The sequence below is a fragment of the Rhinoderma darwinii genome, chromosome 3, assembly GCF_050947455.1.
Source record: "Rhinoderma darwinii isolate aRhiDar2 chromosome 3, aRhiDar2.hap1, whole genome shotgun sequence".
Taxonomy (NCBI): Eukaryota; Metazoa; Chordata; class Amphibia; order Anura; family Rhinodermatidae; genus Rhinoderma; species Rhinoderma darwinii.
This window is the reverse complement of record NC_134689.1, coordinates 372,218,368-372,290,456: the sequence shown is the minus strand read 5'-3', so window position 1 is coordinate 372,290,456 and position 72,089 is coordinate 372,218,368. Positions and strand designations below refer to the sequence as shown.

The 72,089-nt window shown below is 43.5% G+C and overlaps 1 long non-coding RNA gene across 1 annotated transcript; it reads right to left on the bottom strand.

Annotated features, from left to right (window-relative positions):
- Positions 1–32,521: 32,521 nt before the first annotated feature.
- On the bottom strand, positions 32,522–41,092 carry LOC142748281 (uncharacterized). The gene is made up of 3 exons (XR_012882215.1): positions 41,018–41,092; positions 36,796–36,869; positions 32,522–32,591 (listed from the first exon to the last, which is right to left on the bottom strand). It is a non-coding gene; the product is annotated as an uncharacterized LOC142748281 (long non-coding RNA).
- Positions 41,093–72,089: the final 30,997 nt, after the last annotated feature.

Below are 72,089 nucleotides of genomic sequence, written 5' to 3'. Positions count from 1 at the left end.
TGTACTTTATCCATGCAACAATGCTGTCAATGCCCCTTATGCCAGTCTGAAGGCCAAAATGGAAATCACCAAATGTCAATGCTTTTTTGCAAGCCACTATGCCTTTATTAAAGCCACAATGAACTCACTTTCCCCTTTGCTAACCAAGACATGACAGACACAAGTCCCCGTGCCAGCCATAATGACACCTGCAAGCCACAATATCCTCATGACACTCGCTATGTCCCATATACCAGTCATAATATCCTCAATGTTAGCCACAACTTCCTCCCTGCCAGCCAACCACAAAGCCCCCATTACAGCCAATACCACGTGACAGCCATAATGCTTCTAAACCAATATCCCATATGGCAGCTAAAATGTCCCCATGACAGATACAAAGTCCAGTGTCCCTTATTCCTTTCACAATGCCGCTTATCCAAACCACATTGCTCTCAATGCCGCCTAAGTTAACTGCAATACAACCATGACAGCCACAATGGCTTCAATAGCCCTATGACAACTACAATGCCCCATGACAGTCATTATGCCAGGAGCCACAATGCCACTATGCGAGCCACAATGTACTTTAGAGCAGACACAGTGCTGCCAATGCCTCTTATGCCAGCCCCAATGCCCCCATGATCGTAAATTGTCCTCCATGCCAGCCACTGTGCTCTAAATGCCAGCTAAATTGCCCCCATGAAATCAACAATGTCCCATTTCCCAGTCAAAATGCAGCCATGACATCTGCAAGGTCCACAATGTCCCTTATCCCAGCCACTATGCTCCTTGATAATCTAATGCTCTCAATGCCAGCCATATTGTCCTCAATGCTCCCTAAGCCAACATCAATAGAACCAGGACAACTAAAATGCCCCATGACAACCACTATGTCCTCATTGTCCACTTTACCAGACACAATGCTTACCTAAAATCCACAATGCCCCCCATGACACCCACTATCCCCAAATTACTCATATGCGAGCCACAATGCCCTAAGTGCCAATTACAAATTTATCGAACAACCAGAAAGCTCTCAATTCTATCTATGCCAGCATCAATGCCACCACAAACGCCACATTGCACTCCATATCAGCCACAATGGCCTGAATGCCTTTTTTGCATACCTCAATGCTCCCATGACAACTACAAAGTCCCTATGTCAACCACAATTCCTCCTATGGCAGCAATGCCCACGTGCCAGCCACAGTGTTCCTCTGGAGCCATTATGCCCACATGTCTGCCACACTGTCCCTGAGCCCAGCCACAATATCTCCATTACAGCCACAATGTTCTCAATTCCCCTTTTGCCAACGAAAATGAAGAAATGGCACAATGCCCTCCATGCCTTTCACAATGCCATTAATTAGCCCTATTCCAACTAGATTGCCCCCATTCTACGCACAATGCCCCTAATGCAAGAAGCAATGCCCACAGAACACCCACTATATATCTTATCCAAATAGCCAAATACCAGCCACAATGGCTCCCATTCAAGCAACAATGCACTCATAAGAGCCACTATGCCCCCATGACATCCACAATGTCCCTTATCCCAGCTACAATAGCTCTATTACAGCCACAAGTCCCACAATGCCAGCCACATTATCCTTAATGTCCCCTTAGCCGTCCCACAATGCCAGCCACATTATCCTTAATGCCCCCTTAGCCATTCGGAATACAACCATGACAACCACAATTCACTTATTGCCTCTTAAGAGAACCATAATGCCCCAAGACAAAGAAAATGATTTCATGACAACTACCACTTTCCCAAACATAATGCCCATTTTAATACCACATCTCCAACTAAGTCACAATGCCATCTAATGACAGCAACAATGCCTTCAATACTAATTACAATTCCGCGAGGAGAGTTACAATGTCCACATGACACCGGCTATATGTCTTTTCCAAATAGCCAAATACCAGCCACAATGGCTCCCATTCATGCAACAATGCACTCATGAGAGCCACTATGCCACATGACATCCACAATGTCCCTTATCCCAGCCACAATATCTCTATTACAGCTACAAGTCCTCAATGACAGCCACATTACTCTCCATGCCCTCTTAGCCATTCGGAATACAACCATGGCAACCACAATTCACTTATTGCCTCTTCATAATGCCCCAAGACAAACAAAATGCTCTCATGACAACTACCACATTCCCAAACACAATGCCCATTTTAATACCACATCTCCAACTAAGTCACAATGCCCTCATTGTTCACTTTACCAGTCACAATCCCAACACAAATATCACAATGCCTCCAAAAAAGTCACAATGTCCTCATGACAGCCACACTATCCCTAATTCCCAGTCACGATGTTACCATAAAAGCCACAATGTCCTCTGACAACAACAATCACGGAATGCATCGTATTACAGCAACAATGTCTTCAATGCTTATTACAATTCCGCGAGGACAGACCCTATGCCCTCAATTCTCCCTATGCCAGCCACAATACCCTCCATACCAGCCAAAAATTTCCCATTGGGGAAGTGGAGATGGTGATGAATGTGTATGTTGGAATGTAAATGCAGTGCACCCATGTGTAGAACACAAAGGCATTTACAATGCCCTTAAATATCTATAGCCAATATATGCACTACTAGACATATATCCTTATATACCGGGAAGGTATTACCACACCTCTGAAAGTCCAGAGCTAGAAACTAGCCTGATAATTATCAGTAATTAATAATAATATTAATTACCAGTCATCTGATTCCTCTTTTGCCGTTGTCTGGAGGATTCCATATCTTGCTTCTCTTCACTTTCAAATAGACACCTAGAAAAAAAAATCAAGAAAGAGGTGTGATAATACATTCCAGGTATATGCTATAGATGTATTGGAAACAGTAAAGAGATTTTAGTGTGCCTAGTTTCTAATGAAACCCCCAAATATTTTAAGGGCCAATTAAACCCTTTCTGTGATACATTCTGAGGAGCCAAATTAGAGATCCAACCTCAAGTCTTCCTATCCAAGAGTATGCACAAACCACCCCATCTTGACTAGAAGCTATAAGTAGGATATAATCAACTCTGATCACAACCCCAAAATTAGTCACCAATCACATCAAAGATCAGATGTCTAGAAGAAATAGCACTCTCCTCCACATCTGTATAAAACAGAAAACCATTCTACAATCTATTCAGTGGACCATTTACAACTCATATATGACATGGGCCTAAATGTGACCTAGAGAGGACACAATATAGCTATTATCAGTCATCATGAAGAATATCACACATTCAACAAAGACCTCACATGCGCCAGGTTAAGACACAAAGTGATATCACTTGTAGCGAAAATAGCTAGATGCTGACTTGCAACTTGTGGCCAAATCACTAGAGAGGCAAAGAAAATTAGACACATCAACTATACTGTGCCACTCATAGTAAAAAAAGAAACATCGTCCACGCAAACCCTAAATCAAAAAGCCACGACAGTCACAATTTTCCAATGACAGACAAAATGCACCTATGACAGCTACATTGTCCCACCACATCTAAATGGCTCCAATGACAGCCACAAAGTCCTCAGTGCCAGCCACATTTCCCGCACATGACAACCACAAAGTCATCAATGCCCCCTATGCAAATCACCATGCCTTCAATACCTGCTAAGCCAACCAAAATTCCCACATGACAACCGTAGTGCCTGCCGTGCCAGCTACAAGACCTTAAAAAAAGCCACAATGCTTTTCAGGTTAGCCACAATGCACTCACAACACCCACAATGTACCTTATTCCAGCTACAATGCGCCATGCCAGCCACAAGGTTCTTATAATAGCCACATTATGCCCCATGTCATTTACATGGTCTCCTAAGTCACTAAAACCCCATGACACCCCCATTGATCCCATGACACACGCAATCTACGTTATCTCCACAAATATGCCTTAATGGCAGAAACCACGCTGGCAGTGGCCACTATGCCAGCCACAAAGTCCCCATGCCAGCTACAGTGTACTTTATCCCAGCAGCAATGCCGGTGATACCCCTTATCCAAGCTACAATGACCACCCAAATGTCCTTTATTCAACACACTGGCCTCAGTATCTATATGCAAACTACAATTAACCACATGACAGCCACAAAGCTCCCATGTAAGGCACAATGCGCCAATGACAATGACATTGCGCTCAATGACACCAAGGCATTTACAATGCCCAATGCTGGCAATAATGCTCCTATAAGAGTTACTATGCCCTCATGAAACCCACAATGTCATTTATAAGAGACACAATGCCACTATGACAGTCAAATGCCCTCCATGACAGCCACAAAGCCACCAGAAAATCAACAATCATGCGACCACAATGTACTTTATCCATGCAACAATGCTGTCAATGCCCCTTATGCCAGTCTGAAGGCCAAAATGGAAATCACCAAATGTCAATGCTTTTTTGCAAGCCACTATGCCTTTATTAAAGCCACAATGAACTCACTTTCCCCTTTGCTAACCAAGACATGACAGACACAAGTCCCCGTGCCAGCCATAATGACACCTGCAAGCCACAATATCCTCATGACACTCGCTATGTCCCATATCCCAGTCATAATATCCTCAATGTTAGCCACAACTTCCTCCCTGCCAGCCACAATGCCAACCAACCACAAAGCCCCTATTACATCCAATACCACGTGACAGCCATAATGCTTCTAACCAATATCCCATATGGCAGCTAAAATGTCCCCATGACAGATACAAAGTCCAGTGTCCCTTATTCCTTTCACAATGCCCCTTATCTAAACCACATTGCTCTCAATGCCGCCTAAGTTAACTGCAATACAACCATGACAGCCACAATGGCTTCAATAGCCCTATGACAACTACAATGCCCCATGACAGTCATTATGCCAGGAGCCACAATGCCACTATGCGAGCCACAATGTACTTTAGTGCACACAGTGCTGCCAATGCCTCTTATGCCAGCCCCAATGCCCCCATGATCGTAAATTGTCCTCCATGCCAGCCACAGTGCTCTAAATGCCAGCTAAATTGCCCCCATGAAATCAACAATGTCCCATTTCCCAGTCAAAATGCAGCCATGACATCTGCAAGATCCACAATGTCCCTTATCCCAGCCACTATGCTCCTTGATAATCTAATGCTCTCAATGCCAGCCATATTGTCCTCAATGCTCCCTAAGCCAACATCAATAGAACCAGGACAACTAAAATGCCCCATGACAACCACTATGTCCTCATTGTCCACTTTACCAGACACAATGCTTACCTAAAATCCACAATGCCCCCCATGACACCCACTATCCCCAAATTACTCATATGCGAGCCACAATGCCCTAAGTGCCAATTACAAATTTATCGAACAACCAGAAAGCTCTCAATTCTATCTATGCCAGCATCAATGCCACCACAAACGCCACATTGCACTCCATATCAGCCACAATGGCCTGCATGCCTTTTTTGCATACCTCAATGTTCCTATGACAACTACAAAGTCCCTATGTCAACCACAGTTCCTCCTATGGCAGCAATGCCCACGTGCCAGCCACAGTGTTCCTCTGGAGCCATTATGCCCACATGTTTGCCACACTGTCCCTGAGCCCAGCCACAATATCTCCATTACAGCCACAATGTTGTCAATTCCCCTTTTGCCAACGAAAATGAAGAAATGGCACAATGCCCTCCATGCCTTTCACAATGCCATTAATAGCCCTATTCCAACTAGATTGCCCCCATTCTACGCACAATGCCCCTAATGCAAGAAGCAATGCCCACAGAACACCCACTATATATCTTATCCAAATAGCCAAATACCAGTCACAATGGCTCCCATTCAAGCAACAATGCACTCATAAGAGCCACTATGCCCCCATGACATCCACAATGTCCCTTATCCCAGCTACAATAGCTCTATTACAGCCACAAGTCCCACAATGCCAGCCACATTATCCTTAATGTCCCCTTAGCCGTCCCACAATGCCAGCCACATTATCCTTAATGCCCCCTTAGCCATTCGGAATACAACCATGACAACCACAATTCACTTATTGCCTCTTAAGAGAACCATAATGCCCCAAGACAAAGAAAATGATTTCATGACAACTACCACTTTCCCAAACATAATGCCCATTTTAATACCACATCTCCAACTAAGTCACAATGCCATCTAATGACAGCAACAATGCCTTCAATGCTAATTACAATTCCGCGAGAACAGTTACAATGTCCACATGACACCGGCTATATGTCTTTTCCAAATAGCCAAATACCAGCCACAATGACTCCCATTCATGCAACAATGCACTAATGAGAGCCACTATGCCACATGACATCCACAATGTCCCTTATCCCAGCCACAATATCTCTATTACAGCTACAAGTCCCTCAATGACAGCCACATTACTCTCCATGCCCTCTTAGCCATTCGGAATACAACCATGGCAACCACAATTCACTTATTGCCTCTTAATAATGCCCCAAGACAAACAAAATGCTCTCATGACAACTACCACATTCCCAAACACAATGCCCATTTTAATACCACATCTCCAACTAAGTCACAATGCCCTCATTGTTCACTTTACCAGTCACAATCCCAACACAAATATCACAATGCCTCCAAAAAAGTCACAATGTCCTCATGACAGCCACACTATCCCTAATTCCCAGTCACGATGTTACCATAAAAGCCACAATGTCCTCTGACAACAACAATCACGGAATGCATCGTATTACAGCAACAATGTCTTCAATGTTAATTACAATTCCGCGAGGACAGACCCTATGCCCTCAATTCTCCCTATGCCAGCCACAATACCCTCCATACCAGCCAAAAATGTCCCATTGGGGAAGTGGAGATGGTGATGAATGTGTATGTTGGAATGTAAATGCAGTGCACCCATGTGTAGAACACAAAGGCATTTACAATGCCCTTAAATATCTATAGCCAATATATGTACTACTAGACATATATCCTTATATACCGGGAAGGTATTACCACACCTCTGAAAGTCCAGAGCTAGAAACTAGCCTGATAATTATCAGTAATTAATAATAATATTAATTACCAGTCATCTGATTCCTCTATTGCCGTTGTCTGGAGGATTCCATATCTTGCTTCTCTTCACTTTCAAATAGACACCTAGAAAAAAAAATCAAGAAAGAGGTGTGATAATACATTCCAGGTATATGCTATAGATGTATTGGAAACAGTAAAGAGATTTTAGTGTGCCTAGTTTCTAATGAAACCCCCAAATATTTTAAGGGCCAATTAAACCCTTTCTGTGATACATTCTGAGGAGCCAAATTAGAGATCCAACCTCAAGTCTTCCTATCCAAGAGTATGCACAAACCACCCCATCTTGACTAGAAGCTATAAGTAGGATATAATCAACTCTGATCACAACCCCAAAATTAGTCACCAATCACATCAAAGATCAGATGTCTAGAAGAAATAGCACTCTCCTCCACATCTGTATAAAACAGAAAACCATTCTACAATCTATTCAGTGGACCATTTACAACTCATATATGACATGGGCCTAAATGTGACCTAGAGAGGACACAATATAGCTATTATCAGTCATCATGAAGAATATCACACATTCAACAAAGACCTCACATGCGCCAGGTTAAGACACAAAGTGATATCACTAGTAGCGAAAATAGCTAGATGCTGACTTGCAACTTGTGGCCAAATCACTAGAGAGGCAAAGAAAATTAGACACATCAACTATACTGTGCCACTCATAGTAAAAAAAGAAACATCGTCCACGCAAAGCCTAAATCAAAAAGCCACGAGTGTCACAATTTTCCAATGACAGCCAAAATGCACCTATGACAGCTACATTGTCCCACCACATCTAAATGGCTCCAATGACAGCCACAAAGTCCTCAGTGCCAGCCACATTTCCCCCATATGACAACCACAAAGTCATCAATGCCCCCTATGCAAATCACCATGCCTTCAATACCTGCTAAGCCAACCGAAATTCCCACATGACAACCGTAGTGCCTGCCGTGCCAGCTACAAGACCTTAAAAAAAGCCACAATGCTTTTCAGGTTAGCCACAATGCACTCACAACACCCACAATGTACCTTATTCCAGCTACAATGCGCCATGCCAGCCACAAGGTTCTTATAATAGCCACATTATGCCCCATGTCATTTACATGGTCTCCTAAGTCACTAAAACCCCATGACACCCCCATTGATCCCATGACACACGCAATCTACGTTATCTCCACAAATATGCCTTAATGGCAGAAACCACGCTGGCAGTGGCCACTATGCCAGCCACAAAGTCCCCATGCCAGCTACAGTGTACTTTATCCCAGCAGCAATGCCGGTGATACCCCTTATCCAAGCTACAATGACCACCCAAATGTCCTTTATTCAACACACTGGCCTCAGTATCTATATGCAAACTACAATTAACCACATGACAGCCACAAAGCTCCGGTGTAAGGCACAATGCGCCAATGACAATGACATTGCGCTCAATGACACCAAGGCATTTACAATGCCCAATGCTGGCAATAATGCTCCTATAAGAGTTACTATGCCCTCATGAAACCCACAATGTCATTTATAAGGGACACAATGCCACTATGACAGTCAAATGCCCTCCATGACAGCCACAAAGGCACCAGAAAATCAACAATCATGCGACCACAATGTACTTTATCCATGCAACAATGCTGTCAATGCCCCTTATGCCAGTCTGAAGGCCAAAATGGAAAGCACCAAATGTCAATGCTCCTTTGCAAGCCACTATGCCTTTATTAAAGCCACAATGAACTCACTTTCCCCTTTGCTAACCAAGACATGACAGACACAAGTCCCCGTGCCAGCCATAATGACACCTGCAAGCCACAATATCCTCATGACACTCGCTATGTCCCATATCCCAGTCATAATATCCTCAATGTTAGCCACAACTTCCTCCCTGCCAGCCAACCACAAAGCCCCCATTACAGCCAATACCACGTGACAGCCATAATGCTTCTAACCAATATCCCATATGGCAGCTAAAATGTCCCCATGACAGATACAAAGTCCAGTGTCCCTTATTCCTTTCACAATGCCGCTTATCCAAACCACATTGCTCTCAATGCCGCCTAAGTTAACTGCAATACAACCATGACAGCCACAATGGCTTCAATAGCCCTATGACAACTACAATGCCCCATGACAGTCATTATGCCAGGAGCCACAATGCCACTATGCGAGCCACAATGTACTTTAGTGCAGACACAGTGCTGCCAATGCCTCTTATGCCAGCCCCAATGCCCCCATGATCGTAAATTGTCCTCCATGCCAGCCACAGTGCTCTAAATGCCAGCTAAATTGCCCCCATGAAATCAACAATGTCCCATTTCCCAGTCAAAATGCAGCCATGACATCTGCAAGGTCCACAATGTCCCTTATCCCAGCCACTATGCTCCTTGATAATCTAATGCTCTCAATGCCAGCCATATTGTCCTCAATGCTCCCTAAGCCAACATCAATAGAACCAGGACAACTAAAATGCCCCATGACAACCACTATGTCCTCATTGTCCACTTTACCAGACACAATGCTTACCTAAAATCCACAATGCCCCCCATGACACCCACTATCCCCAAATTACTCATATGCGAGCCACAATGCCCTAAGTGCCAATTACAAATTTATCGAACAACCAGAAAGCTCTCAATTCTATCTATGCCAGCATCAATGCCACCACAAACGCCACATTGCACTCCATATCAGCCACAATGGCCTGAATGCCTTTTTTGCATACCTCAATGCTCCCATGACAACTACAAAGTCCCTATGTCAACCACAATTCCTCCTATGGCAGCAATGCCCACGTGCCAGCCACAGTGTTCCTCTGGAGCCATTATGCCCACATGTCTGCCACACTGTCCCTGAGCCCAGCCACAATATCTCCATTACAGCCACAATGTTCTCAATTCCCCTTTTGCCAACGAAAATGAAGAAATGGCACAATGCCCTCCATGCCTTTCACAATGCCATTAATAGCCCTATTCCAACTAGATTGCCCCCATTCTACGCACAATGCCCCTAATGCAAGAAGCAATGCCCACAGAACACCCACTATATATCTTATCCAAATAGCCAAATACCAGCCACAATGGCTCCCATTCAAGCAACAATGCACTCATAAGAGCCACTATGCCCCCATGACATCCACAATGTCCCTTATCCCAGCTACAATAGCTCTATTACAGCCACAAGTCCCACAATGCCAGCCACATTATCCTTAATGTCCCCTTAGCCGTCCCACAATGCCAGCCACATTATCCTTAATGCCCCCTTAGCCATTCGGAATACAACCATGACAACCACAATTCACTTATTGCCTCTTAAGAGAACCATAATGCCCCAAGACAAAGAAAATGATTTCATGACAACTACCACTTTCCCAAACATAATGCCCATTTTAATACCACATCTCCAACTAAGTCACAATGCCATCTAATGACAGCAACAATGCCTTCAATACTAATTACAATTCCGCGAGGACAGTTACAATGTCCACATGACACCGGCTATATGTCTTTTCCAAATAGCCAAATACCAGCCACAATGGCTCCCATTCATGCAACAATGCACTCATGAGAGCCACTATGCCACATGACATCCACAATGTCCCTTATCCCAGCCACAATATCTCTATTACAGCTACAAGTCCCTCAATGACAGCCACATTACTCTCCATGCCCTCTTAGCCATTCGGAATACAACCATGGCAACCACAATTCACTTATTGCCTCTTAATAATGCCCCAAGACAAACAAAATGCTCTCATGACAACTACCACATTCCCAAACACAATGCCCATTTTAATACCACATCTCCAACTAAGTCACAATGCCCTCATTGTTCACTTTACCAGTCACAATCCCAACACAAATATCACAATGCCTCCAAAAAAGTCACAATGTCCTCATGACAGCCACACTATCCCTAATTCCCAGTCACGATGTTACCATAAAAGCCACAATGTCCTCTGACAACAACAATCACGGAATGCATCGTATTACAGCAACAATGTCTTCAATGCTTATTACAATTCCGCGAGGACAGACCCTATGCCCTCAATTCTCCCTATGCCAGCCACAATACCCTCCATACCAGCCAAAAATGTCCCATTGGGGAAGTGGAGATGGTGATGAATGTGAATGTTGGAATGTAAATGCAGTGCACCCATGTGTAGAACACAAAGGCATTTACAATGCCCTTAAATATCTATAGCCAATATATGCACTACTAGACATATATCCTTATATACCGGGAAGGTATTACCACACCTCTGAAAGTCCAGAGCTAGAAACTAGCCTGATAATTATCAGTAATTAATAATAATATTAATTACCAGTCATCTGATTCCTCTATTGCCGTTGTCTGGAGGATTCCATATCTTGCTTCTCTTCACTTTCAAATAGACACCTAGAAAAAAAAATCAAGAAAGAGGTGTGATAATACATTCCAGGTATATGCTATAGATGTATTGGAAACAGTAAAGAGATTTTAGTGTGCCTAGTTTCTAATGAAACCCCCAAATATTTTAAGGGCCAATTAAACCCTTTCTGTGATACATTCTGAGGAGCCAAATTAGAGATCCAACCTCAAGTCTTCCTATCCAAGAGTATGCACAAACCACCCCATCTTGACTAGAAGCTATAAGTAGGATATAATCAACTCTGATCACAACCCCAAAATTAGTCACCAATCACATCAAAGATCAGATGTCTAGAAGAAATAGCACTCTCCTCCACATCTGTATAAAACAGAAAACCATTCTACAATCTATTCAGTGGACCATTTACAACTCATATATGACATGGGCCTAAATGTGACCTAGAGAGGACACAATATAGCTATTATCAGTCATCATGAAGAATATCACACATTCAACAAAGACCTCACATGCGCCAGGTTAAGACACAAAGTGATATCACTAGTAGCGAAAATAGCTAGATGCTGACTTGCAACTTGTGGCCAAATCACTAGAGAGGCAAAGAAAATTAGACACATCAACTATACTGTGCCACTCATAGTAAAAAAAGAAACATTGTGCACGCAAACCCTAAATCAAAAAGCCACGACAGTCACAATTTTCCAATGACAGCCAAAATGCACCTATGACAGCTACATTGTCCCACCACATCTAAATGGCTCCAATGACAGCCACAAAGTCCTCAGTGCCAGCCACATTTCCCCCACATGACAACCACAAAGTCATCAATGCCCCCTATGCAAATCACCATGCCTTCAATACCTGCTAAGCCAACCAAAATTCCCACATGACAACCGTAGTGCCTGCCGTGCCAGCTACAAGACCATGAAAAAAGCCACAATGCTTTTCAGGTTAGCCACAATGCACTCACAACACCCACAATGTACCTTATTCCAGCTACAATGCGCCATGCCAGCCACAAGGTTCTTATAATAGCCACATTATGCCCCATGTCATTTACATGGTCTCCTAAGTCACTAAAACCCCATGACACCCACATTGATCCCATGACACACGCAATCTACGTTATCTCCACAAAAATGCCTTAATGGCAGCAACCACGCTGTCAGTGGCCACTATGCCAGCCACAAAGTCCCCATGCCAGCTACAGTGTACTTTATCCCAGCAGCAATGCCGGTGATACCCCTTATCCAAGCTACAATGACCACCCAAATGTCCTTTACTCAACACACAATGGCCTCAGTATCTATATGCAAACTACAATTAACCACATGACAGCCACAAAGCTCCCATGTAAGGCACAATGCGCCAATGACAATGACATTGTGCTCAATGACACCAAGGCATTTACAATGCCCAATGCTGGCAATAATGCTCCTATAAGAGTGACTATGCCCTCATGAAACCCACAATGTCATTTATAAGGGACACAATACCACTATGACAGTCAAATGCCCTCCATGACAGCCACAAAGCCACCAGAAAATCAACAATCATGCGACCACAATGTACTTTATCCATGCAACAATGCTGTCAATGCCCCTTATGCCAGCCCGAAGGCCAAAGTGGAAACCACCAAATGTCAATGCTCCTTTGCAAGCCACTATGCCTTTATTAAAGCCACAATGAACTCACTTTCCCCTTTGCTAACCAAGACATGACAGACACAAGTCCCCGTGCCAGCCATAATGACACCTGCAAGCCAAATATCCTCATGACACTCGCTATGTCCCATATCCCAGTCATAATATCCTCAATGTTAGCCACAACTTCCTCCCTGCGAGCCACAATGCCAACCAACCACAAAGCCCCTATTACATCCAATACCACGTGACAGCCATAATGCTTCTAACCAATATCCCATATGGCAGCTAAAATGTCCCCATGACAGATACAAAGTCCAGTGTCCCTTATTCCTTTCACAATGCCCCTTATCTAAACCACATTGCTCTCAATGCCGCCTAAGTTAACTGCAATACAACCATGACAGCCACAATGGCATCAATAGCCCTATGACAACTACAATGCCCCATGACAGTCATTATGCCAGGAGCCACAATGCCACTATGCGAGCCACAATGTACTTTAGTGCAGACACAGTGCTGCCAATGCCTCTTATGCCAGCCCCAATGCCCCCCCATGATCGTAAATTGTCCTCCATGCCAGCCACAGTGCTCTAAATGCCAGCTAAATTGCCCCCATGAAATCAACAATGTCCCATTTCCCAGTCAAAATGCAGCCATGACATCTGCAAGGTCCACAATGTCCCTTATCCCAGCCACTATGCTCCTTGATAATCTAATGATCTCAATGCCAGCCATATTGTCCTCAATGCTCCCTAAGCCAACATCAATAGAACCAGGACAACTAAAATGCCCCATGACAACCACTATGTCCTCATTGTCCACTTTACCAGACACAATGCTTACCTAAAATCCACAATGCCCCCCATGACACCCACTATCCCCAAATTACTCATATGCGAGCCACAACGCCCTAAGTGCCAATTACAAATTTATCGAACAACCAGAAAGCTCTCAATTCTATCTATGCCAGCATTAATGACACCACAAACGCCACATTGCACTCCATATCAGCCTCAATGTCCTGCATGCCTTTTTTGCATACCTCAATGTTCCCATGACAACTACAAAGTCCCTATGTCAACCACAGTTCCTCCTATGGCAGCAATGCCCACGTGCCAGCCACAGTGTTCCTCTGGAGCCATTATGCCCACATGTCTGCCACACTGTCCCTGAGCCCAGCCACAATATCTCCATTACAGCCACAATGTTCTCAATTCCCCTTTTGCCAACGAAAATGAAGAAATGGCACAATGCCCTCCATGCCTTTCACAATGCCATTAATAGCCCTATTCCAACTAGATTGCCCCCATTCTACGCACAATGCCCCTAATGCAAGAAGCAATGCCCACAGAACACCCACTATATATCTTATCCAAATAGCCAAATACCAGCCACAATGGCTCCCATTCAAGCAACAATGCACTCATAAGAGCCACTATGCCCCCATGACATCCACAATGTCCCTTATCCCAGCTACAATAGCTCTATTACAGCCACAAGTCCCACAATGCCAGCCACATTATCCTTAATGTCCCCTTAGCCGTCCCACAATGCCAGCCACATTATCCTTAATGCCCCCTTAGCCATTCGGAATACAACCATGACAACCACAATTCACTTATTGCCTCTTAAGAGAACCATAATGCCCCAAGACAAACAAAATGCTCTCATGACAACTACCACATTCCCAAACACAATGCCCATTTTAATACCACATCTCCAACTAAGTCACAATGCCCTCATTGTTCACTTTACCAGTCACAATCCCAACACAAATATCACAATGCCTCCAAAAAAGTCACAATGTCCTCATGACAGCCACACTATCCCTAATTCCCAGTCACGATGTTACCATAAAAGCCACAATGTCCTCTGACAACAACAATCACGGAATGCATCGTATTACAGCAACAATGTCTTCAATGCTTATTACAATTCCGCGAGGACAGACCCTATGCCCTCAATTCTCCCTATGCCAGCCACAATACCCTCCATACCAGCCAAAAATGTCCCATTGGGGAAGTGGAGATGGTGATGAATGTGAATGTTGGAATGTAAATGCAGTGCACCCATGTGTAGAACACAAAGGCATTTACAATGCCCTTAAATATCTATAGCCAATATATGCACTACTAGACATATATCCTTATATACCGGGAAGGTATTACCACACCTCTGAAAGTCCAGAGCTAGAAACTAGCCTGATAATTATCAGTAATTAATAATAATATTAATTACCAGTCATCTGATTCCTCTATTGCCGTTGTCTGGAGGATTCCATATCTTGCTTCTCTTCACTTTCAAATAGACACCTAGAAAAAAAAATCAAGAAAGAGGTGTGATAATACATTCCAGGTATATGCTATAGATGTATTGGAAACAGTAAAGAGATTTTAGTGTGCCTAGTTTCTAATGAAACCCCCAAATATTTTAAGGGCCAATTAAACCCTTTCTGTGATACATTCTGAGGAGCCAAATTAGAGATCCAACCTCAAGTCTTCCTATCCAAGAGTATGCACAAACCACCCCATCTTGACTAGAAGCTATAAGTAGGATATAATCAACTCTGATCACAACCCCAAAATTAGTCACCAATCACATCAAAGATCAGATGTCTAGAAGAAATAGCACTCTCCTCCACATCTGTATAAAACAGAAAACCATTCTACAATCTATTCAGTGGACCATTTACAACTCATATATGACATGGGCCTAAATGTGACCTAGAGAGGACACAATATAGCTATTATCAGTCATCATGAAGAATATCACACATTCAACAAAGACCTCACATGCGCCAGGTTAAGACACAAAGTGATATCACTAGTAGCGAAAATAGCTAGATGCTGACTTGCAACTTGTGGCCAAATCACTAGAGAGGCAAAGAAAATTAGACACATCAACTATACTGTGCCACTCATAGTAAAAAAAGAAACATTGTGCACGCAAACCCTAAATCAAAAAGCCACGACAGTCACAATTTTCCAATGACAGCCAAAATGCACCTATGACAGCTACATTGTCCCACCACATCTAAATGGCTCCAATGACAGCCACAAAGTCCTCAGTGCCAGCCACATTTCCCCCACATGACAACCACAAAGTCATCAATGCCCCCTATGCAAATCACCATGCCTTCAATACCTGCTAAGCCAACCAAAATTCCCACATGACAACCGTAGTGCCTGCCGTGCCAGCTACAAGACCATGAAAAAAGCCACAATGCTTTTCAGGTTAGCCACAATGCACTCACAACACCCACAATGTACCTTATTCCAGCTACAATGCGCCATGCCAGCCACAAGGTTCTTATAATAGCCACATTATGCCCCATGTCATTTACATGGTCTCCTAAGTCACTAAAACCCCATGACACCCACATTGATCCCATGACACACGCAATCTACGTTATCTCCACAAAAATGCCTTAATGGCAGCAACCACGCTGTCAGTGGCCACTATGCCAGCCACAAAGTCCCCATGCCAGCTACAGTGTACTTTATCCCAGCAGCAATGCCGGTGATACCCCTTATCCAAGCTACAATGACCACCCAAATGTCCTTTACTCAACATACAATGGCCTCAGTATCTATATGCAAACTACAATTAACCACATGACAGCCACAAAGCTCCCATGTAAGGCACAATGCGCCAATGACAATGACATTGTGCTCAATGACACCAAGGCATTTACAATGCCCAATGCTGGCAATAATGCTCCTATAAGAGTGACTATGCCCTCATGAAACCCACAATGTCATTTATAAGGGACACAATACCACTATGACAGTCAAATGCCCTCCATGACAGCCACAAAGCCACCAGAAAATCAACAATCATGCGACCACAATGTACTTTATCCATGCAACAATGCTGTCAATGCCCCTTATGCCAGCCCGAAGGCCAAAGTGGAAACCACCAAATGTCAATGCTCCTTTGCAAGCCACTATGCCTTTATTAAAGCCACAATGAACTCACTTTCCCCTTTGCTAACCAAGACATGACAGACACAAGTCCCCGTGCCAGCCATAATGACACCTGCAAGCCAAATATCCTCATGACACTCGCTATGTCCCATATCCCAGTCATAATATCCTCAATGTTAGCCAGAACTTCCTCCCTGCCAGCCACAATGCCAACCAACCACAAAGCCCCTATTACATCCAATACCACGTGACAGCCATAATGCTTCTAACCAATATCCCATATGGCAGCTAAAATGTCCCCATGACAGATACAAAGTCCAGTGTCCCTTATTCCTTTCACAATGCCCCTTATCTAAACCACATTGCTCTCAATGCCGCCTAAGTTAACTGCAATACAACCATGACAGCCACAATGGCTTCAATAGCCCTATGACAACTACAATGCCCCATGACAGTCATTATGCCAGGAGCCACAATGCCACTATGCGAGCCACAATGTACTTTAGTGCAGACACAGTGCTGCCAATGCCTCTTATGCCAGCCCCAATGCCCCCATGATCGTAAATTGTCCTCCATGCCAGCCACAGTGCTCTAAATGCCAGCTAAATTGCCCCCATGAAATCAACAATGTCCCATTTCCCAGTCAAAATGCAGCCATGATATCTGCAAGGTCCACAATGTCCCTTATCCCAGCCACTATGCTCCTTGATAATCTAATGCTCTCAATGCCAGCCATATTGTGCTCAATGCTCCCTAAGCCAACATCAATAGAACCAGGACAACTAAAATGCCCCATGACAACCACTATGTCCTCATTGTCCACTTTACCAGACACAATGCTTACCTAAAATCCACAATGCCCCCCATGACACCCACTATCCCCAAATTACTCATATGCGAGCCACAACGCCCTAAGTGCCAATTACAAATTTATCGAACAACCAGAAAGCTCTCAATTCTATCTATGCCAGCATTAATGACACCACAAACGCCACATTGCACTCCATATCAGCCTCAATGTCCTGCATGCCTTTTTTGCATACCTCAATGTTCCCATGACAACTACAAAGTCCCTATGTCAACCACAGTTCCTCCTATGGCAGCAATGCCCACGTGCCAGCCACAGTGTTCCTCTGGAGCCATTATGCCCACATGTCTGCCACACTGTCCCTGAGCCCAGCCACAATATCTCCATTACAGCCACAATGTTCTCAATTCCCCTTTTGCCAACGAAAATGAAGAAATGGCACAATGCCCTCCATGCCTTTCACAATGCCATTAATAGCCCTATTCCAACTAGATTGCCCCCATTCTACGCACAATGCCCCTAATGCAAGAAGCAATGCCCACAGAACACCCACTATATATCTTATCCAAATAGCCAAATACCAGCCACAATGGCTCCCATTCAAGCAACAATGCACTCATAAGAGCCACTATGCCCCCATGACATCCACAATGTCCCTTATCCCAGCTACAATAGCTCTATTACAGCCACAAGTCCCACAATGCCAGCCACATTATCCTTAATGTCCCCTTAGCCGTCCCACAATGCCAGCCACATTATCCTTAATGCCCCCTTAGCCATTCGGAATACAACCATGACAACCACAATTCACTTATTGCCTCTTAAGAGAACCATAATGCCCCAAGACAAAGAAAATGATTTCATGACAACTACCACTTTCCCAAACATAATGCCCATTTTAATACCACATCTCCAACTAAGTCACAATGCCATCTAATGACAGCAACAATGCCTTCAATACTAATTACAATTCCGCGAGGACAGTTACAATGTCCACATGACACCGGCTATATGTCTTTTCCAAATAGCCAAATACCAGCCACAATGGCTCCCATTCATGCAACAATGCACTCATGAGAGCCACTATGCCACATGACATCCACAATGTCCTTTATCCCAGCCACAATATCTCTATTACAGCCACAAGTCCCTCAATGACAGCCACATTACTCTCCATGCCCTCTTAGCCATTCGGAATACAACCATGGCAACCACAATTCACTTATTGCCTCTTAATAATGCCCCAAGACAAACAAAATGCTCTCATGACAACTACCACATTCCCAAACACAATGCCCATTTTAATACTACATCTCCAACTAAGTCACAATGCCCTCATTGTTCACTTTACCAGTCACAATCCCAACACAAATATCACAATGCCTCCAAAAAAGTCACAATGTCCGCATGACAGCCACACTATCCCTAATTCCCAGTCACGATGTTACCATAAAAGCCACAATGTCCTCTGACAACAACAATCATGGAATGCATCGTATTACAGCAACAATGTCTTCAATGTTAATTACAATTCCGCGAGGACAGACCCTATGCCCTCAATTCTCCCTATGCCAGCCACAATACCCTCCATACCAGCCAAAAATGTCCCATTGGGGAAGTGGAGATGGTGATGAATGTGAATGTTGGAATGTAAATGCAGTGCACCCATGTGTAGAACACAAAGGCATTTACAATGCCCTTAAATATCTATAGCCAATATATGTACTACTAGACATATATCCTTATATACCGGGAAGGTATTACCACACCTCTGAAAGACCAGAGCTAGAAACTAGCCTGATAATTATCAGTAATTAATAATAATATTAATTACCAGTCATTTGATTCCTCTATTGCCGTTGTCTGGAGGATTCCATATCTTGCTTCTCTTCACTTTCAAATAGACACCTAGAAAAAAAAATCAAGAAAGAGGTGTGATAATACATTCCAGGTATATGCTATAGATGTATTGGAAACAGTAAAGAGATTTTAGTGTGCCTAGTTTCTAATGAAACCCCCAAATATTTTAAGGGCCAATTAAACCCTTTCTGTGATACATTCTGAGGAGCCAAATTAGAGATCCAACCTCAAGTCTTCCTATCCAAGAGTATGCACAAACCACCCCATCTTGACTAGAAGCTATAAGTAGGATATAATCAACTCTGATCACAACCCCAAAATTAGTCACCAATCACATCAAAGATCAGATGTCTAGAAGAAATAGCACTCTCCTCCACATCTGTATAAAACAGAAAACCATTCTACAATCTATTCAGTGGACCATTTACAACTCATATATGATATGGGCCTAAATGTGACCTAGAGAGGACACAATATAGCTATTATCAGTCATCATGAAGAATATCACACATTCAACAAAGACCTCACATGCGCCAGGTTAAGACACAAAGTGATATCACTAGTAGCGAAAATAGCTAGATGCTGACTTGCAACTTGTGGCCAAATCACTAGAGAGGCAAAGAAAATTAGACACATCAACTATACTGTGCCACTCATAGTAAAAAAAGAAACATCGTCCACGCAAACCCTAAATCAAAAAGCCACGAGTGTCACAATTTTCCAATGACAGCCAAAATGCACCTATGACAGCTACATTGTCCCACCACATCTAAATGGCTCCAATGACAGCCACAAAGTCCTCAGTGCCAGCCACATTTCCCCCATATGACAACCACAAAGTCATCAATGCCCCCTATGCAAATCACCATTCCTTCAATACCTGCTAAGCCAACCGAAATTCCCACATGACAACCGTAGTGCCTGCCGTGCCAGCTACAAGACCTTAAAAAAAGCCACAATGCTTTTCAGGTTAGCCACAATGCACTCACAACACCCACAATGTACCTTATTCCAGCTACAATGCGCCATGCCAGCCACAAGGTTCTTATAATAGCCACATTATGCCCCATGTCATTTACATGGTCTTCTAAGTCACTAAAACCCCATGACACCCCCATTGATCCCATGACACACGCAATCTACGTTATCTCCACAAATATGCCTTAATGGCAGAAACCACGCTGGCAGTGGCCACTATGCCAGCCACAAAGTCCCCATGCCAGCTACAGTGTACTTTATCCCAGCAGCAATGCCGGTGATACCCCTTATCCAAGCTACAATGACCACCCAAATGTCCTTTATTCAACACACTGGCCTCAGTATCTATATGCAAACTACAATTAACCACATGACAGCCACAAAGCTCCGGTGTAAGGCACAATGCGCCAATGACAATGACATTGCGCTCAATGACACCAAGGCATTTACAATGCCCAATGCTGGCAATAATGCTCCTATAAGAGTTACTATGCCCTCATGAAACCCACAATGTCATTTATAAGGGACACAATGCCACTATGACAGTCAAATGCCCTCCATGACAGCCACAAAGGCACCAGAAAATCAACAATCATGCGACCACAATGTACTTTATCCATGCAACAATGCTGTCAATGCCCCTTATGCCAGTCTGAAGGCCAAAATGGAAAGCACCAAATGTCAATGCTCCTTTGCAAGCCACTATGCCTTTATTAAAGCCACAATGAACTCACTTTCCCCTTTGCTAACCAAGACATGACAGACACAAGTCCCCGTGCCAGCCATAATGACACCTGCAAGCCACAATATCCTCATGACACTCGCTATGTCCCATATCCCAGTCATAATATCCTCAATGTTAGCCACAACTTCCTCCCTGCCAGCCAACCACAAAGCCCCCATTACAGCCAATACCACGTGACAGCCATAATGCTTCTAACCAATATCCCATATGGCAGCTAAAATGTCCCCATGACAGATACAAAGTCCAGTGTCCCTTATTCCTTTCACAATGCCGCTTATCCAAACCACATTGCTCTCAATGCCGCCTAAGTTAACTGCAATACAACCATGACAGCCACAATGGCTTCAATAGCCCTATGACAACTACAATGCCCCATGACAGTCATTATGCCAGGAGCCACAATGCCACTATGCGAGCCACAATGTACTTTAGTGCAGACACAGTGCTGCCAATGCCTCTTATGCCAGCCCCAATGCCCCCATGATCGTAAATTGTCCTCCATGCCAGCCACAGTGCTCTAAATGCCAGCTAAATTGCCCCCATGAAATCAACAATGTCCCATTTCCCAGTCAAAATGCAGCAATGACATCTGCAAGGTCCACAATGTCCCTTATCCCAGCCACTATGCTCCTTGATAATCTAATGCTCTCAATGCCAGCCATATTGTCCTCAATGCTCCCTAAGCCAACATCAATAGAACCAGGACAACTAAAATGCCCCATGACAACCACTATGTCCTCATTGTCCACTTTACCAGACACAATGCTTACCTAAAATCCACAATGCCCCCCATGACACCCACTATCCCCAAATTACTCATATGCGAGCCACAATGCCCTAAGTGCCAATTACAAATTTATCGAACAACCAGAAAGCTCTCAATTCTATCTATGCCAGCATCAATGCCACCACAAACGCCACATTGCACTCCATATCAGCCACAATGGCCTGAATGCCTTTTTTGCATACCTCAATGCTCCCATGACAACTACAAAGTCCCTATGTCAACCACAATTCCTCCTATGGCAGCAATGCCCACGTGCCAGCCACAGTGTTCCTCTGGAGCCATTATGCCCACATGTCTGCCACACTGTCCCTGAGCCCAGCCACAATATCTCCATTACAGCCACAATGTTCTCAATTCCCCTTTTGCCAACGAAAATGAAGAAATGGCACAATGCCCTCCATGCCTTTCACAATGCCATTAATAGCCCTATTCCAACTAGATTGCCCCCATTCTACGCACAATGCCCCTAATGCAAGAAGCAATGCCCACAGAACACCCACTATATATCTTATCCAAATAGCCAAATACCAGCCACAATGGCTCCCATTCAAGCAACAATGCACTCATAAGAGCCACTATGCCCCCATGACATCCACAATGTCCCTTATCCCAGCTACAATAGCTCTATTACAGCCACAAGTCCCACAATGCCAGCCACATTATCCTTAATGTCCCCTTAGCCGTCCCACAATGCCAGCCACATTATCCTTAATGCCCCCTTAGCCATTCGGAATACAACCATGACAACCACAATTCACTTATTGCCTCTTAAGAGAACCATAATGCCCCAAGACAAAGAAAATGATTTCATGACAACTACCACTTTCCCAAACATAATGCCCATTTTAATACCACATCTCCAACTAAGTCACAATGCCATCTAATGACAGCAACAATGCCTTCAATACTAATTACAATTCCGCGAGGACAGTTACAATGTCCACATGACACCGGCTATATGTCTTTTCCAAATAGCCAAATACCAGCCACAATGGCTCCCATTCATGCAACAATGCACTCATGAGAGCCACTATGCCACATGACATCCACAATGTCCCTTATCCCAGCCACAATATCTCTATTACAGCTACAAGTCCCTCAATGACAGCCACATTACTCTCCATGCCCTCTTAGCCATTCGGAATACAACCATGGCAACCACAATTCACTTATTGCCTCTTAATAATGCCCCAAGACAAACAAAATGCTCTCATGACAACTACCACATTCCCAAACACAATGCCCATTTTAATACCACATCTCCAACTAAGTCACAATGCCCTCATTGTTCACTTTACCAGTCACAATCCCAACACAAATATCACAATGCCTCCAAAAAAGTCACAATGTCCTCATGACAGCCACACTATCCCTAATTCCCAGTCACGATGTTACCATAAAAGCCACAATGTCCTCTGACAACAACAATCACGGAATGCATCGTATTACAGCAACAATGTCTTCAATGCTTATTACAATTCCGCGAGGACAGACCCTATGCCCTCAATTCTCCCTATGCCAGCCACAATACCCTCCATACCAGCCAAAAATGTCCCATTGGGGAAGTGGAGATGGTGATGAATGTGAATGTTGGAATGTAAATGCAGTGCACCCATGTGTAGAACACAAAGGCATTTACAATGCCCTTAAATATCTATAGCCAATATATGCACTACTAGACATATATCCTTATATACCGGGAAGGTATTACCACACCTCTGAAAGTCCAGAGCTAGAAACTAGCCTGATAATTATCAGTAATTAATAATAATATTAATTACCAGTCATCTGATTCCTCTATTGCCGTTGTCTGGAGGATTCCATATCTTGCTTCTCTTCACTTTCAAATAGACACCTAGAAAAAAAAATCAAGAAAGAGGTGTGATAATACATTCCAGGTATATGCTATAGATGTATTGGAAACAGTAAAGAGATTTTAGTGTGCCTAGTTTCTAATGAAACCCCCAAATATTTTAAGGGCCAATTAAACCCTTTCTGTGATACATTCTGAGGAGCCAAATTAGAGATCCAACCTCAAGTCTTCCTATCCAAGAGTATGCACAAACCACCCCATCTTGACTAGAAGCTATAAGTAGGATATAATCAACTCTGATCACAACCCCAAAATTAGTCACCAATCACATCAAAGATCAGATGTCTAGAAGAAATAGCACTCTCCTCCACATCTGTATAAAACAGAAAACCATTCTACAATCTATTCAGTGGACCATTTACAACTCATATATGACATGGGCCTAAATGTGACCTAGAGAGGACACAATATAGCTATTATCAGTCATCATGAAGAATATCACACATTCAATAAAGACCTCACATGCGCCAGGTTAAGACACAAAGTGATATCACTAGTAGCGAAAATAGCTAGATGCTGACTTGCAACTTGTAGCCAAATCACTAGAGAGGCAAAGAAAATTAGACACATCAACTATACTGTGCCACTCATAGTAAAAAAAGAAACATCGTCCACGCAAAGCCTAAATCAAAAAGCCACGAGTGTCACAATTTTCCAATGACAGCCAAAATGCACCTATGACAGCTACATTGTCCCACCACATCTAAATGGCTCCAATGACAGCCACAAAGTCCTCAGTGCCAGCCACATTTCCCCCATATGACAACCACAAAGTCATCAATGCCCCCTATGCAAATCACCATTCCTTCAATACCTGCTAAGCCAACCGAAATTCCCACATGACAACCGTAGTGCCTGCCGTGCCAGCTACAAGACCTTAAAAAAAGCCACAATGCTTTTCAGGTTAGCCACAATGCACTCACAACACCCACAATGTACCTTATTCCAGCTACAATGCGCCATGCCAGCCACAAGGTTCTTATAATAGACACATTATGCCCCATGTCATTTACATGGTCTCCTAAGTCACTAAAACCCCATGACACCCCCATTGATCCCATGACACACGCAATCTACGTTATCTCCACAAATATGCCTTAATGGCAGAAACCACGCTGGCAGTGGCCACTATGCCAGCCACAAAGTCCCCATGCCAGCTACAGTGTACTTTATCCCAGCAGCAATGCCGGTGATACCCCTTATCCAAGCTACAATGACCACCCAAATGTCCTTTATTCAACACACTGGCCTCAGTATCTATATGCAAACTACAATTAACCACATGACAGCCACAAAGCTCCCATGTAAGGCACAATGCGCCAATGACAATGACATTGCGCTCAATGACACCAAGGCATTTACAATGCCCAATGCTGGCAATAATGCTCCTATAAGAGTTACTATGCCCTCATGAAACCCACAATGTCATTTATAAGGGACACAATGCCACTATGACAGTCAAATGCCCTCCATGACAGCCACAAAGCCACCAGAAAATCAACAATCATGCGACCACAATGTACTTTATCCATGCAACAATGCTGTCAATGCCCCTTATGCCAGTCTGAAGGCCAAAATGGAAAGCACCAAATGTCAATGCTCCTTTGAAAGCCACTATGCCTTTATTAAAGCCACAATGAACTCACTTTCCCCTTTGCTAACCAAGACATGACAGACACAAGTCCCCGTGCCAGCCATAATGACACCTGCAAGCCACAATATCCTCATGACACTCGCTATGTCCCATATCCCAGTCATAATATCCTCAATGTTAGCCACAACTTCCTCCCTGCCAGCCAACCACAAAGCCCCGATTACAGCCAATACCACGTGACAGCCATAATGCTTCTAACCAATATCCCATATGGCAGCTAAAATGTCCCCATGACAGATACAAAGTCCAGTGTCCCTTATTCCTTTCACAATGCCGCTTATCCAAACCACATTGCTCTCAATGCCGCCTAAGTTAACTGCAATACAACCATAACAGCCACAATGGCTTCAATAGCCCTATGACAACTACAATGCCCCATGACAGTCATTATGCCAGGAGCCACAATGCCACTATGCGAGCCACAATGTACTTTAGTGCAGACACAGTGCTGCCAATGCCTCTTATGCCAGCCCCAATGCCCCCATGATCGTAAATTGTCCTCCATGCCAGCCACAGTGCTCTAAATGCCAGCTAAATTGCCCCCATGAAATCAACAATGTCCCATTTCCCAGTCAAAATGCAGCCATGACATCTGCAAGGTCCACAATATCCCTTATCCCAGCCACTATGCTCCATGATAATCTAATGCTCTCAATGCCAGCCATATTGTCCTCAATGCTCCCTAAGCCAACATCAATAGAACCAGGACAACTAAAATGCCGCATGACAACCACTATGTCCTCATTGTCTACTTTACCAGACACAATGCTTACCTAAAATCCACAATGCCCCCCCATGACAGCCACTATCTCCAAATTACTCATATGCGAGCCACAATGCCCTAAGTGCCAATTACAAATTTATCGAACAACCAGAAATCCCTCAATTCTATCTATGTCAGCATCAATGCAACCACAAACGCCACATTGCACTCCATATCAGCCACAATGGCCTGAATGCCTTTTTTGCATACCTCAATGCTCCCATGACAACTACAAAGTCCCTATGTCAACCACAATTCCTCCTATGGCAGCAATGCCCACGTGCCAGCCACAGTGTTCCTCTGGAGCCATTATGCCCACATGTCTGCCACACTGTCCCTGAGCCCAGCCACAATATCTCCATTACAGCCACAATGTTCTCAATTCCCCTTTTGCCAACGAAAATGAAGAAATGGCACAATGCCCTCCATGCCTTTCACAATGCCATTAATAGCCCTATTCCAACTAGATTGCCCCCATTCTACGCACAATGCCCCTAATGCAAGAAGCAATGCCCACAGAACACCCACTATATATCTTATCCAAATAGCCAAATACCAGCCACAATGGCTCCCATTCAAGCAACAATGCACTCATAAGAGCCACTATGCCCCCATGACATCCACAATGTCCCTTATCCCAGCTACAATAGCTCTATTACAGCCACAAGTCCCACAATGCCAGCCACATTATCCTTAATGTCCCCTTAGCCGTCCCACAATGCCAGCCACATTATCCTTAATGCCCTTAGCCATTCGGAATACAACCATGACAACCACAATTCACTTATTGCCTCTTAAGAGAACCATAATGCCCCAAGACAAAGAAAATGATTTCATGACAACTACCACTTTCCCAAACATAATGCCCATTTTAATACCACATCTCCAACTAAGTCACAATGCCATCTAATGACAGCAACAATGCCTTCAATACTAATTACAATTCTGCGAGGACAGTTACAATGTCCACATGACACCGGCTATATGTCTTTTCCAAATAGCCAAATACCAGCCACAATGGCTCCCATTCATGCAACAATGCACTCATGAGAGCCACTATGCCACATGACATCCACAATGTCCCTTATCCCAGCCACAATATCTCTATTACAGCTACAAGTCCCTCAATGACAGCCACATTACTCTCCATGCCCTCTTAGCCATTCGGAATACAACCATGGCAACCACAATTCACTTATTGCCTCTTAATAATGCCCCAAGACAAACAAAATGCTCTCATGACAACTACCACATTCCCAAACACAATGCCCATTTTAATACCACATCTCCAACTAAGTCACAATGCCCTCATTGTTCACTTTACTAGTCACAATCCCAACCCAAATATCACAATGCCTCCAAAAAAGTCACAATGTCCTCATGACAGCCACACTATCCCTAATTCCCAGTCACGATGTTACCATAAAAGCCACAATGTCCTCTGACAACAACATCACGGAATGCATCGTATTACAGCAACAATGTCTTCAATGCTAATTACAATTCCGCGAGGACAGACTCTATGCCCTCAATTCTCCCTATGCCAGCCACAATACCCTCCATACCAGCCAAAAATTTCCCATTGGGGAAGTGGAGATGGTGATGAATGTGTATGTTGGAATGTAAATGCAGTGCATCCATGTGTAGAACACAAAGGCATTTACAATGCCCTTAAATATCTATAGCCAATATATGTACTACTAGACATATATCCTTATATACCGGGAAGGTATTACCACACCTCTGAAAGTCCAGAGCTAGAAACTATCCTGATAATTATCAGTAATTAATAATAATATTAATTACCAGTCATTTGATTCCTCTATTGCCGCTGTCTGGAGGATTCCATATCTTGCTTCTCTTCACTTTCAAATAGACACCTAGAAAAAAAAATCAAGAAAGAGGTGTGATAATACATTCCAGGTATATGCTATAGATGTATTGGAAACAGTAAAGAGATTTTAGTGTGCCTAGTTTCTAATGAAACCCCCAAATATTTTAAGGGCCAATTAAACCCTTTCTGTGATACATTCTGAGGAGCCAAATTAGAGATCCAACCTCAAGTCTTCCTATCCAAGAGTATGCACAAACCACCCCATCTTGACTAGAAGCTATAAGTAGGATATAATCAACTCTGATCACAATCCCACAATTAGTTACCAATCACATCAAAGATCAGATGTCTAGAAGAAATAGCACTCTCCTCCACATCTGTATAAAACAGAAAACCATTCTTCAATCTATTCAGTAGACCATTTACAACTCATATATGACATGGGCCTAAATGTGACCTAGAGAGGACACAATATAGCTATTATCAGTCATCATGAAGAATATCACACATTCAACAAAGACCTCACATGCGCCAGGTTAAGACACAAAGTGATATCACTAGTAGCGAAAATAGCTAGATGCTGACTTGCAACTTGTGGCCAAATCACTAGAGAGGCAAAGAAAATTAGACACATCAACTATACTGTGCCACTCATAGTAAAAAAAGAAACATCGTCCATGCAAACCCTAAATCAAAAAGCCACGACAGTCACAATTTTCCAATGACAGACAAAATGCACCTATGACAGCTACATTGTCCCACCACATCTAAATGGCTCCAATGACAGCCACAAAGTCCTCAGTGCCAGCCACATTTCCCGCACATGACAACCACAAAGTCATCAATGCCCCCTATGCAAATCACCATGCCTTCAATACCTGCTAAGCCAACCAAAATTCCCACATGACAACCATAGTGCCTGCCGTGCCAGCTACAAGACCTTCAAAAAAGCCACAATGCTTTTCAGGTTAGCCACAATGCACTCACAACACCCACAATGTACCTTATTCCAGCTACAATGCGCCATGCCAGCCACAAGGTTCTTATAATAGCCACATTATGCCCCATGTCATTTACATGGTCTCCTAAGTCACTAAAACCCCATGACACCCCCATTGATCCCATGACACACGCAATCTACGTTATCTCCACAAAAATGCCTTAATGGCAGCAACCACGCTGTCAGTGGCCACTATGCCAGCCACAAAGTCCCCATGCCAGCTACAGTGTACTTTATCCCAGCAGCAATGCCGGTGATACCCCTTATCCAAGCTACAATGACCACCCAAATGTCCTTTATTCAACACACTGGCCTCAGTATCTATATGTAAACTACAATTAACCACATGACAGCCACAAAGCTCCCATGTAAGGCACAATGCGCCAATGACAATGACATTGCGCTGAATGACACCAAGGCATTTACAATGCCCAATGCTGGCAATAATGCTCCTATAAGAGTTACTATGCCCTCATGAAACCCACAATGTCATTTATAAGGGACACAATGCCACTATGACAGTCAAATGCCCTCCATGACAGCCACAAAGCCACCAGAAAATCAACAATCATGCGACCACAATGTACTTTATCCATGCAACAATGCTTTCAATGCCCCTTATGCCAGCCCGAAGGCCAAAATGGAAAGCACCAAATGTCAATGCTCCTTTGCAAGCCACTATGCCTTTATTAAAGCCACAATGAACTCACTTTCCCCTTTGCTAACCAAGACATGACAGACACAAGTCCCCGTGCCAGCCATAATGACACCTGCAAGCCACAATATCCTCATGACACTCGCTATGTCCCATATCCCAGTCATAATATCCTCAATGTTAGCCACAACTTCCTCCCTGCCAGCCAACCACAAAGCCCCCATTACAGCCAATACCACGTGACAGCCATAATGCTTCTAACCAATATCCCATATGGCAGCTAAAATGTCCCCATGACAGATACAAAGTCCAGTGTCCCTTATTCCTTTCACAATGCCCCTTATCCAAACCACATTGCTCTCAATGCCGCCTAAGTTAACTGCAATACAACCATGACAGCCACAATGGCTTCAATAGCCCTATGACAACTACAATGCCCCATGACAGTCATTATGCCAGGAGCCACAATGCCACTATGCGAGCCACAATGTACTTTAGCGCAGACACAGTGCTGCCAATGCCTCTTATGCCAGCCCCAATGCCCCCACGATCGTAAATTGTCCTCCATGCCAGCTAATGTGCTCTAAATGCCAGCTAAATTGCCCCCATGATATCAACAATGTCCCATTTCCCAGTCAAAATGCAGCCATGACATCTGCAAGGTCCACAATATCCCTTATCCCAGCCACTATGCTCCATGATAATCTAATGCTCTCAATTCCAGCCATATTGTCCTCAATGCTCCCTAAGCCAACATCAATAGAACCAGGACAACTAAAATGCCCCATGACAACCACTATGTCCTCATTGTCTACTTTACCAGACACAATGCTTACCTAAAATCCACGATGCCCCCCCATGACAGCCACTATCCCCAAATTACTCATATGCGAGCCACAATGCCCTAAGTGCCAATTACAAATTTATCGAACAACCAGAAAGCCCTCAATTCTATCTATGCCAGCATCAATGCCACCACAAACGCCACATTGCACTCCATATCAGCCACAATGGCCTGAATGCCTTTTTTGCATACCTCAATGCTCCCATGACAACTACAAAGTCCCTATGTCAACCACAATTCCTCCTATGGCAGCAATGCCCACGTGCCAGACACAGTGTTCCTCTGGAGCCATTATGCCCACATGTCTGCCACACTGTCCCTGAGCCCAGGCACAATATCTCCATTACAGCCACAATGTTCTCAATTCCCCTTTTGCCAACGAAAATGAAGAAATGGCACAATGCCCTCCATGCCTTTCACAATGCCATTAATAGCCCTATTCCAACTAGATTGCCCCCATTCTACGCACAATGCCCCTAATGCAAGAAGCAATGCCCACAGAACACCCACTATATATCTTATCCAAATAGCCAAATACCAGTCACAATGGCTCCCATTCAAGCAACAATGCACTCATAAGAGCCACTATGCCCCCATGACATCCACAATGTCCCTTATCCCAGCTACAATAGCTCTATTACAGCCACAAGTCCCACAATGCCAGCCACATTATCCTTAATGCCCCCTTAGCCGTCCCACAATGCCAGCCACATTATCCTTAATGCCCTTAGCCATTCGGAATACAACCATGACAACCACAATTCACTTATTGCCTCTTAAGAGAACCATAATGCCCCAAGACAAACAAAATGATTTCATGACAACTACCACTTTCCCAAACACAATGCCCATTTTAATACCACATCTCCAACTAAGTCACAATGCCATTTAATGACAGCAACAATGCCTTCAATGGTAATTACAATTCCGCGAGGACAGTTACAATGTCCACATGACACTGGCTATATGTCTTATCCAAATAGCCAAATACCAGCCAAAATGGCTCCCATTCATGTAACAATGCACTCATGAGAGCCACTATGCCACATGACATCCACAATGTCCCTTATCCCAGCCACATTATTCTCCATGTCCTCTTAGCCATTCGGAATACAACCATGGCAACCACAATTCACTTATTGCCTCTTAATAATTCCCCAAGACAAACAAAATGCTCTCATGACAACTACCACATTCCCAAACACAATGCCCATTTTAATACCACATCTCCAACTAAGTCACAATGCCCTCATTGTTCACTTTACCAGTCACAATCCCAACACAAATATCACAATGCCTCCAAAAAAGTCACAATGTCCTCATGACAGCCACACTATCCCTAATTCCCAGTCACGATGTTACCATAAAAGCCACAATGTCCTCTGACAACAACATCACGGAATGCATCGTATTACAGCAACAATGTCTTCAATGCTAATTACAATTCCGCGAGGACAGACTCTATGCCCTCAATTCTCCCTATGCCAGCCACAATACCCTCCATACCAGCCAAAAATTTCCCATTGGGGAAGTGGAGATGGTGATGAATGTGTATGTTGGAATGTAAATGAAGTGCACCCATGTGTAGAACACAAAGGCATTTACAATGCCCTTAAATATCTATAGCCAATATATGTACTACTAGACATATATCTTTATATACCGGGAAGGTATTACCACACCTCTGAAAGTCCAGGGCTAGAAACTAGCCTGATAATTATCAGTAATTAATAATAATATTAATTACCAGTCATTTGATTAATCTATTGCTGCTGTCTGGAGGATTCCATATCTTGCTTCTCTTCACTTTCAAATATACACCTAGAAAAAAAAAATCAAGAAAGAGGTGTGATAATACATTCCAGGTATATGCTATAGATGTATTGGAAACAGTAAAGAGATTTTAGTGTGCCTAGTTTCTAATGAAACCCCCAAATATTTTAAGGGCCAATTAAACCCTTTCTGTGATACATTCTGAGGAGCCAAATTAGAGATCCAACCTCAAGTCTTAATATCCAAGAGTATGCACAAACCACCCCATCTTGACTAGAAGCTATAAGTAGGATATAATCAACTCTGATCACAATCCCACAATTAGTTACCAATCACATCAAAGATCAGATGTCTAGAAGAAATAGCACTCTCCTCCACATCTGTATAAAACAGAAAACCATTCTTCAATCTATTCAGTGGACCATTTACAACTCATATATGACATGGGCCTAAATGTGACCTAGAGAGGACACAATATAGCTATTATCAGTCATCATGAAGAATATCACACATTCAACAAAGACCTCACATGCGCCAGGTTAAGACACAAAGTGATATCACTAGTAGCGAAAATAGCTAGATGCTGACTTGCAACTTGTGGCCAAATCACTAGAGAGGCAAAGAAAATTAGACACATCAACTATACTGTGTCACTCATAGTAAAAAAAGAAACATCGTCCACGCAAACCCTAAATCAAAAAGCCACGACAGTCACAATTTTCCAATGACAGACAAAATGCACCTATGACAGCTACATTGTCCCACCACATCTAAATGGCTCCAATGACAGCCACAAAGTCCTCAGTGCCAGCCACATTTCCCGCACATGACAACCACAAAGTCATCAATGCCCCCTATGCAAATCACCATGCCTTCAATACCTGCTAAGCCAACCAAAATTCCCACATGACAACCGTAGTGCCTGCCGTGCCAGCTACAAGACCTTCAAAAAAGCCACAATGCTTTTCAGGTTAGCCACAATGCACTCACAACACCCACAATGTACCTTATTCCAGCTACAATGCGCCATGCCAGCCACAAGGTTCTTATAATAGCCACATTATGCCCCATGTCATTTACATGGTCTCCTAAGTCACTAAAACCCCATGACACCCCCATTGATCCCATGACACACGCAATCTACGTTATCTCCACAAAAATGCCTTAATGGCAGCAACCACGCTGTCAGTGGCCACTATGCCAGCCACAAAGTCCCCATGCCAGCTACAGTGTACTTTATCCCAGCAGCAATGCCGGTGATACCCCTTACCCAACTACAATGACCACCCAAATGTCCTTTATTCAACACACTGGCCTCAGTATCTATATGCAAACTACAATTAACCACATGACAGCCACAAAGCTCCCATGTAAGGCACAATGCGCCAATGACAATGACATTGCGCTCAATGACACCAAGGCATTTACAATGCCCAATGCTGGCAATAATGCTCCTATAAGAGTTACTATGCCCTCATGAAACCCACAATGTCATTTATAAGGGACACAATGCCACTATGACAGTCAAATGCCCTCCATGACAGCCACAAAGCCACCAGAAAATCAACAATCATGCGACCACAATGTACTTTATCCATGCAACAATGCTTTCAATGCCCCTTATGCCAGCCCGAAGGCCAAAATGGAAAGCACCAAATGTCAATGCTCCTTTGCAAGCCACTATGCCTTTATTAAAGTCACAATGAACTCACTTTCCCCTTTGCTAACCAAGACATGACAGACACAAGTCCCCGTGCCAGCCATAATGACACCTGCAAGCCACAATATCCTCATGACACTCGCTATGTCCCATATCCCAGTCATAATATCCTCAATGTTAGCCACAACTTCCTCCCTGCCAGCCAACCACAAAGCCCCCATTACAGCCAATACCACGTGACAGCCATAATGCTTCTAACCAATATCCCATATGGCAGCTAAAATGTCCCCATGACAGATACAAAGTCCAGTGTCCCTTATTCCTTTCACAATGCCCCTTATCCAAACCACATTGCTCTCAATGCCGCCTAAGTTAACTGCAATACAACCATGACAGCCACAATGGCTTCAATAGCCCTATGACAACTACAATGCCCCATGACAGTCATTATGCCAGGAGCCACAATGCCACTATGCGAGCCACAATGTACTTTAGCGCAGACACAGTGCTGCCAATGCCTCTTATGCCAGCCCCAATGCCCCCACGATCGTAAATTGTCCTCCATGCCAGCTAATGTGCTCTAAATGCCAGCTAAATTGCCCCCATGAAATCAACAATGTCCCATTTCCCAGTCAAAATGCAGCCATGACATCTGCAAGGTCCACAATATCCCTTATCCCAGCCACTATGCTCCATGATAATCTAATGCTCTCAATTCCAGACATATTGTCCTCAATGCTCCCTAAGCCAACATCAATAGAACCAGGACAACTAAAATGCCCCATGACAACCACTATGTCCTCATTGTCTACTTTACCAGACACAATGCTTACATAAAATCCACAATGCCCCCCCCCCATGACAGCCACTATCCCCAAATTACTCATATGCGAGCCACAATGCCCTAAGTGCCAATTACAAATTTATCGAACAACCAGAAAGCCCTCAATTCTATCTATGCCAGCATCAATGCCACCACAAACGCCACATTGCACTCCATATCAGCCACAATGGCCTGAATGCCTTTTTTGCATACCTCAATGCTCCCATGACAACTACAAAGTCCCTATGTCAACCACAATTCCTCCTATGGCAGCAATGCCCACGTGCCAGACACAGTGTTCCTCTGGAGCCATTATGCCCACATGTCTGCCACACTGTCCCTGAGCCCAGGCACAATATCTCCATTACAGCCACAATGTTCTCAATTCCCCTTTTGCCAACGAAAATGAAGAAATGGCACAATGCCCTCCATGCCTTTCACAATGCCATTAATAGCCCTATTCCAACTAGATTGCCCCCATTCTACGCACAATGCCCCTAATGCAAGAAGCAATGCCCACAGAACACCCACTATATATCTTATCCAAATAGCCAAATACCAGTCACAATGGCTCCCATTCAAGCAACAATGCACTCATAAGAGCCACTATGCCCCCATGACATCCACAATGTCCCTTATCCCAGCTACAATAGCTCTATTACAGCCACAAGTCCCACAATGCCAGCCACATTATCCTTAATGCCCCCTTAGCCGTCCCACAATGCCAGCCACATTATCCTTAATGCCCTTAGCCATTCGGAATACAACCATGACAACCACAATTCACTTATTGCCTCTTAAGAGAACCATAATGCCCCAAGACAAACAAAATGATTTCATGACAACTACCACTTTCCCAAACACAATGCCCATTTTAATACCACATCTCCAACTAAGTCACAATGCCATTTAATGACAGCAACAATGCCTTCAATGGTAATTACAATTCCGCGAGGACAGTTACAATGTCCACATGACACTGGCTATATGTCTTATCCAAATAGCCAAATACCAGCCAAAATGGCTCCCATTCATGTAACAATGCACTCATGAGAGCCACTATGCCACATGACATCCACAATGTCCCTTATCCCAGCCACATTATTCTCCATGTCCTCTTAGCCATTCGGAATACAACCATGGCAACCACAATTCACTTATTGCCTCTTAATAATTCCCCAAGACAAACAAAATGCTCTCATGACAACTACCACATTCCCAAACACAATGCCCATTTTAATACCACATCTCCAACTAAGTCACAATGCCCTCATTGTTCACTTTACCAGTCACAATCCCAACACAAATATCACAATGCCTCCAAAAAAAGTCACAATGTCCTCATGACAGCCACACTATCCCTAATTCCCAGTCACGATGTTACCATAAAAGCCACAATGTCCTCTGACAACAACATCACGGAATGCATCGTATTACAGCAACAATGTCTTCAATGCTAATTACAATTCCGCGAGGACAGACTCTATGCCCTCAATTCTCCCTATGCCAGCCACAATACCCTCCATACCAGCCAAAAATTTCCCATTGGGGAAGTGGAGATGGTGATGAATGTGTATGTTGGAATGTAAATGCAGTGCACCCATGTGTAGAACACAAAGGCATTTACAATGCCCTTAAATATCTATAGCCAATATATGTACTACTAGACATATATCCTTATATACCGGGAAGGTATTACCACACCTCTGAAAGTCCAGAGCTAGAAACTAGCCTGATAATTATCAGTAATTAATAATAATATTAATTACCAGTCATTTGATTAATCTATTGCTGCTGTCTGGAGGATTCCATATCTTGCTTCTCTTCACTTTCAAATATACACCTAGAAAAAAAAAATCAAGAAAGAGGTGTGATAATACATTCCAGGTATATGCTATAGATGTATTGGAAACAGTAAAGAGATTTTAGTGTGCCTAGTTTCTAATGAAACCCCCAAATATTTTAAGGGCCAATTAAACCCTTTCTGTGATACATTCTGAGGAGCCAAATTAGAGATCCAACCTCAAGTCTTCCTATCCAAGAGTATGCACAAACCACCCCATCTTGACTAGAAGCTATAAGTAGGATATAATAAACTCTGATCACAATCCCAAAATTAGTCACCAATCACATCAAAGATCAGATGTCTAGAAGAAATAGCACTCTCCTCCACATCTGTATAAAACAGAAAACCATTCTACAATCTATTCAGTGGACCATTTACAACTCATATATGACATGGGCCTAAATGTGACCTAGAGAGGACACAATATAGCTATTATCAGTCATCATGAAGAATATCACACATTCAACAAAGACCTCACATGCGCCAGGTTAAGACACAAAGTGATATCACTAGTAGCGAAAATAGCTAGATGCTGACTTGCAACTTGTGGCCAAATCACTAGAGAGGCAAAGAAAATTAGACACATCAACTATACTGTGTCACTCATAGTAAAAAAAGAAACATCGTCCACGCAAACCCTAAATCAAAAAGCCACGACAGTCACAATTTTCCAATGACAGACAAAATGCACCTATGACAGCTACATTGTCCCACCACATCTAAATGGCTCCAATGACAGCCACAAAGTCCTCAGTGCCAGCCACATTTCCCGCACATGACAACCACAAAGTCATCAATGCCCCCTATGCAAATCACCATGCCTTCAATACCTGCTAAGCCAACCAAAATTCCCACATGACAACCATAGTGCCTGCCGTGCCAGCTACAAGACCTTCAAAAAAGCCACAATGCTTTTCAGGTTAGCCACAATGCACTCACAACACCCACAATGTACCTTATTCCAGCTACAATGCGCCATGCCAGCCACAAGGTTCTTATAATAGCCACATTATGCCCCATGTCATTTACATGGTCTCCTAAGTCACTAAAACCCCATGACACCCCCATTGATCCCATGACACACGCAATCTACGTTATCTCCACAAAAATGCCTTAATGGCAGCAACCACGCTGTCAGTGGCCACTATGCCAGCCACAAAGTCCCCATGCCAGCTACAGTGTACTTTATCCCAGCAGCAATGCCGGTGATACCCCTTATCCAAGCTACAATGACCACCCAAATGTCCTTTATTCAACACACTGGCCTCAGTATCTATATGCAAACTACAATTAACCACATGACAGCCACAAAGCTCCCATGTAAGGCACAATGCGCCAATGACAATGACATTGCGCTCAATGACACCAAGGCATTTACAATGCCCAATGCTGGCAATAATGCTCCTATAAGAGTTACTATGCCCTCATGAAACCCACAATGTCATTTATAAGGGACACAATGCCACTATGACAGTCAAATGCCCTCCATGACAGCCACAAAGCCACCAGAAAATCAACAATCATGCGACCACAATGTACTTTATCCATGCAACAATGCTTTCAATGCCCCTTATGCCAGCCCGAAGGCCAAAATGGAAAGCACCAAATGTCAATGCTCCTTTGCAAGCCACTATGCCTTTATTAAAGCCACAATGAACTCACTTTCCCCTTTGCTAACCAAGACATGACAGACACAAGTCCCCGTGCCAGCCATAATGACACCTGCAAGCCACAATATCCTCATGACACTCGCTATGTCCCATATCCCAGTCATAATATCCTCAATGTTAGCCACAACTTCCTCCCTGCCAGCCAACCACAAAGCCCCCATTACAGCCAATACCACGTGACAGCCATAATGCTTCTAACCAATATCCCATATGGCAGCTAAAATGTCCCCATGACAGATACAAAGTCCAGTGTCCCTTATTCCTTTCACAATGCCCCTTATCCAAACCACATTGCTCTCAATGCCGCCTAAGTTAACTGCAATACAACCATGACAGCCACAATGGCTTCAATAGCCCTATGACAACTACAATGCCCCATGACAGTCATTATGCCAGGAGCCACAATGCCACTATACGAGCCACAATGTACTTTAGCGCAGATACAGTGCTGCCAATGCCTCTTATGCCAGCCCCAATGCCCCCACGATCGTAAATTGTCCTCCATGCCAGCTAATGTGCTCTAAATGCCAGCTAAATTGCCCCCATGAAACCAACAATGTCCCATTTCCCAGTCAAAATGCAGCCATGACATCTGCAAGGTCCACAATATCCCTTATCCCAGCCACTATGCTCCATGATAATCTAATGCTCTCAATTCCAGCCATATTGTCCTCAATGCTCCCTAAGCCAACATCAATAGAACCAGGACAACTAAAATGCCCCATGACAACCACTATGTCCTCATTGTCTACTTTACCAGACACAATGCTTACCTAAAATCCACAATGCCCCCCCATGACAGCCACTATCCCCAAATTACTCATATGCGAGCCACAATGCCCTAAGTGCCAATTACAAATTTATCGAACAACCAGAAAGCCCTCAATTCTATCAATGCCACCACAAACGCCACATTGCACTCCATATCAGCCACAATGGCCTGAATGCCTTTTTTGCATACCTCAATGCTCCCATGACAACTACAAAGTCCCTATGTCAACCACAATTCCTCCTATGGCAGCAATGCCCACGTGCCAGACACAGTGTTCCTCTGGAGCCATTATGCCCACATGTCTGCCACACTGTCCCTGAGCCCAGGCACAATATCTCCATTACAGCCACAATGTTCTCAATTCCCCTTTTGCCAACGAAAATGAAGAAATGGCACAATGCCCTCCATGCCTTTCACAATGCCATTAATAGCCCTATTCCAACTAGATTGCCCCCATTCTACGCACAATGCCCCTAATGCAAGAAGCAATGCCCACAGAACACCCACTATATATCTTATCCAAATAGCCAAATACCAGTCACAATGGCTCCCATTCAAGCAACAATGCACTCATAAGAGCCACTATGCCCCCATGACATTCACAATGTCCCTTATCCCAGCTACAATAGCTCTATTACAGCCACAAGTCCCACAATGCCAGCCACATTATCCTTAATGCCCCCTTAGCCATTCGGAATACAACCATGACAACCACAATTCACTTATTGCCTCTTAAGAGAACCATAATGCCCCAAGACAAACAAAATGATTTCATGACAACTACCACTTTCCCAAACATAATGCCCATTTTAATACCACATCTCCAACTAAGTCACAATGCCATTTAATGACAGCAACAATGCCTTCAATGGTAATTACAATTCCGCGAGGACAGTTACAATGTCCACATGACACTGGCTATATGTCTTATCCAAATAGCCAAATACCAGCCAAAATGGCTCCCATTCATGTAACAATGCACTCATGAGAGCCACTATGCCACATGACATCCACAATGTCCCTTATCCCAGCCACATTATTCTCCATGTCCTCTTAGCCATTCGGAATACAACCATGGCAACCACAATTCACTTATTGCCTCTTAATAATTCCCCAAGACAAACAAAATGCTCTCATGACAACTACCACATTCCCAAACACAATGCCCATTTTAATACCACATCTCCAACTAAGTCACAATGCCCTCATTGTTCACTTTACTAGTCACAATCCCAACACAAATATCACAATGCCTCCAAAAAAGTCACAATGTCCTCATGACAGCCACACTATCCCTAATTCCCAGTCACGATGTTACCATAAAAGCCACAATGTCCTCTGACAACAACATCACGGAATGCATCGTATTACAGCAACAATGTCTTCAATGCTAATTACAATTCCGCGAGGACAGACTCTATGCCCTCAATTCTCCCTATGCCAGCCACAATACCCTCCATACCAGCCAAAAATTTCCCATTGGGGAAGTGGAGATGGTGATGAATGTGTATGTTGGAATGTAAATGCAGTGCACCCATGTGTAGAACACAAAGGCATTTACAATGCCCTTAAATATCTATAGCCAATATATGTACTACTAGACATATATCCTTATATACCGGGAAGGTATTACCACACCTCTGAAAGTCCAGAGCTAGAAACTAGCCTGATAATTATCAGTAATTAATAATAATATTAATTACCAGTCATTTGATTCCTCTATTGCCGCTGTCTGGAGGATTCCATATCTTGCTTCTCTTCACTTTCAAATATACACCTAGAAAAAAAAATCAAGAAAGAGGTGTCATAATACATTCCTGGTATATGCTATAGATGTATTGGAAACAGTAAAGAGATTTTAGTGTGCCTAGTTTCTAATGAAACCCCCAAATATTTTAAGGGCCAATTAAACCCTTTCTGTCATACATTCTGAGGAGTCAAATTAGAGATCCAACCTCAAGTCTTCCTATCCAAGAGTATGCACAAACCACCCCATCTTGACTAGAAGCTATAAGTAGGATATAATCAACTCTGATCACAATCCCAAAATTAGTCACCAATCACATCAAAGATCAGATGTCTAGAAGAAATAGCACTCTCCTCCACATCTGTATAAAACAGAAAACCATTCTTCAATCTATTCAGTGGACCATTTACAACTCATATATGACATGGGCCTAAATGTGACCTAGAGAGGACACAATATAGCTATTATCAGTCATCATGAAGAATATCACACATTCAACAAAGACCTCACATGCGCCAGGTTAAGACACAAAGTGATATCACTAGTAGCGAAAATAGCTAGATGCTGACTTGCAACTTGTGGCCAAATCACTAGAGAGGCAAAGAAAATTAGACACATCAACTATACTGTGCCACTCATAGTAAAAAAAGAAACATCGTCCACGCAAACCCTAAATCAAAAAGCCACGACAGTCACAATTTTCCAATGACAGCCAAAATGCACCTATGACAGCTACATTGTCCCACCACATCTAAATGGCTCCAATGACAGCCACAAAGTCCTCAGTGCCAGCCACATTTCCCGCACATGACAACCACAAAGTCATCAATGCCCCCTATGCAAATCACCATGCCTTCAATACCTGCTAAGCCAACCAAAATTCCCACATGACAACCATAGTGCCTGCCGTGCCAGCTACAAGACCTTCAAAAAAGCCACAATGCTTTTCAGGTTAGCCACAATGCACTCACAACACCCACAATGTACCTTATTCCAGCTACAATGCGCCATGCCAGCCACAAGGTTCTTATAATAGCCACATTATGCCCCATGTCATTTACATGGTCTCCTAAGTCACTAAAACCCCATGACACCCCCATTGATCCCATGACACACGCAATCTACGTTATCTCCACAAAAATGCCTTAATGGCAGCAACCACGCTGTCAGTGGCCACTATGCCAGCCACAAAGTCCCCATGCCAGCTACAGTGTACTTTATCCCAGCAGCAATGCCGGTGATACCCCTTATCCAAGCTACAATGACCACCCAAATGTCCTTTATTCAACACACTGGCCTCAGTATCTATATGCAAACTACAATTAACCACATGACAGCCACAAAGCTCCCATGTAAGGCACAATGCGCCAATGACAATGACATTGCGCTCAATGACACCAAGGCATTTACAATGCCCAATGCTGGCAATAATGCTCCTATAAAAGTTACTATGCCCTCATGAAACCCAAAATGTCATTTATAAGGGACACAATGCCACTATGACAGTCAAATGCCCTCCATGACAGCCACAAAGCCACCAGAAAATCAACAATCATGCGACCACAATGTACTTTATCCATGCAACAATGCTTTCAATGCCCCTTATGCCAGCCCGAAGGCCAAAATGGAAAGCACCAAATGTCAATGCTCCTTTGCAAGCCACTATGCCTTTATTAAAGCCACAATGAACTCACTTTCCCCTTTGCTAACCAAGACATGACAGACACAAGTCCCCGTGCCAGCCATAATGACACCTGCAAGCCACAATATCCTCATGACACTCGCTATGTCCCATATCCCAGTCATAATATCCTCAATGTTAGCCACAACTTCCTCCCTGCCAGCCAACCACAAAGCCCCCATTACAGCCAATACCACGTGACAGCCATAATGCTTCTAACCAATATCCCATATGGCAGCTAAAATGTCCCCATGACAGATACAAAGTCCAGTGTCCCTTATTCCTTTCACAATGCCCCTTATCCAAACCACATTGCTCTCAATGCCGCCTAAGTTAACTGCAATACAACCATGACAGCCACAATGGCTTCAATAGCCCTATGACAACTACAATGCCCCATGACAGTCATTATGCCAGGAGCCACAATGCCACTATGCGAGCCACAATGTACTTTAGTGCAGACACAGTGCTGCCAATGCCTCTTATGCCAGCCCCAATGCCCCCACGATCGTAAATTGTCCTCCATGCCAGCTAATGTGCTCTAAATGCCAGCTAAATTGCCCCCATGAAACCAACAATGTCCCATTTCCCAGTCAAAATGCAGCCATGACATCTGCAAGGTCCACAATATCCCTTATCCCAGCCACTATGCTCCATGATAATCTAATGCTCTCAATTCCAGCCATATTGTCCTCAATGCTCCCTAAGCCAACATCAATAGAACCAGGACAACTAAAATGCCCCATGACAACCACTATGTCCTCATTGTCTACTTTACCAGACACAATGCTTACCTAAAATCCACAATGCCCCCCCATGACAGCCACTATCCCCAAATTACTCATATGCGAGCCACAATGCCCTAAGTGCCAATTACAAATTTATCGAACAACCAGAAAGCCCTCAATTCTATCAATGCCACCACAAACGCCACATTGCACTCCATATCAGCCACAATGGCCTGAATGCCTTTTTTGCATACCTCAATGCTCCCATGACAACTACAAAGTCCCTATGTCAACCACAATTCCTCCTATGGCAGCAATGCCCACGTGCCAGACACAGTGTTCCTCTGGAGCCATTATGCCCACATGTCTGCCACACTGTCCCTGAGCCCAGGCACAATATCTCCATTACAGCCACAATGTTCTCAATTCCCCTTTTGCCAACGAAAATGAAGAAATGGCACAATGCCCTCCATGCCTTTCACAATGCCATTAATAGCCCTATTCCAACTAGATTGCCCCCATTCTACGCACAATGCCCCTAATGCAAGAAGCAATGCCCACAGAACACCCACTATATATCTTATCCAAATAGCCAAATACCAGTCACAATGGCTCCCATTCAAGCAACAATGCACTCATAAGAGCCACTATGCCCCCATGACATCCACAATGTCCCTTATCCCAGCTACAATAGCTCTATTACAGCCACAAGTCCCACAATGCCAGCCACATTATCCTTAATGCCCCCTTAGCCGTCCCACAATGCCAGCCACATTATCCTTAATGCCCCCTTAGCCATTCGGAATACAACCATGACAACCACAATTCACTTATTGCCTCTTAAGAGAACCATAATGCCCCAAGACAAACAAAATGATTTCATGACAACTACCACTTTCCCAAACACAATGCCCATTTTAATACCACATCTCCAACTAAGTCACAATGCCATCTAATGACAGCAACAATGCCTTCAATGGTAATTACAATTCCGCGAGGACAGTTACAATGTCCACATGACACCGGCTATATGTCTTATCCAAATAGCCAAATACCAGCCAAAATGGCTCCCATTCATGTAACAATGCACTCATGAGAGCCACTATGCCACATGACATCCACAATGTCCCTTATCCCAGCCACATTATTCTCCATGTCCTCTTAGCCATTCGGAATACAACCATGGCAACCACAATTCACTTATTGCCTCTTAATAATGCCCCAAGACAAACAAAATGCTCTCATGACAACTACCACATTCCCAAACACAATGCCCATTTTAATACCACATCTCCAACTAAGTCACAATGCAATCATTGTTCACTTTACTAGTCACAATCCCAACACAAATATCACAATGCCTCCAAAAAAGTCACAATGTCCTCATGACAGCCACACTATCCCTAATTCCCAGTCACGATGTTACCATAAAAGCCACAATGTCCTCTGACAACAACATCACGGAATGCATCGTATTACAGCAACAATGTCTTCAATGCTAATTACAATTCCGCGAGGACAGACTCTATGCCCTCAATTCTCCCTATGCCAGCCACAATACCCTCCATACCAGCCAAAAATTTCCCATTGGGGAAGTGGAGATGGTGATGAATGTGTATGTTGGAATGTAAATGCAGTGCACCCATGTGTAGAACACAAAGGCATTTACAATGCCCTTAAATATCTATAGCCAATATATGTACTACTAGACATATATCCTTATATACCGGGAAGGTATTACCACACCTCTGAAAGTCCAGAGCTAGAAACTAGCCTGATAATTATCAGTAATTAATAATAATATTAATTACCAGTCATTTGATTCCTCTATTGCCGCTGTCTGGAGGATTCCATATCTTGCTTCTCTTCACTTTCAAATAGACACCTAGAAAAAAAAATCAAGAAAGAGATGTCATAATACATTACAGGTATATGCTATAGATGTATTGGAAACAGTAAAGAGATTTTAGTGTGCCTAGTTTCTAATGAAACCCCCAAATATTTTAAGGGCCAATTAAACCCTTTCTGTGATACATTCTGAGGAGCCAAATTAGAGATCCAACCTCAAGTCTTCCTATCCAAGAGTATGCACAAACCACCCCATCTTGACTAGAAGCTATAAGTAGGATATAATCAACTCTGATCACAATCCCACAATTAGTTACCAATCACATCAAAGATCAGATGTCTAGAAGAAATAGCACTCTCCTCCACATCTGTATAAAACAGAAAACCATTCTTCAATCTATTCAGTGGACCATTTACAACTCATATATGACATGGGCCTAAATGTGACCTAGAGAGGACACAATATAGCTATTATCAGTCATCATGAAGAATATCACACATTCAACAAAGACCTCACATGCGCCAGGTTAAGACACAAAGTGATATCACTTGTAGCGAAAATAGCTAGATGCTGACTTGCAACTTGTGGCCAAATCACTAGAGAGGCAAAGAAAATTAGACACATCAACTATACTGTGCCACTCATAGTAAAAAAAGAAACATCGTCCACGCAAACCCTAAATCAAAAAGCCACGACAGTCACAATTTTCCAATGACAGACAAAATGCACCTATGACAGCTACATTGTCCCACCACATCTAAATGGCTCCAATGACAGCCACAAAGTCCTCAGTGCCAGCCACATTTCCCGCACATGACAACCACAAAGTCATCAATGCCCCCTATGCAAATCACCATGCCTTCAATACCTGCTAAGCCAACCAAAATTCCCACATGACAACCGTAGTGCCTGCCGTGCCAGCTACAAGACCTTAAAAAAAGCCACAATGCTTTTCAGGTTAGCCACAATGCACTCACAACACCCACAATGTACCTTATTCCAGCTACAATGCGCCATGCCAGCCACAAGGTTCTTATAATAGCCACATTATGCCCCATGTCATTTACATGGTCTCCTAAGTCACTAAAACCCCATGACACCCCCATTGATCCCATGACACACGCAATCTACGTTATCTCCACAAAAATGCCTTAATGGCAGCAACCACGCTGTCAGTGGCCACTATGCCAGCCACAAAGTCCCCATGCCAGCTACAGTGTACTTTATCCCAGCAGCAATGCCGGTGATACCCCTTATCCAAGCTACAATGACCACCCAAATGTCCTTTATTCAACACACTGGCCTCAGTATCTATATGCAAACTACAATTAACCACATGACAGCCACAAAGCTCCCATGTAAGGCACAATGCGCCAATGACAATGACATTGCGCTCAATGACACCAAGGCATTTACAATGCCCAATGCTGGCAATAATGCTCCTATAAGAGTTACTATGCCCTCATGAAACCCACAATGTCATTTATAAGGGACACAATGCCACTATGACAGTCAAATGCCCTCCATGACAGCCACAAAGCCACCAGAAAATCAACAATCATGCGACCACAATGTACTTTATCCATGCAACAATGCTTTCAATGCCCCTTATGCCAGCCCGAAGGCCAAAATGGAAAGCACCAAATGTCAATGCTCCTTTGCAAGCCACTATGCCTTTATTAAAGCCACAATTAACTCACTTTCCCCTTTGCTAACCAAGACATGACAGACACAAGTCCCCGTGCCAGCCATAATGACACCTGCAAGCCACAATATCCTCATGACACTCGCTATGTCCCATATCCCAGTCATAATATCCTTAATGTTAGCCACAACTTCCTCCCTGCCAGCCAACCACAAAGCCCCCATTACAGCCAATACCACGTGACAGCCATAATGCTTCTAACCAATATCCCATATGGCAGCTAAAATGTCCCCATGACAGATACAAAGTCCAGTGTCCCTTATTCCTTTCACAATGCCCCTTATCCAAACCACATTGCTCTCAATGCCGCCTAAGTTAACTGCAATACAACCATGACAGCCACAATGGCTTCAATAGCCCTATGACAACTACAATGCCCCATGACAGTCATTATGCCAGGAGCCACAATGCCACTATGCGAGCCACAATGTACTTTAGCGCAGACACAGTGCTGCCAATGCCTCTTATGCCAGCCCCAATGCCCCCACGATCGTAAATTGTCCTCCATGCCAGCTAATGTGCTCTAAATGCCAGCTAAATTGCCCCCATGAAACCAACAATGTCCCATTTCCCAGTCAAAATGCAGCCATGACATCTGCAAGGTCCACAATATCCCTTATCCCAGCCACTATGCTCCATGATAATCTAATGCTCTCAATTCCAGCCATATTGTCCTCAATGCTCCCTAAGCCAACATCAATAGAACCAGGACAACTAAAATGCCCCATGACAACCACTATGTCCTCATTGTCTACTTTACCAGACACAATGCTTACCTAAAATCCACAATGCCCCCCCATGACAGCCAGTATCCCCAAATTACTCATATGCGAGCCACAATGCCCTAAGTGCCAATTACAAATTTATCGAACAACCAGAAAGCCCTCAATTCTATCTATGCCAGCATCAATGCAACCACAAACGCCACATTGCACTCCATATCAGCCACAATGGCCTGAATGCCTTTGTTGCATACCTCAATGCTCCCAGGACAACTACAAAGTCCCTATGTCAACCACAATTCCTCCTATGGCAGCAATGCCCACGTGCCAGCCACAGTGTTCCTCTGGAGCCATTATGCCCACATGTCTGCCACACTGTCCCTGAGCCCAGGCACAATATCTCCATTACAGCCACAATTTTCTCAATTCCCCTTTTGCCAACGAAAATGAAGAAATGGCACAATGCCCTCCATGCCTTTCACAATGCCATTAATAGCCCTATTCCAACTAGATTGCCCCCATTCTACGCACAATGCCCCTAATGCAAGAAGCAATGCCCACAGAACACCCACTATATATCTTATCCAAATAGCCAAATACCAGTCACAATGGCTCCCATTCAAGCAACAATGCACTCATAAGAGCCACTATGCCCCCATGACATCCACAATGTCCCTTATCCCAGCTACAATAGCTCTATTACAGCCACAAGTCCCACAATGCCAGCCACATTATCCTTAATGCCCCCTTAGCCGTCCCACAATGCCAGCCACATTATCCTTAATGCCCCCTTAGCCATTCGGAATACAACCATGACAACCACAATTCACTTATTGCCTCTTAAGAGAACCATAATGCCCCAAGACAAACAAAATGATTTCATGACAACTACCACTTTCCCAAACACAATGCCCATTTTAATACCACATCTCCAACTAAGTCACAATGCCATCTAATGACAGCAACAATGCCTTCAATGGTAATTACAATTCCGCGAGGACAGTTACAATGTCCACATGACACCGGCTATATGTCTTATCCAAATAGCCAAATACCAGCCAAAATGGCTCCCATTCATGTAACAATGCACTCATGAGAGCCACTATGCCACATGACATCCACAATGTCCCTTATCCCAGCCACATTATTCTCCATGTCCTCTTAGCCATTCGGAATACAACCATGGCAACCACAATTCACTTATTGCCTCTTAATAATGCCCCAAGACAAACAAAATGCTCTCATGACAACTACAACATTCCCAAACACAATGCCCATTTTAATACCACATCTCCAACTAAGTCACAATGCCCTCATTGTTCACTTTACTAGTCACAATCCCAACCCAAATATCACAATGCCTCCAAAAAAGTCACAATGTCCTCATGACAGCCACACTATCCCTAATTCCCAGTCACGATGTTACCATAAAAGCCACAATGTCCTCTGACAACAACATCACGGAATGCATCGTATTACAGCAACAATGTCTTCAATGCTAATTACAATTCCGCGAGGACAGACTCTATGCCCTCAATTCTCCCTATGCCAGCCACAATACCCTCCATACCAGCCAAAAATTTCCCATTGGGGAAGTGGAGATGGTGATGAATGTGTATGTTGGAATGTAAATGCAGTGCATCCATGTGTAGAACACAAAGGCATTTACAATGCCCTTAAATATCTATAGCCAATATATGTACTACTAGACATATATCCTTATATACCGGGAAGGTATTACCACACCTCTGAAAGTCCAGAGCTAGAAACTAGCCTGATAATTATCAGTAATTAATAATAATATTAATTACCAGTCATTTGATTCCTCTATTGCCGCTGTCTGGAGGATTCCATATCTTGCTTCTCTTCACTTTCAAATAGACACCTAGAAAAAAAAATCAAGAAAGAGATGTCATAATACATTACAGGTATATGCTATAGATGTATTGGAAACATTAAAGAGATTTTAGTGTGCCTAGTTTCTAATGAAACCCCCAAATATTTTAAGGGCCAATTAAACCCTTTCTGTGATACATTCTGAGGAGCCAAATTAGAGATCCAACCTCAAGTCTTCCTATCCAAGAGTATGCACAAACCACCCCATCTTGACTAGAAGCTATAAGTAGGATATAATCAACTCTGATCACAATCCCACAATTAGTTACCAATCACATCAAAGATCAGATGTCTAGAAGAAATAGCACTCTCCTCCACATCTGTATAAAACAGAAAACCATTCTTCAATCTATTCAGTGGACCATTTACAACTCATATATGACATGGGCCTAAATGTGACCTAGAGAGGACACAATATAGCTATTATCAGTCATCATGAAGAATATCACACATTCAACAAAGACCTCACATGCGCCAGGTTAAGACACAAAGTGATATCACTTGTAGCGAAAATAGCTAGATGATGACTTGCAACTTGTGGCCAAATCACTAGAGAGGCAAAGAAAATTAGACACATCAACTATACTGTGCCACTCATAGTAAAAAAAGAAACATCGTCCACGCAAACCCTAAATCAAAAAGCCACGACAGTCACAATTTTCCAATGACAGACAAAATGCACCTATGACAGCTACATTGTCCCACCACATCTAAATGGCTCCAATGACAGCCACAAAGTCCTCAGTGCCAGCCACATTTCCCGCACATGACAACCACAAAGTCATCAATGCCCCCTATGCAAATCACCATGCCTTCAATACCTGCTAAGCCAACCAAAATTCCCACATGACAACCGTAGTGCCTGCCGTGCCAGCTACAAGACCTTAAAAAAAGCCACAATGCTTTTCAGGTTAGCCACAATGCACTCACAACACCCACAATGTACCTTATTCCAGCTACAATGCGCCATGCCAGCCACAAGGTTCTTATAATAGCCACATTATGCCCCATGTCATTTACATGGTCTCCTAAGTCACTAAAACCCCATGACACCCCCATTGATCCCATGACACACGCAATCTACGTTATCTCCACAAAAATGCCTTAATGGCAGCAACCACGCTGTCAGTGGCCACTATGCCAGCCACAAAGTCCCCATGCCAGCTACAGTGTACTTTATCCCAGCAGCAATGCCGGTGATACCCCTTATCCAAGCTACAATGACCACCCAAATGTCCTTTATTCAACACACTGGCCTCAGTATCTATATGCAAACTACAATTAACCACATGACAGCCACAAAGCTCCCATGTAAGGCACAATGCGCCAATGACAATGACATTGCGCTCAATGACACCAAGGCATTTACAATGCCCAATGCTGGCAATAATGCTCCTATAAGAGTTACTATGCCCTCATGAAACCCACAATGTCGTTTATAAGGGACACAATGCCACTATGACAGTCAAATGCCCTCCATGACAGCCACAAAGCCACCAGAAAATCAACAATCATGCGACCACAATGTACTTTATCCATGCAACAATGCTTTCAATGCCCCTTATGCCAGCCCGAAGGCCAAAATGGAAAGCACCAAATGTCAATGCTCCTTTGCAAGCCACTATGCCTTTATTAAAGCCACAATGAACTCACTTTCCCCTTTGCTAACAAAGACATGACAGACACAAGTCCCCGTGCCAGCCATAATGACACCTGCAAGCCACAATATCCTCATGACACTCGCTATGTCCCATATCCCAGTCATAATATCCTCAATGTTAGCCACAACTTCCTCCCTGCCAGCCAACCACAAAGCCCCCATTACAGCCAATACCACGTGACAGCCATAATGCTTCTAACCAATATCCCATATGGCAGCTAAAATGTCCCCATGACAGATACAAAGTCCAGTGTCCCTTATTCCTTTCACAATGCCCCTTATCCAAACCACATTGCTCTCAATGCCGCCTAAGTTAACTGCAATACAACCATGACAGCCACAATGGCTTCAATAGCCCTATGACAACTACAATGCCCCATGACAGTCATTATGCCAGGAGCCACAATGCCACTATGCGAGCCACAATGTACTTTAGCGCAGACACAGTGCTGCCAATGCCTCTTATGCCAGCCCCAATGCCCCCACGATCGTAAATTGTCCTCCATGCCAGCTAATGTGCTCTAAATGCCAGCTAAATTGCCCCCATGAAACCAACAATGTCCCATTTCCCAGTCAAAATGCAGCCATGACATCTGCAAGGTCCACAATATCCCTTATCCCAGCCACTATGCTCCATGATAATCTAATGCTCTCAATTCCAGCCATATTGTCCTCAATGCTCCCTAAGCCAACATCAATAGAACCAGGACAACTAAAATGCCCCATGACAACCACTATGTCCTCATTGTCTACTTTACCAGACACAATGCTTACCTAAAATCCACAATGCCCCCCCATGACAGCCACTATCCCCAAATTACTCATATGCGAGCCACAATGCCCTAAGTGCCAATTACAAATTTATCGAACAACCAGAAAGCCCTCAATTCTATCAATGCAACCACAAACGCCACATTGCACTCCATATCAGCCACAATGGCCTGAATGCCTTTTTTGCATACCTCAATGCTCCCATGACAACTACAAAGTCCCTATGTCAACCACAATTCCTCCTATGGCAGCAATGCCCACGTGCCAGACACAGTGTTCCTCTGGAGCCATTATGCCCACATGTCTGCCACACTGTCCCTGAGCCCAGGCACAATATCTCCATTACAGCCACAATGTTCTCAATTCCCCTTTTGCCAACGAAAATGAAGAAATGGCACAATGCCCTCCATGCCTTTCACAATGCCATTAATAGCCCTATTCCAACTAGATTGCCCCCATTCTACGCACAATGCCCCTAATGCAAGAAGCAATGCCCACAGAACACCCACTATATATCTTATCCAAATAGCCAAATACCAGTCACAATGGCTCCCATTCAAGCAACAATGCACTCATAAGAGCCACTATGCCCCCATGACATCCACAATGTCCCTTATCCCAGCTACAATAGCTCTATTACAGCCACAAGTCCCACAATGCCAGCCACATTATCCTTAATGCCCCCTTAGCCGTCCCACAATGCCAGCCACATTATCCTTAATGCCCCCTTAGCCATTCGGAATACAACCATGACAACCACAATTCACTTATTGCCTCTTAAGAGAACCATAATGCCCCAAGACAAACAAAATGATTTCATGACAACTACCACTTTCCCAAACACAATGCCCATTTTAATACCACATCTCCAACTAAGTCACAATGCCATTTAATGACAGGAACAATGCCTTCAATGGTAATTACAATTCCGCGAGGACAGTTACAATGTCCACATGACACCGGCTATATGTCTTTTCCAAATAGCCAAATACCAGCCAAAATGGCTCCCATTCATGTAACAATGCACTCATGAGAGCCACTATGCCACATGACATCCACAATGTCCCTTATCCCAGCCACATTATTCTCCATGTCCTCTTAGCCATTCGGAATACAACCATGGCAACCACAATTCACTTATTGCCTCTTAATAATTCCCCAAGACAAACAAAATGCTCTCATGACAACTACCACATTCCCAAACACAATGCCCATTTTAATACCACATCTCCAACTAAGTCACAATGCCCTCATTGTTCACTTTACTAGTCACAATCCCAACACAAATATCACAATGCCTCCAAAAAAGTCACAATGTCCTCATGACAGCCACACTATCCCTAATTCCCAGTCACGATGTTACCATAAAAGCCACAATGTCCTCTGACAACAACATCACGGAATGCATCGTATTACAGCAACAATGTCTTCAATGCTAATTACAATTCCGCGAGGACAGACTCTATGCCCTCAATTCTCCCTATGCCAGCCACAATACCCTCCATACCAGCCAAAAATTTCCCATTGGGGAAGTAGAGATGGTGATGAATGTGAATGTTGGAATGTAAATGCAGTGCACCCATGTGTAGAACACAAAGGCATTTACAATGCCCTTAAATATCTATAGCCAATATATGTACTACTAGACATATATCCTTATATACCGGGAAGGTATTACCACACCTCTGAAAGTCCAGAGCTAGAAACTAGCCTGATAATTATCAGTAATTAATAATAATATTAATTACCAGTCATTTGATTCCTCTATTGCCGCTGTCTGGAGGATTCCATATCTTGCTTCTCTTCACTTTCAAATAGACACCTAGAAAAAAAAATCAAGAAAGAGATGTCATAATACATTACAGGTATATGCTATAGATGTATTGGAAACATTAAAGAGATTTTAGTGTGCCTAGTTTCTAATGAAACCCCCAAATATTTTAAGGGCCAATTAAACCCTTTCTGTGATACATTCTGAGGAGCCAAATTAGAGATCGAACCTCAAGTCTTCCTATCCAAGAGTATGCACAAACCACCCCATCTTGACTAGAAGCTATAAGTAGGATATAATCAACTCTGATCACAATCCCACAATTAGTTACCAATCACATCAAAGATCAGATGTCTAGAAGAAATAGCACTCTCCTCCACATCTGTATAAAACAGAAAACCATTCTTCAATCTATTCAGTGGACCATTTACAACTCATATATGACATGGGCCTAAATGTGACCTAGAGAGGACACAATATAGCAATTATCAGTCATCATGAAGAATATCACACATTCAACAAAGACCTCACATGCGCCAGGTTAAGACACAAAGTGATATCACTTGTAGCGAAAATAGCTAGATGCTGACTTGCAACTTGTGGCCAAATCACTAGAGAGGCAAAGAAAATTAGACACATCAACTATACTGTGCCACTCATAGTAAAAAAAGAAACATCGTCCACGCAAACCCTAAATCAAAAAGCCACGACAGTCACAATTTTCCAATGACAGACAAAATGCACCTATGACAGCTACATTGTCCCACCACATCTAAATGGCTCCAATGACAGCCACAAAGTCCTCAGTGCCAGCCACATTTCCCGCACATGACAACCACAAAGTCATCAATGCCCCCTATGCAAATCACCATGCCTTCAATACCTGCTAAGCCAACCAAAATTCCCACATGACAACCGTAGTGCCTGCCGTGCCAGCTACAAGACCTTAAAAAAAGCCACAATGCTTTTCAGGTTAGCCACAATGCACTCACAACACCCACAATGTACCTTATTCCAGCTACAATGCGCCATGCCAGCCACAAGGTTCTTATAATAGCCACATTATGCCCCATGTCATTTACATGGTCTCCTAAGTCACTAAAACCCCATGACACCCCCATTGATCCCATGACACACGCAATCTACGTTATCTCCACAAAAATGCCTTAATGGCAGCAACCACGCTGTCAGTGGCCACTATGCCAGCCACAAAGTCCCCATGCCAGCTACAGTGTACTTTATCCCAGCAGCAATGCCGGTGATACCCCTTATCCAAGCTACAATGACCACCCAAATGTCCTTTATTCAACACACTGGCCTCAGTATCTATATGCAAACTACAATTAACAACATGACAGCCACAAAGCTCCCATGTAAGGCACAATGCGCCAATGACAATGACATTGCGCTCAATGACACCAAGGCATTTACAATGCCCAATGCTGGCAATAATGCTCCTATAAGAGTTACTATGCCCTCATGAAACCCACAATGTCGTTTATAAGGGACACAATGCCACTATGACAGTCAAATGCCCTCCATGACAGCCACAAAGCCACCAGAAAATCAACAATCATGCGACCACAATGTACTTTATCCATGCAACAATGCTTTCAATGCCCCTTATGCCAGCCCGAAGGCCAAAATGGAAAGCACCAAATGTCAATGCTCCTTTGCAAGCCACTATGCCTTTATTAAAGCCACAATGAACTCACTTTCCCCTTTGCTAACCAAGACATGACAGACACAAGTCCCCGTGCCAGCCATAATGACACCTGCAAGCCACAATATCCTCATGACACTCGCTATGTCCCATATCCCAGTCATAATATCCTCAATGTTAGCCACAACTTCCTCCCTGCCAGCCAACCACAAAGCCCCCATTACAGCCAATACCACGTGACAGCCATAATGCTTCTAACCAATATCCCATATGGCAGCTAAAATGTCCCCATGACAGATACAAAGTCCAGTGTCCCTTATTCCTTTCACAATGCCCCTTATCCAAACCACATTGCTCTCAATGCCGCCTAAGTTAACTGCAATACAACCATGACAGCCACAATGGCTTCAATAGCCCTATGACAACTACAATGCCCCATGACAGTCATTATGCCAGGAGCCACAATGCCACTATGCGAGCCACAATGTACTTTAGCGCAGACACAGTGCTGCCAATGCCTCTTATGCCAGCCCCAATGCCCCCACGATCGTAAATTGTCCTCCATGCCAGCTAATGTGCTCTAAATGCCAGCTAAATTGCCCCCATGAAACCAACAATGTCCCATTTCCCAGTCAAAATGCAGCCATGACATCTGCAAGGTCCACAATATCCCTTATCCCAGCCACTATGCTCCATGATAATCTAATGCTCTCAATTCCAGCCATATTGTCCTCAATGCTCCCTAAGCCAACATCAATAGAACCAGGACAACTAAAATGCCCCATGACAACCACTATGTCCTCATTGTCTACTTTACCAGACACAATGCTTACCTAAAATCCACAATGCCCCCCCATGACAGCCACTATCCCCAAATTACTCATATGCGAGCCACAATGCCCTAAGTGCCAATTACAAATTTATCGAACAACCAGAAAGCCCTCAATTCTATCAATGCCACCACAAACGCCACATTGCACTCCATATCAGCCACAATGGCCTGAATGCCTTTTTTGCATACCTCAATGCTCCCATGACAACTACAAAGTCCCTATGTCAACCACAATTCCTCCTATGGCAGCAATGCCCACGTGCCAGACACAGTGTTCCTCTGGAGCCATTATGCCCACATGTCTGCCACACTGTCCCTGAGCCCAGGCACAATATCTCCATTACAGCCACAATGTTCTCAATTCCCCTTTTGCCAACGAAAATGAAGAAATGGCACAATGCCCTCCATGCCTTTCACAATGCCATTAATAGCCCTATTCCAACTAGATTGCCCCCATTCTACGCACAATGCCCCTAATGCAAGAAGCAATGCCCACAGAACACCCACTATATATCTTATCCAAATAGCCAAATACCAGTCACAATGGCTCCCATTCAAGCAACAATGCACTCATAAGAGCCACTATGCCCCCATGACATCCACAATGTCCCTTATCCCAGCTACAATAGCTCTATTACAGCCACAAGTCCCACAATGCCAGCCACATTATCCTTAATGCCCCCTTAGCCGTCCCACAATGCCAGCCACATTATCCTTAATGCCCCCTTAGCCATTCGGAATACAACCATGACAACCACAATTCACTTATTGCCTCTTAAGAGAACCATAATGCCCCAAGACAAACAAAATGATTTCATGACAACTACCACTTTCCCAAACATAATGCCCATTTTAATAGCACATCTCCAACTAAGTCACAATGCCATCTAATGACAGCAACGATGCCTTCAATGGTAATTACAATTCCGCGAGGACAGTTACAATGTCCACATGACACCGGCTATATGTCTTATCCAAATAGCCAAATACCAGCCAAAATGGCTCCCATTCATGTAACAATGCACTCATGAGAGCCACTATGCCACATGACATCCACAATGTCCCTTATCCCAGCCACATTATTCTCCATGTCCTCTTAGCCATTCGGAATACAACCATGGCAACCACAATTCACTTATTGCCTCTTAATAATGCCCCAAGACAAACAAAATGCTCTCATGACAACTACCACATTCCCAAACACAATGCCCATTTTAATACCACATCTCCAACTAAGTCACAATGCCCTCATTGTTCACTTTACCAGTCACAATCCCAACACAAATATCACAATGCCTCCAAAAAAGTCACAATGTCCTCATGACAGCCACACTATCCCTAATTCCCAGTCACGATGTTACCATAAAAGCCACAATGTCCTCTGACAACAACAATCACGGAATGCATCGTATTACAGCAACAATGTCTTCAATGTTAATTACAATTCCGCGAGGACAGACCCTATGCCCTCAATTCTCCCTATGCCAGCCACAATACCCTCCATACCAGCCAAAAATGTCCCATTGGGGAAGTGGAGATGGTGATGAATGTGTATGTTGGAATGTAAATGCAGTGCACCCATGTGTAGAACACAAAGGCATTTACAATGCCCTTAAATATCTATAGCCAATATATGTACTACTAGACATATATCCTTATATACCGGGAAGGTATTACCACACCTCTGAAAGTCCAGAGCTAGAAACTAGCCTGATAATTATCAGTAATTAATAATAATATTAATTACCAGTCATCTGATTCCTCTATTGCCGTTGTCTGGAGGATTCCATATCTTGCTTCTCTTCACTTTCAAATAGACACCTAGAAAAAAAAATCAAGAAAGAGGTGTGATAATACATTCCAGGTATATGCTATAGATGTATTGGAAACAGTAAAGAGATTTTAGTGTGCCTAGTTTCTAATGAAACCCCCAAATATTTTAAGGGCCAATTAAACCCTTTCTGTGATACATTCTGAGGAGCCAAATTAGAGATCCAACCTCAAGTCTTCCTATCCAAGAGTATGCACAAACCACCCCATCTTGACTAGAAGCTATAAGTAGGATATAATCAACTCTGATCACAACCCCAAAATTAGTCACCAATCACATCAAAGATCAGATGTCTAGAAGAAATAGCACTCTCATCCACATCTGTATAAAACAGAAAACCATTCTACAATCTATTCAGTGGACCATTTACAACTCATATATGACATGGGCCTAATTGTGACCTAGAGAGGACACAATATAGCTATTATCAGTCATCATGAAGAATATCACACATTCAACAAAGACCTCACATGCGCCAGGTTAAGACACAAAGTGATATCACTAGTAGCGAAAATAGCTAGATGCTGACTTGCAACTTGTGGCCAAATCACTAGAGAGGCAAAGAAAATTAGACACATCAACTATACTGTGCCACTCATAGTAAAAAAAGAAACATCGTCCACGCAAAGCCTAAATCAAAAAGCCACGAGTGTCACAATTTTCCAATGACAGCCAAAATGCACCTATGACAGCTACATTGTCCCACCACATCTAAATGGCTCCAATGACAGCCACAAAGTCCTCAGTGCCAGCCACATTTCCCCCATATGACAACCACAAAGTCATCAATGCCCCCTATGCAAATCACCATGCCTTCAATACCTGCTAAGCCAACCGAAATTCCCACATGACAACCGTAGTGCCTGCCGTGCCAGCTACAAGACCTTAAAAAAAGCCACAATGCTTTTCAGGTTAGCCACAATGCACTCACAACACCCACAATGTACCTTATTCCAGCTACAATGCGCCATGCCAGCCACAAGGTTCTTATAATAGCCACATTATGCCCCATGTCATTTACATGGTCTCCTAAGTCACTAAAACCCCATGACACCCCCATTGATCCCATGACACACGCAATCTACGTTATCTCCACAAATATGCCTTAATGGCAGAAACCACGCTGGCAGTGGCCACTATGCCAGCCACAAAGTCCCCATGCCAGCTACAGTGTACTTTATCCCAGCAGCAATGCCGGTGATACCCCTTATCCAAGCTACAATGACCACCCAAATGTCCTTTATTCAACACACTGGCCTCAGTATCTATATGCAAACTACAATTAACCACATGACAGCCACAAAGCTCCCATGTAAGGCACAATGCGCCAATGACAATGACATTGCGCTCAATGACACCAAGGCATTTACAATGCCCAATGCTGGCAATAATGCTCCTATAAGAGTTACTATGCCCTCATGAAACCCACAATGTCATTTATAAGAGACACAATGCCACTATGACAGTCAAATGCCCTCCATGACAGCCACAAAGCCACCAGAAAATCAACAATCATGCGACCACAATGTACTTTATCCATGCAACAATGCTGTCAATGCCCCTTATGCCAGTCTGAAGGCCAAAATGGAAATCACCAAATGTCAATGCTTTTTTGCAAGCCACTATGCCTTTATTAAAGCCACAATGAACTCACTTTCCCCTTTGCTAACCAAGACATGACAGACACAAGTCCCCGTGCCAGCCATAATGACACCTGCAAGCCACAATATCCTCATGACACTCGCTATGTCCCATATCCCAGTCATAATATCCTCAATGTTAGCCACAACTTCCTCCCTGCCAGCCAACCACAAAGCCCCCATTAAAGCCAATACCACGTGACAGCCATAATGCTTCTAACCAATATCCCATATGGCAGCTAAAATGTCCCCATGACAGATACAAAGTCCAGTGTCCCTTATTCCTTTCACAATGCCGCTTATCCAAACCACATTGCTCTCAATGCCGCCTAAGTTAACTGCAATACAACCATGACAGCCACAATGGCTTCAATAGCCCTATGACAACTACAATGCCCCATGACAGTCATTATGCCAGGAGCCACAATGCCACTATGCGAGCCACAATGTACTTTAGTGCAGACACAGTGCTGCCAATGCCTCTTATGCCAGCCCCAATGCCCCCATGATCGTAAATTGTCCTCCATGCCAGCCACTGTGCTCTAAATGCCAGCTAAATTGCCCCCATGAAATCAACAATGTCCCATTTCCCAGTCAAAATGCAGCCATGACATCTGCAAGGTCCACAATGTCCCTTATCCCAGCCACTATGCTCCTTGATAATCTAATGCTCTCAATGCCAGCCATATTGTCCTCAATGCTCCCTAAGCCAACATCAATAGAACCAGGACAACTAAAATGCCCCATGACAACCACTATGTCCTCATTGTCCACTTTACCAGACACAATGCTTACCTAAAATCCACAATGCCCCCCATGACACCCACTATCCCCAAATTACTCATATGCGAGCCACAATGCCCTAAGTGCCAATTACAAATTTATCGAACAACCAGAAAGCTCTCAATTCTATCTATGCCAGCATCAATGCCACCACAAACGCCACATTGCACTCCATATCAGCCACAATGGCCTGAATGCCTTTTTTGCATACCTCAATGCTCCCATGACAACTACAAAGTCCCTATGTCAACCACAATTCCTCCTATGGCAGCAATGCCCACGTGCCAGCCACAGTGTTCCTCTGGAGCCATTATGCCCACATGTCTGCCACACTGTCCCTGAGCCCAGCCACAATATCTCCATTACAGCCACAATGTTCTCAATTCCCCTTTTGCCAACGAAAATGAAGAAATGGCACAATGCCCTCCATGCCTTTCACAATGCCATTAATAGCCCTATTCCAACTAGATTGCCCCCATTCTACGCACAATGCCCCTAATGCAAGAAGCAATGCCCACAGAACACCCACTATATATCTTATCCAAATAGCCAAATACCAGCCACAATGGCTCCCATTCAAGCAACAATGCACTCATAAGAGCCACTATGCCCCCATGACATCCACAATGTCCCTTATCCCAGCTACAATAGCTCTATTACAGCCACAAGTCCCACAATGCCAGCCACATTATCCTTAATGTCCCCTTAGCCGTCCCACAATGCCAGCCACATTATCCTTAATGCCCCCTTAGCCATTCGGAATACAACCATGACAACCACAATTCACTTATTGCCTCTTAAGAGAACCATAATGCCCCAAGACAAAGAAAATGATTTCATGACAACTACCACTTTCCCAAACATAATGCCCATTTTAATACCACATCTCCAACTAAGTCACAATGCCATCTAATGACAGCAACAATGCCTTCAATACTAATTACAATTCCGCGAGGACAGTTACAATGTCCACATGACACCGGCTATATGTCTTTTCCAAATAGCCAAATACCAGCCACAATGGCTCCCATTCATGCAACAATGCACTCATGAGAGCCACTATGCCACATGACATCCACAATGTCCCTTATCCCAGCCACAATATCTCTATTACAGCTACAAGTCCCTCAATGACAGCCACATTACTCTCCATGCCCTCTTAGCCATTCGGAATACAACCATGGCAACCACAATTCACTTATTGCCTCTTCATAATGCCCCAAGACAAACAAAATGCTCTCATGACAACTACCACATTCCCAAACACAATGCCCATTTTAATACCACATCTCCAACTAAGTCACAATGCCCTCATTGTTCACTTTACCAGTCACAATCCCAACACAAATATCACAATGCCTCCAAAAAAGTCACAATGTCCTCATGACAGCCACACTATCCCTAATTCCCAGTCACGATGTTACCATAAAAGCCACAATGTCCTCTGACAACAACAATCACGGAATGCATCGTATTACAGCAACAATGTCTTCAATGCTTATTACAATTCCGCGAGGACAGACCCTATGCCCTCAATTCTCCCTATGCCAGCCACAATACCCTCCATACCAGCCAAAAATTTCCCATTGGGGAAGTGGAGATGGTGATGAATGTGTATGTTGGAATGTAAATGCAGTGCACCCATGTGTAGAACACAAAGGCATTTACAATGCCCTTAAATATCTATAGCCAATATATGCACTACTAGACATATATCCTTATATACCGGGAAGGTATTACCACACCTCTGAAAGTCCAGAGCTAGAAACTAGCCTGATAATTATCAGTAATTAATAATAATATTAATTACCAGTCATCTGATTCCTCTATTGCCGTTGTCTGGAGGATTCCATATCTTGCTTCTCTTCACTTTCAAATAGACACCTAGAAAAAAAAATCAAGAAAGAGGTGTGATAATACATTCCAGGTATATGCTATAGATGTATTGGAAACAGTAAAGAGATTTTAGTGTGCCTAGTTTCTAATGAAACGCCCAAATATTTTAAGGGCCAATTAAACCCTTTCTGTGATACATTCTGAGGAGCCAAATTAGAGATCCAACCTCAAGTCTTCCTATCCAAGAGTATGCACAAACCACCCCATCTTGACTAGAAGCTATAAGTAGGATATAATCAACTCTGATCACAACCCCAAAATTAGTCACCAATCACATCAAAGATCAGATGTCTAGAAGAAATAGCACTCTCCTCCACATCTGTATAAAACAGAAAACCATTCTACAATCTATTCAGTGGACCATTTACAACTCATATATGACATGGGCCTAAATGTGACCTAGAGAGGACACAATATAGCTATTATCAGTCATCATGAAGAATATCACACATTCAACAAAGACCTCACATGCGCCAGGTTAAGACACAAAGTGATATCACTAGTAGCGAAAATAGCTAGATGCTGACTTGCAACTTGTGGCCAAATCACTAGAGAGGCAAAGAAAATTAGACACATCAACTATACTGTGCCACTCATAGTAAAAAAAGAAACATGGTCCACGCAAAGCCTAAATCAAAAAGCCACGAGTGTCACAATTTTCCAATGACAGCCAAAATGCACCTATGACAGCTACATTGTCCCACCACATCTAAATGGCTCCAATGACAGCCACAAAGTCCTCAGTGCCAGCCACATTTCCCCCACATGACAACCACAAAGTCATCAATGCCCCCTATGCAAATCACCATTCCTTCAATACCTGCTAAGCCAACCGAAATTCCCACATGACAACCGTAGTGCCTGCCGTGCCAGCTACAAGACCTTAAAAAAAGCCACAATGCTTTTCAGGTTAGCCACAATGCACTCACAACACCCACAATGTACCTTATTCCAGCTACAATGCGCCATGCCAGCCACAAGGTTCTTATAATAGCCACATTATGCCCCATGTCATTTACATGGTCTCCTAAGTCACTAAAACCCCATGACACCCCCATTGATCCCATGACACACGCAATCTACGTTATCTCCACAAATATGCCTTAATGGCAGAAACCACGCTGGCAGTGGCCACTATGCCAGCCACAAAGTCCCCATGCCAGCTACAGTGTACTTTATCCCAGCAGCAATGCCGGTGATACCCCTTATCCAAGCTACAATGACCACCCAAATGTCCTTTATTCAACACACTGGCCTCAGTATCTATATGCAAACTACAATTAACCACATGACAGGCACAAAGCTCCCATGTAAGGCACAATGCGCCAATGACAATGACATTGCGCTCAATGACACCAAGGCATTTACAATGCCCAATGCTGGCAATAATGCTCCTATAAGAGTTACTATGCCCTCATGAAACCCACAATGTCATTTATAAGGGACACAATACCACTATGACAGTCAAATGCCCTCCATGACAGCCACAAAGCCACCAGAAAATCAACAATCATGCGACCACAATGTACTTTATCCATGCAACAATGCTGTCAATGCCCCTTATGCCAGTCTGAAGGCCAAAATGGAAAGCACCAAATGTCAATGCTCCTTTGCAAGCCACTATGCCTTTATTAAAGCCACAATGAACTCACTTTCCCCTTTGCTAACCAAGACATGACAGACACAAGTCCCCGTGCCAGCCATAATGACACCTGCAAGCCACAATATCCTCATGACACTCGCTATGTCCCATATCCCAGTCATAATATCCTCAATGTTAGCCACAACTTCCTCCCTGCCAGCCAACCACAAAGCCCCCATTACAGCCAATACCACGTGACAGCCATAATGCTTCTAACCAATATCCCATATGGCAGCTAAAATGTCCCCATGACAGATACAAAGTCCAGTGTCCCTTATTCCTTTCACAATGCCGCTTATCCAAACCACATTGCTCTCAATGCCGCCTAAGTTAACTGCAATACAACCATGACAGCCACAATGGCTTCAATAGCCCTATGACAACTACAATGCCCCATGACAGTCATTATGCCAGGAGCCACAATGCCACTATGCGAGCCACAATGTACTTTAGTGCAGACACAGTGCTGCCAATGCCTCTTATGCCAGCCCCAATGCCCCCATGATCGTAAATTGTCCTCCATGCCAGCCACAGTGCTCTAAATGCCAGCTAAATTGCCCCCATGAAATCAACAATGTCCCATTTCCCAGTCAAAATGCAGCCATGACATCTGCAAGGTCCACAATGTCCCTTATCCCAGCCACTATGCTCCTTGATAATCTAATGCTCTCAATGCCAGCCATATTGTCCTCAATGCTCCCTAAGCCAACATCAATAGAACCAGGACAACTAAAATGCCGCATGACAACCACTATGTCCTCATTGTCTACTTTACCAGACACAATGCTTACCTAAAATCCACAATGCCCCCCCATGACAGCCACTATCTCCAAATTACTCATATGCGAGCCACAATGCCCTAAGTGCCAATTACAAATTTATCGAACAACCAGAAATCCCTCAATTCTATCTATGTCAGCATCAATGCAACCACAAACGCCACATTGCACTCCATATCAGCCACAATGGCCTGAATGCCTTTTTTGCATACCTCAATGCTCCCATGACAACTACAAAGTCCCTATGTCAACCACAATTCCTCCTATGGCAGCAATGCCCACGTGCCAGCCACAGTGTTCCTCTGGAGCCATTATGCCCACATGTCTGCCACACTGTCCCTGAGCCCAGCCACAATATCTCCATTACAGCCACAATGTTCTCAATTCCCCTTTTGCCAACGAAAATGAAGAAATGGCACAATGCCCTCCATGCCTTTCACAATGCCATTAATAGCCCTATTCCAACTAGATTGCCCCCATTCTACGCACAATGCCCCTAATGCAAGAAGCAATGCCCACAGAACACCCACTATATATCTTATCCAAATAGCCAAATACCAGCCACAATGGCTCCCATTCAAGCAACAATGCACTCATAAGAGCCACTATGCCCCCATGACATCCACAATGTCCCTTATCCCAGCTACAATAGCTCTATTACAGCCACAAGTCCCACAATGCCAGCCACATTATCCTTAATGTCCCCTTAGCCGTCCCACAATGCCAGCCACATTATCCTTAATGCCCCCTTAGCCATTCGGAATACAACCATGACAACCACAATTCACTTATTGCCTCTTAAGAGAACCATAATGCCCCAAGACAAAGAAAATGATTTCATGACAACTACCACTTTCCCAAACATAATGCCCATTTTAATACCACATCTCCAACTAAGTCACAATGCCATCTAATGACAGCAACAATGCCTTCAATGCTAATTACAATTCCGCGAGGACAGTTACAATGTCCACATGACACCGGCTATATGTCTTTTCCAAATAGCCAAATACCAGCCACAATGGCTCCCATTCATGCAACAATGCACTCATGAGAGCCACTATGCCACATGACATCCACAATGTCCCTTATCCCAGCCACAATATCTCTATTACAGCTACAAGTCCCTCAATGACAGCCACATTACTCTCCATGCCCTCTTAGCCATTCGGAATACAACCATGGCAACCAAAATTCACTTATTGCCTCTTAATAATGCCCCAAGACAAACAAAATGCTCTCATGACAACTACCACATTCCCAAACACAATGCCCATTTTAATACCACATCTCCAACTAAGTCACAATGCCCTCATTGTTCACTTTACCAGTCACAATCCCAACACAAATATCACAATGCCTCCAAAAAAGTCACAATGTCCTCATGACAGCCACACTATCCCTAATTCCCAGTCACGATGTTACCATAAAAGCCACAATGTCCTCTGACAACAACAATCACGGAATGCATCGTATTACAGCAACAATGTCTTCAATGTTAATTACAATTCCGTGAGGACAGACCCTATGCCCTCAATTCTCCCTATGCCAGCCACAATACCCTCCATACCAGCCAAAAATGTCCCATTGGGGAAGTGGAGATGGTGATGAATGTGTATGTTGGAATGTAAATGCAGTGCACCCATGTGTAGAACACAAAGGCATTTACAATGCCCTTAAATATCTATAGCCAATATATGTACTACTAGACATATATCCTTATATACCGGGAAGGTATTACCACACCTCTGAAAGTCCAGAGCTAGAAACTAGCCTGATAATTATCAGTAATTAATAATAATATTAATTACCAGTCATCTGATTCCTCTATTGCCGTTGTCTGGAGGATTCCATATCTTGCTTCTCTTCACTTTCAAATAGACACCTAGAAAAAAAAATCAAGAAAGAGGTGTGATAATACATTCCAGGTATATGCTATAGATGTATTGGAAACAGTAAAGAGATTTTAGTGTGCCTAGTTTCTAATGAAACCCCCAAATATTTTAAGGGCCAATTAAACCCTTTCTGTGATACATTCTGAGGAGCCAAATTAGAGATCCAACCTCAAGTCTTCCTATCCAAGAGTATGCACAAACCACCCCATCTTGACTAGAAGCTATAAGTAGGATATAATCAACTCTGATCACAACCCCAAAATTAGTCACCAATCACATCAAAGATCAGATGTCTAGAAGAAATAGCACTCTCCTCCACATCTGTATAAAACAGAAAACCATTCTACAATCTATTCAGTGGACCATTTACAACTCATATATGATATGGGCCTAAATGTGACCTAGAGAGGACACAATATAGCTATTATCAGTCATCATGAAGAATATCACACATTCAACAAAGACCTCACATGCGCCAGGTTAAGACACAAAGTGATATCACTAGTAGCGAAAATAGCTAGATGCTGACTTGCAACTTGTGGCCAAATCACTAGAGAGGCAAAGAAAATTAGACACATCAACTATACTGTGCCACTCATAGTAAAAAAAGAAACATCGTCCACGCAAAGCCTAAATCAAAAAGCCACGAGTGTCACAATTTTCCAATGACAGCCAAAATGCACCTATGACAGCTACATTGTCCCACCACATCTAAATGGCTCCAATGACAGCCACAAAGTCCTCAGTGCCAGCCACATTTCCCCCATATGACAACCACAAAGTCATCAATGCCCCCTATGCAAATCACCATTCCTTCAATACCTGCTAAGCCAACCGAAATTCCCACATGACAACCGTAGTGCCTGCCGTGCCAGCTACAAGACCTTAAAAAAAGCCACAATGCTTTTCAGGTTAGCCACAATGCACTCACAACACCCACAATGTACCTTATTCCAGCTACAATGCGCCATGCCAGCCACAAGGTTCTTATAATAGCCACATTATGCCCCATGTCATTTACATGGTCTTCTAAGTCACTAAAACCCCATGACACCCCCATTGATCCCATGACACACGCAATCTACGTTATCTCCACAAATATGCCTTAATGGCAGAAACCACGCTGGCAGTGGCCACTATGCCAGCCACAAAGTCCCCATGCCAGCTACAGTGTACTTTATCCCAGCAGCAATGCCGGTGATACCCCTTATCCAAGCTACAATGACCACCCAAATGTCCTTTATTCAACACACTGGCCTCAGTATCTATATGCAAACTACAATTAACCACATGACAGCCACAAAGCTCCGGTGTAAGGCACAATGCGCCAATGACAATGACATTGCGCTCAATGACACCAAGGCATTTACAATGCCCAATGCTGGCAATAATGCTCCTATAAGAGTTACTATGCCCTCATGAAACCCACAATGTCATTTATAAGGGACACAATGCCACTATGACAGTCAAATGCCCTCCATGACAGCCACAAAGGCACCAGAAAATCAACAATCATGCGACCACAATGTACTTTATCCATGCAACAATGCTGTCAATGCCCCTTATGCCAGTCTGAAGGCCAAAATGGAAAGCACCAAATGTCAATGCTCCTTTGCAAGCCACTATGCCTTTATTAAAGCCACAATGAACTCACTTTCCCCTTTGCTAACCAAGACATGACAGACACAAGTCCCCGTGCCAGCCATAATGACACCTGCAAGCCACAATATCCTCATGACACTCGCTATGTCCCATATCCCAGTCATAATATCCTCAATGTTAGCCACAACTTCCTCCCTGCCAGCCAACCACAAAGCCCCCATTACAGCCAATACCACGTGACAGCCATAATGCTTCTAACCAATATCCCATATGGCAGCTAAAATGTCCCCATGACAGATACAAAGTCCAGTGTCCCTTATTCCTTTCACAATGCCGCTTATCCAAACCACATTGCTCTCAATGCCGCCTAAGTTAACTGCAATACAACCATGACAGCCACAATGGCTTCAATAGCCCTATGACAACTACAATGCCCCATGACAGTCATTATGCCAGGAGCCACAATGCCACTATGCGAGCCACAATGTACTTTAGTGCAGACACAGTGCTGCCAATGCCTCTTATGCCAGCCCCAATGCCCCCATGATCGTAAATTGTCCTCCATGCCAGCCACAGTGCTCTAAATGCCAGCTAAATTGCCCCCATGAAATCAACAATGTCCCATTTCCCAGTCAAAATGCAGCCATGACATCTGCAAGGTCCACAATGTCCCTTATCCCAGCCACTATGCTCCTTGATAATCTAATGCTCTCAATGCCAGCCATATTGTCCTCAATGCTCCCTAAGCCAACATCAATAGAACCAGGACAACTAAAATGCCCCATGACAACCACTATGTCCTCATTGTCCACTTTACCAGACACAATGCTTACCTAAAATCCACAATGCCCCCCATGACACCCACTATCCCCAAATTACTCATATGCGAGCCACAATGCCCTAAGTGCCAATTACAAATTTATCGAACAACCAGAAAGCTCTCAATTCTATCTATGCCAGCATCAATGCCACCACAAACGCCACATTGCACTCCATATCAGCCACAATGGCCTGAATGCCTTTTTTGCATACCTCAATGCTCCCATGACAACTACAAAGTCCCTATGTCAACCACAATTCCTCCTATGGCAGCAATGCCCACGTGCCAGCCACAGTGTTCCTCTGGAGCCATTATGCCCACATGTCTGCCACACTGTCCCTGAGCCCAGCCACAATATCTCCATTACAGCCACAATGTTCTCAATTCCCCTTTTGCCAACGAAAATGAAGAAATGGCACAATGCCCTCCATGCCTTTCACAATGCCATTAATAGCCCTATTCCAACTAGATTGCCCCCATTCTACGCACAATGCCCCTAATGCAAGAAGCAATGCCCACAGAACACCCACTATATATCTTATCCAAATAGCCAAATACCAGCCACAATGGCTCCCATTCAAGCAACAATGCACTCATAAGAGCCACTATGCCCCCATGACATCCACAATGTCCCTTATCCCAGCTACAATAGCTCTATTACAGCCACAAGTCCCACAATGCCAGCCACATTATCCTTAATGTCCCCTTAGCCGTCCCACAATGCCAGCCACATTATCCTTAATGCCCCCTTAGCCATTCGGAATACAACCATGACAACCACAATTCACTTATTGCCTCTTAAGAGAACCATAATGCCCCAAGACAAAGAAAATGATTTCATGACAACTACCACTTTCCCAAACATAATGCCCATTTTAATACCACATCTCCAACTAAGTCACAATGCCATCTAATGACAGCAACAATGCCTTCAATACTAATTACAATTCCGCGAGGACAGTTACAATGTCCACATGACACCGGCTATATGTCTTTTCCAAATAGCCAAATACCAGCCACAATGGCTCCCATTCATGCAACAATGCACTCATGAGAGCCACTATGCCACATGACATCCACAATGTCCCTTATCCCAGCCACAATATCTCTATTACAGCTACAAGTCCCTCAATGACAGCCACATTACTCTCCATGCCCTCTTAGCCATTCGGAATACAACCATGGCAACCACAATTCACTTATTGCCTCTTAATAATGGCCCAAGACAAACAAAATGCTCTCATGACAACTACCACATTCCCAAACACAATGCCCATTTTAATACCACATCTCCAACTAAGTCACAATGCCCTCATTGTTCACTTTACCAGTCACAATCCCAACACAAATATCACAATGCCTCCAAAAAAGTCACAATGTCCTCATGACAGCCACACTATCCCTAATTCCCAGTCACGATGTTACCATAAAAGCCACAATGTCCTCTGACAACAACAATCACGGAATGCATCGTATTACAGCAACAATGTCTTCAATGCTTATTACAATTCCGCGAGGACAGACCCTATGCCCTCAATTCTCCCTATGCCAGCCACAATACCCTCCATACCAGCCAAAAATGTCCCATTGGGGAAGTGGAGATGGTGATGAATGTGAATGTTGGAATGTAAATGCAGTGCACCCATGTGTAGAACACAAAGGCATTTACAATGCCCTTAAATATCTATAGCCAATATATGCACTACTAGACATATATCCTTATATACCGGGAAGGTATTACCACACCTCTGAAAGTCCAGAGCTAGAAACTAGCCTGATAATTATCAGTAATTAATAATAATATTAATTACCAGTCATCTGATTCCTCTATTGCCGTTGTCTGGAGGATTCCATATCTTGCTTCTCTTCACTTTCAAATAGACACCTAGAAAAAAAAATCAAGAAAGAGGTGTGATAATACATTCCAGGTATATACTATAGATGTATTGGAAACAGTAAAGAGATTTTAGTGTGCCTAGTTTCTAATGAAACCCCCAAATATTTTAAGGGCCAATTAAACCCTTTCTGTGATACATTCTGAGGAGCCAAATTAGAGATCCAACCTCAAGTCTTCCTATCCAAGAGTATGCACAAACCACCCCATCTTGACTAGAAGCTATAAGTAGGATATAATCAACTCTGATCACAACCCCAAAATTAGTCACCAATCACATCAAAGATCAGATGTCTAGAAGAAATAGCACTCTCCTCCACATCTGTATAAAACAGAAAACCATTCTACAATCTATTCAGTGGACCATTTACAACTCATATATGACATGGGCCTAAATGTGACCTAGAGAGGACACAATATAGCTATTATCAGTCATCATGAAGAATATCACACATTCAACAAAGACCTCACATGCGCCAGGTTAAGACACAAAGTGATATCACTAGTAGCGAAAATAGCTAGATGCTGACTTGCAACTTGTGGCCAAATCACTAGAGAGGCAAAGAAAATTAGACACATCAACTATACTGTGCCACTCATAGTAAAAAAAGAAACATCGTCCACGCAAACCCTAAATCAAAAAGCCACGATAGTCACAATTTTCCAATGACAGCCAAAATGCACCTATGACAGCTACATTGTCCCACCACATCTAAATGGCTCCAATGACAGCCACAAAGTCCTCAGTGCCAGCCACATTTCCCCCACATGACAACCACAAAGTCATCAATGCCCCCTATGCAAATCACCATGCCTTCAATACCTGCTAAGCCAACCAAAATTCCCACATGACAACCGTAGTGCCTGCCGTGCCAGCTACAAGACCATGAAAAAAGCCACAATGCTTTTCAGGTTAGCCACAATGCACTCACAACACCCACAATGTACCTTATTCCAGCTACAATGCG